Raw genomic sequence first — 72,089 nt, 5'->3', positions numbered from 1 at the left:
AACAAAGTTATGTATGTCACCATGTACTTCAGGGAGAGTTGCACCCACCACCCTGAGTATTTGTGTGTTGTGGCATTCAATATGTGCCTGTGCATCCATGACAGCCTGAAACATGCGCCTGATGACTCCTTCTGTGGCACTTGCAGCAGTGGCCCGATGAGCAGCGTTCCTCCTGCAAGCACCCCTGTCCATCCACCTGTGTGGGATCTTGCCTGCACTCTGGCTATAGCCGGTATCTACACTCACACCTGCTATAGTCGCCACACTAGCCTCTTCAATGCCACCACCTGCCAACTGTCCATCATCTGTGGCCACTGCTAATGAGGTATGAGTGGGCATTGTCACTGTGTGCAGTGAGGATTTGCACAAGATTGGGATGCCAACTAATGGCACAGATTCAGCCCCTGACAACCCCACCTGTACTTCAGTATTCCTATCATCTTTGGCAGAGTCTGCAGAGATATTGACATTGTTTCAAAAGGGAGGGGACCCAGACCCCATCGCCACCTGTGAGAGGAAGACAACATATGTACATTAATATCTGCACTTTGATGTTGGCTGGTATACACACACACACACACACACACACACACACACACACACACACACACACACACACTTACAGGTGAGGTGGCACAGATCTGTTACACAGACCACACATTACCCACATGGTGACATGCATGACACACATCTGTCAACATCATGCATTGCAGCCAGTTGTACAACATGTAACTGACAATATAGAGCTCTGGGATACGTGATTATTGTTAGTGTGTGATGGCTGTTTCCCAGTACAGACTGCAGCCATGTACACATTATTGCTGCTCACCTGATAGCGCAGTGGCAAGTGCTACAGAATATACTTCACAGCTGTACATATCCTCACAGGATGTGTAGCAGTCTGTCTCATAACCCCTGTGTTTCTCTGTGACATACATGGGATGATCTAAGGAGTGACATCACTGATTAATGTGTCAGTTCTGCAAACGAGCAGTGAATGTATGGTCACGCAATCCCTGTTACACCACCAGCCTTGTAAGCTTACAGTGGATATGATACATGTACACAACCCTATTAACATGCCATGTTCTTGTAATATAGAGGATGAGACCACAATAATGCATTCAAATATGTCACCCACCTTCCATGTGACATATGACCTGTGCAATCCAATCGATAAACAAACACATGTGATATGTGCAAAATATGATGACTGCATAATGTACAATATGTTGATTGCATACATGTGCACACTCTTAAAAGGATAAGTTGTTGAAGCAACTTGTAAGTGGCTTACAGTAGTCACTCTTCTTGTGAAGGTGTCTATCAGCATGGCACATCCTGACTTGGCATTATTTGGCCACTCTTCCATGCAAAGGTCACCCAACGCTGTCAGAATACAACGGCAGCTTATGTGCATAGCCTTCATCAGGTCACACTGGGATATTCTATCTGGTGTAGGTCTAGGCTCTGGCTGGTACAATCCATACCCATGTTTGTGTTCAGGTGGAGCCATTCTTGGGTACCTTTGGATGTATGCTGCAGTTCTTTATCATATTGAAGGCTGACATACCTCCTCATCCTAAGTGTTCTTGCAGACGCCTGATGGATTTTGGGTAGAAGTGGGTGTTGTTAGGAAATGTTCAGAATTACCACCACCGTGACTACACAGGCCCTATTTTGTCTTTGGAACAGCAGCCCACAGCAGGCCACTGCCACCAGTGTGATTCACCATGGGGATGTTGGTGTTCAGGTTATGACAGATGTTGGTTGTGCACCACACATACCTGTTGGTATTGTGGCTGTGAGGTCGATCCCTAGTCTCATTACACCATAACAGATTTTCACACCTGCCTTTGGGAGACATGATGTGCTGTATTGCAATTTGTATCCACCCCTGGCTGTTTCTGGTGTGTGGGAATGCTTCCATCTTTTGACCCTACCACGTAGGCCAGACGTATGCACCATATAGGAGATTGTTCCCACAGGTAGTACAGAACACCAGTACTAGCAAGGGGATCCTGCAACCCCCTCAGTGTTGCTGTATATCCCCTGGCAACTTCCCTGGCCAGGTCTTGACATGTGCTGTCATCCATTTTTGGAGGGACATCAGGTTCTTTTCAACAGCACTACTGTCCCATATTCACTCTACCTTTTGATAACTGTCTCCACTATGTTCCATGGTGTATGCACTGCTGTGGTAATGTTGTTGTACCCTACTCTTGACTAATAGCTTTCATATATCTGATCCCTTTGCTGCTTTGTACGCTGTCTGCAAGCCATGGCTGTTGCTGTTGCAGGCAACTGAGCATATGTCATGGTTATCCTACTTGGACAGCAGACTGTTATTTGGTGTTAGTCAGAGTGCCTTTACTTGATGTCTGTTGTGTACCCAAGCAGGCTGTATGCTGTCAGTAAATCACAAGCTGCTGCAAAGACATATTATTTGAAGGGTGTTCACACATATGCATCCAGCATATTGTGGGGTTTGTATACTCATATTTGGTAGCCAGCAGATTGATTTTGTACAGGGAATTGTTCATGTCATAAGTCACATTACAGTTTGGAAAAGATGAGTGCTGGCATATTGTGGTCTCAGTTCCTATAGGCATCACAAACACCTGGCATCTTAACTGGGGTGAGTACACTGTTTATATCTGCTATATGACAGTAATATTTCACACATGTCCCCACCTTAAGCTGTTTGCCCAACCATTGTGTTGCTCTCTGTCCAGAAGTGTTGCACTGACAGGCCATGTGTTATGCTACACGAATGATACATTCTCATCAGATAGGACCCTGTGGTGACCACTGTGATGCAATGCAGTTGTCCCCAACACAGGTGAACATGCACATAAAGCAATGTGGCTATGAGTGACAGTTGTGTCCATGGTACACTGCATGGCCTTCATTGCCTGGGGTATTGGCAAACTACAACAGTACAATTGCATATTCACCAGCTGCACACTTCTGTCCCACATGCAGACAGGAGGGACCTGAGTAGTTGTGTGAGGGGAGTATGGTCAGCAGACCCACAAGTGGCACTGGTACAGGATGGATGCAGCATGTGTGCACATGTACAGTACAACCCCCAATACCACACAAGTTGCTGTCCTTTACCATAGATGTGCACATCTGTGCATTAGAAAACCCCATCCACAACTGCAATCTGACCTGACACATATACATAGATACTCTGCAATTACAAGTATGTCTGCTACACTAGTCTAGTAATCTACACTGGGGCCTTACCTGCATACCTCTCATCCATTATCTGGGTGCCAACCACCTCCAGTATGTGGGGGATCTGTACTTTGATGTTGTACTGGGATGGGTGCCCCAAGGTACCCATGGAGCTCCCCTGTGAATGCCAGTGGGGCTGCAAGGCCAGGCCCACTCCTGTGGCTGTGAGGTCCCTGGCCACTGCAGCAGGTCTTTGCCAGGCATGGTGTATGAGGTCTCTCTCACGATGCTAGAATTGCTCGTATGTACATGCGTGCAGGCCAACATTGTTTACCATGTGGACAAGGTTGTCTCACAGGCCAGTCCTCTCCTGCAGATGTTGCTGGCTCCAGCCAAACATTATAGTATGGTTGTGTAGTATGGCTTCTATGATTATATTTGTCTGAGCCACTAAGAATGTTAACCTTTGCTGATGGGACATTGCACCCAGGAGACATTACAAGGGAGACATATCACAGGACCCTATACATTTGGCAACCATATGTACAGAACCTGCACATCTACATTGAGTACCAGTAGCAATCACTCACAACCACACCATACCCCTGTAACGTATCAGCACTGTATCTGCTTGCATTGCACTGCTGGACCTGAGTTGTCATATTCCCCCCAATGAGGCCTACTTTATTTCCTACTCCAGTACTCCTCATTCATGTCTGTATCAAGGGATGACATTGGCCATCTTCCATGTGGATGTGGTGTGGATGGTGCCAAGCCTTGTTGTGACTACGGTGTGTAATGTTGCTGGGTACACATGCCAGAGTTCATGTAGGATGCAGGCAGGGATGTTATCAGGTGCCATGGATACCTACATTTGTTGCCTTTCAGTAGGCAATATGTACCTGCTTACTGGTGATGAGGGGAGGGGCGAGGGTGCTGTGCATATCCAGCTATAGTGCTGCTGAGCCAAGGGTTGATGTTTTCCCTAAACCTATCTGCAGTGGGTTGCCTATAGCTATGTTGTGTGTATATGTAGATTGATTGGCCACCATTACAGGGTGGGCTGGGATGTGGCCTCAGAGATTGCAGACATATGTGAAGATGGCCTTGTGATTGGCCTTGGTGGATGTGTCCAATTTGTACTCATAGTTAGCCTTACAGTACTCCACTTGTGACCTTCTATGCTTGATCAGACAAAGGCTGACTTGATGCCAGGTTGGTGCTTGCTCCTGATTTGGCCTGTACAGCCAATCTAGGAACCAAGTCTGTGGTTTGTGTTTTGCTGCTGTCCACCACAAGCATTCTGCCTACCTTGAGGGGGTTGATGTTATCCTGTCAGGTATTGCTGAGGCCATGCACCTATGTAGGTGCCCACATAGTATTGTGTTGTGGGCCTGGACACAGCTGCTAGTTCCACCATATGGGATGCCCTTCATGTGGGCCTTGCCCATTTACCTGTCATGTGCAGGGGACATTATGGAGGTGTGGGGGCTACAGCTTCACAGACAGTAGGTGGAAATACCTCACAGGACAGAACATGTGGAGACAGCCCAGCAAATGGGGGACAAAGCTTCAGAGTTTGGTACAGCTTGTATATCATTAGCATTGTTATACACATAGGGGGTCGATACAGTGATAGGGTTTGTCTGGACATGCTTTTACTGGGTGACTTGACATCTGACAGTGATATGCCTCTGACATAGCTCTCACCTGGCATGTTGTCCACAGACTGGCCAGATTGTTGCCTATTATGTTTGGTCTGTTCCTCAACCAACATCTGTTTTTGCAGGATTGATAGGATAATGTGAGGATTATGTGTTGTTATCCATTGGTGTTCCACACATCATTTCCTTCAGGGATGTGATGTCACAACAACACATGTAACAACAGTCACTGTCTCAATTTGTTACACCATTATGCGTGATATGTCCCTCTTTCCAGCCCCCTGTCCTATACGTATGCCATGCATTGTCCAGATGCCCTGCACTATGAGGTGCTGAGGTATGGTATATCATTAATTACCAAATGCAGACCAGTTAGCATGACAATGACCTGGCAGACTCCTGGCCATGGTATGCAGTGGTGGCAAGGGTTATGCATCCACACCCTAGTAATTCTGTGGAAATGTGCACATATGACTATGTCTGTCTGGCCATTTGTGTACAGACTGCCAAAGTTGTCTAGCAGTGTTGTATGTTTATGTTTTTTAGGCTGGGTAGGGAGAGTAGCAGCTGTGAGTGCCATACATCCTTTACATATCTGACTGCATGCTGCTACAGCTGCTGGTGGTCTATCAGGTCCAATTGCTTGTAGGGGCTGACTGTGAAATGTCATGTAACACCTCCGGATTCCCAGTACACTGTGAATTGGGGCAGTATATGTAGGGGTAATGTGTGAGTGGCAAATCATATGTGGTTGCTCTCACAGTATTATACTGTTGTGTTCAATTTGCTTACTGGTATGTTGCTGTCACTGTGGTGAACTTATTTGGGGGGCATGCACTTTCACACCAGTGTCTGTGTTCCACTAGTATTGCATCCCTGTACCGCCTGCTATATTTTCTACTACATGTGTACAGCCCCAGAGCTGGACCTGGCTAGTGTTATGTCAGTCTGATTGTAGTCTGGACATTGATCAGTAACTCAATCTAGTTTCCCTACTGTTGTGTTATGTTTACATATTCATAGGATGTCCAGTTGTGTGGCCACTATCTTTTGCATGACACATCAATGGGATGATGTGGGGACTGAGGTCAGTGACTAACGAGAAGCAATTCAGTCCTGGAATTGTGATATTTCAGTTGATATATGTTAGGACATACACTGTTATTACATGAACGTTCTCAGCTTATCTACCGACATATGTTGGACATGTCCCTATTTTCATGTCTTTGTCCCCCCACTTTGTCAGGCTTGGTCCACATTCATTGCATTAAGGGGTTCTGAGCATAACTCTCCACAGCCAGATTTTCACAGCGTCCAGATGTTTGGACCATACGTTTGTTCAGTTCCACAATTTATTTCTGTTTGTCTGGTAAATCATGGTGATGATCCAAGGATTTATGTCAGTAAATACATGACATGATATTTCAGTTCCCATCATCATATCCTTCAGTGATTGCTGAAACACACACTGTTGCTGTCACACATGCCTTCATTTGTAACAACGATTTTCTAACTATATCCATATATGTGACCCATCCCCCCGCTTTTACAGTCTTTGTGTACATGTCTATATACAATGCACAAAGGGTTCCACAAAACTTTCCCCCTAATGTTGTATGCCTCTATTGCATGACATGTTTGATAAAGCAACATTAATTCCTACAGCTCAGCTGGTGTACTGGTACATTCCTCTGATTAAAATGCTCAGGATCATAGGTTCAACACTTGGGACTGCTGTTTTTTTTATTAATGTTAAATTACCTGAATGCAGGATATGTTTATTAAAGCACTACAACATCTCACAGGTCAGATGGTATCATAGTATATTGGTGTGATTGTTGGGGACAGTGTCCTGAGTTTGAGACTTGGCAGGGCTGACTATTCTGTTGCTGGGCAGAACAAGGCCTGATGGATTCACATAGATTAAGGCACATTTCTGCATATCATACGTATAATGTTATATTTAAGCAATAAGCCACAGCTGGGTGTGGGTAATACTGGTTTACCCACAGTTGGTGTGGTTTGGTCATGAGGACAATGCCCTCATGACTATACAATGCCAACCGTGGGTAGGTCTGGGATTGCCCACACCCAGCCATAGGTTATTGCTATTATACAATGACATTATTTAATAAAAACAATATGTACCTTTCTTAAAAATGTCATTGTATCATGCTTCCATGCTGCCCTTCCACAGTTTTCTGGTATCCTGGGCCATTTCTGATGTACTGCACATGTGCAAGGGACATGTTCCCACACTTTCACAGTACATCAGTGCTGTGCAGAGGTAGCAACAGAGATAGGGGGATCTCATTTGCTTTTTTTTACATATCTCAGTATGATATATGAGTTGATGAACTCGCATAACATAGAAAAATATGTTGAAAAGGCAATGGAGATCTTCCTTTCTCTGTTGACAGGAGGATCTCCATTGCATTTTTTTTAGGATATCTTGCAATGTTATACGAGTTCTTCAACTCGTAACACATAGCGAGATATGTTTGTAAATACAACAGAGACCTTCATTTCCCCATTGCTATCTCTGCAGACTAGAAATACAGACAGGTGGTATACAAATGGAAATAGTCCAGGCATCCAGATCTTTTTCCATTTGCATACTCTCTGATTTACAACAGGCACTCTATTTGGGCTGGCCAAATGGCATACTCATTTTTGTATGTTAATGGACAGTCATTGTGTAATATAACATAAATATCACACATTTATACTTTTACATTTACCTTCCATGATATCTCCCTATGTGCTTTCATTACATTATATTCCTGTGTGACTATACTGTATGGGGGCACGTGTGTTTATATGGGGTTTCACATCTTTGCTACACTGACATCTCACTTTTGGAACTGCTACTCTACCCTGGTTGGCAAAGACTAATTGCTACATAGATTATTTTTACTAAAATAAGTTTAACACTACTTTCACATGATAAAATAAATTGTTTGCTGTGGGAATCGAACGCTAAACACAGGTATATAAAGCTGCTATTCTAACCACTACACTACCATGGGTCAAACATTTCTTTTCATCTATTTTCATTTAACTCCTCTGGGATGTTTAAGCTGTAATGTACATACCCACTTAGCTACACTTAAACATCCCTTAGGGCATTATAAACAGGGATATATTATTTTTATTATTTTTTGTAGGTTATGGGGTGTGTACAATGGTGTTGTGACAACTACTTGGGACTGTATTTGTGACATATTGCAATGATTGGGCTTTCATGGCTCTGTGCATGTTTCATGCTGATGCATGACATGTTCAGTATGTGCTTTATTTCTTTTGTGGGGCTGGGGTTGTGCTTATGTACACTTGGGGGATTTATCCCCTATCATACTTTTCAACCTCCTAGAACAAGAAATCTGGACAAAGCCTAAAATGATGGGGGGCAAATAGGGAGAGATTTTAAATATTGCTCTTACAAATGTAGATAGTTGATAGAATAATAGGTTTTGCATTAGCATGAATTTTCTGAGGGACATGGATATGTTTGCCATTATTTAATGACTTTATTCCTCAGCTATTTGCCAGAAAGGAACAGATTGCAGGAGGAACACACCAAAAATATGAGGCAAACATCTGGACATTCTGTGAATATCTGTACAGTTGAGAGGTATGTTTGTAAGGGCAATATTTAATATCTGTCCCTATTTGTCCCCTCATCATTTTAGGCTTTGCCCAGATTTTTTGCTCGAAGAGGTTGAGTGGTATGTGTGCATTTGCACACATGCTTCTGCAGACTGCAGAAGTGCTGTATGGCACTTTAGCAATACAGAGGGTGTGTTACAGAGGCTGTGACACACCCCCTGTATTGCTTTCCTACTGCCGTTTTTTTTTCAGTGTCCACGGACACTGAAATGCTTCTATTTTGCATTTCAGTGTCCATGGACACTGAAATACTGGCATAATATTAGAGCTAAGCTCTAATATTTGCCAGTACAACTTCGGAAGTTCTGCACGACACTTTCTGAGCACAGGGGGCATATTTAGTGTTTGTGTTTTGCATGGACATGCTCCCTGCACTCGCACACAGAACCATGTCCATTTTAGAGCATGGCAGCGTGCCTTCATGCATATTTATGGCACGCTGTCGTGCTGCACGGGAATGTTCCCTTCTGTGCAGGAATAAACTATTCCTGCATAGAAGTTTACTGAAAGCATTTAAGCTGTTTTCTACACCTGGGTAAGGAATAAAGATAAGACAAAACAGACATCACTTAGTGTAAGTAGAAGTACAGGTTGTACCATACATCTTAGCATGAATAACCTTCATTATAGGTCAGTTTAAAACCTGTGAATATAGCTGTCAATCTGGGACAATTGTTCCTATTAGGAGTGCTAAACTCCATTATTTGAAGATGTATATAACTTCATTATTTGAAGATGTGCATAATGAGTTAATAGATTATGAAGGTGTCCTGGGGGGTGTTCCATTTGAGGGTTTACATTAAAATAAAAAGTCTTGCAAGGTATGACATAGGTTCACATGGGAATGACAAGAAACAACTGTATAAAAGATCAGCCTGCCATTCATTAGTGTGTGCATGTAACACAAAAGCTGAAACTAGACATTAAAAAAACTAAATACATATGTGGGAATAATAACTTCTTATAATGGTGACAACACTTTATTTATTTATTTATTTATTTATATTTGTTGACCAGGAGTGTCCGACTGGACATAGGTCCATTTTCAGCAGAGGCCCGGGGAGAAAAGCTCCACAATTAAAATAAACAGAGAGTAGTTACATTGGATTACATAGCAATTAACAATTTACATAGCAATTACTTACAACATATTTACAGATGAAGAACATAGTACATCAGTAGACAACTAGAATCTTTATCTGTGAAGTACATAACAGACATTAATAAATGTTACAAGAAGAAGTTCCTGCTGTATAATAAGTACTGGCTTATGAGCATCTGAGCTTGCTATAATCAAGGTAGTTAGTGGAGTGGAAAGAAAGGTAGTGGTTGGATGGGGTGGGTGATATTAGAGTGGGAGTTGCAAGGGCATAGCCAGCATGTTTTTTAGGTGCGCTTTTAGTAAAGTTTTGAAGTGGGCACATGATGGTATGGAGGTAATTGTGGGTGGGAGGGAGTTCCATAATTTGGCTATGGTGCAAGAGAATAGTGCTTCACCAGCAGAGTTATTGGCTTTAGTGATCTGCAAGTGATTTTTGTTGCTGGATCTTAGTGGTCTGGTGGTGCAATAGTGTTGGAGTAGATTCTGGAGGGATGGGACATTTAGTGGATGGTTTACTAGTTTGTGGGCGAGTGAGAGTTGATACCATTAAAGGAGGTGAGGGAGTTCAAGCCAGCCCAGTTCAGCAAGTGAGAGACAGTGGTGACTACGGTAGGATACCCCTGTGGCAAATTTGGTGATTTTGTTGTAGTAGGTCTCTAGCTTGTTTAGATCACATTGCCTTAGGTTGGTATATATTGGAGAGGCATAAAGTAGGGTAGAGATAAGGTGAGAATTTGCTATTGAAATCTTTGCTGCTTTGGTGAGAAGTTTCTTATTTCTGTATAGCGCTCCTAGTTTTTTGTGGACTTTTTTATGGTCATGGATATGTGAATGTCAAATTTTAGTTTATTGCCTATTTCCACTCCTAGCAATTTGGTGTGCTCAGTTGGGTATATAGTGGTGTTGTCTTTTGCTGTTATGTTAATGTGAGAGTTGTTTTGGGTATGTTTGGTGGGTTGGAAGATGAGTAGTTTAGTTTTGTTTGGGTTGAGTATTAATTGGGCATCGGATAACCAAGTTTCAACAGAGAAAAAGGCTTCCTGTGTGACTTTTTGCAGTTTGGATAGGGACTGGGCTGAGCAGATGATGGTTGAGTCATCTGCGTATTGTATGAGTGTGCCATGTTTGGTGGCAGAGGCTAGATTATTGGTGAAAACAGAGAAGAGTAGGGGTCCAAGGATGGATCCTTGGGGAACCCCTATGGAGACAGGTAATTGAGGAGATATGTCATTCTGCCATACAATGGATTGTTGGTGGTCAGACAGGTAACTCTGAAACCAGTTGGTGACTGATTGTGAGAAGGATAGGTTATTGAGGACAGAGATAAGTTGTTTGTGTAGGACCATGTCAAATGCTTTAGATAGGTCTAGGAAAGTAGCAGAGGAGAGATAGCCATTGTTTTATGCTGAAGGATAGTGTTAGTAAAGGAGAGTAAGGCAGTGGTGGTGCTATGGTTTGGTCGGAAACCATGCTGAGTATTGGAAAGGAGGTTGTTAGTATGGAGGTAGTCTGAGACCTGAGAATGTATGCATCTCTCTAGTATTTTGGAGAGTGGAGAGAGAATAGCTATGGGGCGGTAATTGGTTAGTTCTGTGGAGGGTCCGCCTTTGTGGAGGGGAATTATATGTGATACTTTCCACAGTGTGGGAATGTAACTTTCTGACAGAGATCGGTTAATCAAGATGGATACTAGGTAGGCCAGAGCATCAGCTGCGATTTGTAGGTATTCACTTGGGAGGTTGTCTGCTGCTAATCTGGTGGGCTTAAGTTTAGTTAAGAGTTTTTTATGTTGGAGGTAGGTACAGGAGAAAAAGAGAAGGCAGTGGGGAGATTACTAGTTGAAGGTGTGGGTTGGAGGGGAGGGGGTTGTGTTGTTTAGCTAGTGATAGTATGGTTTATGTGAAGTGTGTGTTGAACGAGGTATCAATATTTTCTGAGGAGTGAGGGATGTTAGGAGGAGGGGTACTGACTTTACCTGGGTGGAGGATGGAGTTTATGGAGGACCAGAATTGTCTGGGGCTGTGTTGGGAGGAGTCTAGGGCAGATTGGAATTTATCCTGTTTTATCAGCTTTTTGACTCTATTGCGTAGTTCTAGGAATTTCTGTCTAATTGAGGGGTTTTGGTTTTGCGCCAGTGCTCCCAGGCTTTATCCCTGTTTTTCATGTCTGACTTAATGGTTTTCTGTAGCCATGGGGAGGGTTGTGCTTTGATTCTGGAAAGTCTTATGGGGACATGGTAATTAAGGATGCTCAGGAATGTAGTATTAAAAAATTAAACGGCGTCATCAAGACTGAGGTACTTTAGAGGATGCCAGTTATATTATTTGAGGGAGGAGATGAATGTGAGTGGGTTAAAGTTTAGTTTTTTATGTATTTGACGGTAGATGACAGGTTTAGCTTGGTATAGATATTTTTTGAGTAGGAATGTTGGGGAGTGATCACTGAGGCTATCTGATAAGCAGCCTGTTATATATGACTGGGGGCTCTTACTGACTAGTATCCAGTCCAGTGTAGAGTGCTTGCTGGAGTTTTTATTTATCCTGGTTGGCGACTGGACTAGTTGGGTGAAGCCATGAAGATTTACATGATGGGTCAGATGGTTGCCAGAAAAGAATTGCCAGTCAATATTGAAATCACCTAAAATGATAATTTCTTGGAGGAGATGGTGGGTAGACCAGCTGAGGAGGTTTTCTAGTGGAGGAATATTTTGGCCAGGTGGGAAGTAGCATCCAATTATGTTGATGGTTTTGTTTTGGTTTATTTTGAGGTTGGTATATATTATTTCTTCATTGCCTATTTGTGGAGCTGATGTTTTTAAGATCTGGATGTTTAGATGCTGTTTAGATATTATAGCTACACCGCCTCCTTTCTTGTTTAGCCAGTCTACTCTAAGTATGCCATAACCTGTAGGGAGTGTTTGCTAACTGGTAATGTGATGTTTTAGCCAGGTTTCTATCAGGATGACTATATCTGGGTAGTACAAGTCTATGGTGGCATGGAGTTCATGGACTTTGTTGGATATACTTCTAATATTTAGGCTTAGTAGAAGGAAGTCACTTGGCTTTCTATTGGCTGTAATATGGGAGAAGTTGTGGTTTCTAGTCTGATTATGAGGACTGGGGTTTACATATCACTTTACATATCATCCTTGAATGTGAATGGTCTCACAGGTATATACAAAAAAGAAAGAGTAGAGAGCAATATTAAGAAATGCAGAGTGCAAATAGTTATGCAACAGGGGATGCATTTGGAAAAAAAAAAAACTGAGCATGTGAATTTGATAAAGAAAGGATTTCAGGATGGTTATTCAGTGGAATATATGGGACAAATGAAAAGGGAGCTACTTATATTAATTACTAGAGGAGCTCCAATAGTGATAGAAGAGGGAAAAAAGACAATAATGGTGTATTTGTAGTATGAAGGGGCTACTGGCAAGGGAGGAGGATTACACTGGCATGTATTTATTTTCCATGTAAAATTGTTACAATGGAGCTTATAAAAATTCTAGGAGAAATAGTCAGCTTTCAGCAGGGACTATTACTTATAGGTGGAGACTGGAATTTAATTTGCAGCAGTGAGGCTGTATCTGGGGTGCTAGAATGGAAAATATAACAAAATAGGTGAGATTTTTGAAGAAATTTATGAAAATATTTGGTATGGAATATGTGACTTCAGTAGTAGGGGCTTGGAGAGAATTTATATACTATTCCCCAAGCTACAAAATCTGGACTAGGCTAGATAGAAATTATATTTCACAGGAACATGAGCATTTAATTGAAAGTTTTGATTCACATCAATTAATTTCAGATCACACGCCAATAATAACTAAAATAAAATGCAAGGTAGTGGAATAAAATGAGATACTGGCACTTCCCCACTTATCTAATACATAGAAAGGAATATAAGGAATGAGTAGTGGAAATCATTTGGGAGTTATTAGGCAAGACAGAAATTTCTTCAAAAAATATAGCTAGGGAGTGGGAAAACATAAAAGTGGACTTTAAAAATAGTGTAGAAATAAAAGAAAAACCTGATATGGTTAAGAAGTTATAGCAATTATTTACAGGGACTGAAGAAAGGTTAAATTATTGCAGAATAGGGGGAATCGCATAGAACAATAAGGGGTGCAGCTGCAGAGTTCTAAACAGAAAATAAGAGACTACCTGGATAATGTGCATAACTTTAGAAAGACTGCTGTTAATCAACTGTTTTTTGATAATAACGTCAGAGCACAAAAGCTTTTAGCACAACAACTCAGGCAACAGAACGTGTAAGGAGTTGTTGCCAAGCTTAGGGAGCCTATAACAAGGGAAATAACCAGAGATCCTGTAGAGGTATTAGAAATATTTCAGAAATTTCATGAAAATCTGTATAAAGCAGAAAAATGTGGAAACCAAGAAAAAGTACAAATGGAAATATTTATGAAAGATTAAATCTGTCAAGATTAGAGGTAGGTAAGGCTCAATTATTAACAGTTAGGATAGGAGGAGATGAGATAAAAATGGTGATGTATAACCAATTTACAGGAAAGTCTCAAGGAATAGATGGTATTCCTGAGGAAGTTTGGAAGCTAGTAGGGAAGTAATTGATAAAGATCTAATTTTGGTTTTGTTTACCAGTATTTTGAAAGGAGGAGAAGCACCAACATCCTGGAAGAAAGCTGTGGTGGCTGTAATACCTAAAGAGGGTAAAGACCCATTAGCTCCAACTTCATGCAGCCCCATTTCAATTCTAAATCATGATTATAAAGTCAAAAAGTAAAAATGAGAAATACAACCAGTGGTACACAGCAGAGGTAGATCCAAGTTGTAGTATAATGTATAGAATAACACACAGAAGAGCGCTTTCGCATATAGCTTCTTCAGATCAAAAAACAGAATAAAGCACTAGCTACTTATAGTACAAACTCAGTAGTGCATCCAATCAGTGAAAAAGCCATTTTTAGGTTTCTAGGTACTTAGAACTAGTAATTAATCATCAGCACTTCTTAAAGTCAACCTGGAAATAATATGCTTTTAGCCAAGGTAAGAACAAGTTAAAAACACAAATGCATATGTATACAGACCAACTATATACAAAACATATAAAACTAAGTATATGTAAAAACTGTAACGTCTGTAGTGTTAAAATGATAATAATTATATTATATAATATTAAAACATATGTATGGTGTAAAACTGTAAATCAAATGACTAAAACCTATCTCTGTATATGTTAGAAAAATATGTATTAATGTGTGTATTAGCAATATGCTTAGTGCATTTAGTGCTTGAGAAGGGTTAACACATTTATTCTATTTCATACTGCATAAATTTGTACAAACTGCAGTTGCCTTCTGACCTTGTACTGTTAGCTAAAATCTTGCTTGTGCCTTGGAAATTTACTGAGAAGCAAGTGATTTCTGCTTGCGTTAGGAAAATAATGAATAGAACAATACTACTTGTATGAAACTTAGACAAGAAGTTCTGCTGTGCCATGAGAAAATGCACAGCTGTAGAAGTTATAGATAATTAGTACAAAGCCTGCTTGAAAATATGAACTGCAATCAGCATTTGCTTGTATCTGAATTAGAAGAGTACCTTGAAATGTAACACTGTATAATAGACGCTTGTAAATGAATTAATAGTCACCAAGGCCAGGTTGTTTTTCTGAAAAGTTTCTCACAAATCTAGTCATGTCAGCAGAAAATCTGAAGTAACATCTGCTGTAGAACAACGCTGAAAGTTGTGTTTAATTACGTCAGCTTAGAAGGCCATGTCTTGTAAAACAGTATAAGAATGAACATACTTCCTGTTAGTAGTTAGACAAATCTTTGTATTTGCATGTTTTTGTCTCCTTGCTGCAAGTAAATTAAAAGTGCCTTAACTGAACCTTACGTGTATTGGTCTTTGAAGTTTTTTCCTTTGACAGATTGGTCCTTCGGACCGGAAACCTTCACTTCGCCTTGGATCAGACAGGCCAGGTGGCTTGAAACCGTACGGGGAAGAAACCACATTGGTTCTTCTTATTTGAAAAGTCCTCCGACTGAATTGTTGTACAAAAGAGGCCAGCCACTTTCTGATCTGTGACTGAAGGACGGGTTTACTCGAACCAGGTGATCAATCATGAAGGCTCAGGTAAGGTGAATCCACCTTCTTTTTTCTGTTTTAGATCAGGGACTAGATTTGTATTTGTTCTGTTAGAGACTTTGTTATAAGTCAGGGACAGAAAGATTATTGTCTTGTCATAGATCAGGGAAACAGAGCAGGTAGGCAGTCATTCTGAAGAGACTATAAAAACATCCGTGGTACCACGTTAAAAATAAGGTGTTATGTAACAATTAAAAGGGTAGAACAAAATGGGTAATAATTGTACAAAAAGGTCACAAAATCCGCCGTTAACCGAAGACGCAAAATGCATGCAATCACAGCATGCTGATAATATTAAATACTACTCAAAATGGGTTAATAAGTATGAATTTGATGGTAAATTAGAAAAATCCTCGCTTGTCAAACTTGTCAGACAGCTTAAAACTGATTCTAAAGGTTGGGTAAAAAAGCAACGTCAATTAGGAATTCCTCAGGCACACAGGTGGATTGAGGAAGTAAACCGAAGGGAACAAAAGAATAATAATTCAAAAGCAATGTTTTTAGATAAGGAGGACAATAACTTAGTAATAGCATCAGCACCTCCGCCTCTCTTACCAGAATATGAGGCAAGTGAACAAGTTAGTCCACCCCTGCGATATCCTGCTATCACTGTAAGTAGAAACACTACAAAAGCCACACCATTTATTAGAGATCCCGTCGAGACCAGGTCTCGAACACGGGCAGGAAACTCAAAAGGGGACATTGAGTTATATCAAATGGGTAGAAATTCACGATTTATGAGTGAAGAAAAAATATGCCCACTTATAGAAGTGCCTAATCCTCAGGCAGGGCAAGAAGGTCAGGACCCAACTATTCTAGTGTATAGACCCTGGACTCCGGAAGACATCCAGAAAGCCACTGAGGGAATTCCCCATCCAAAAGTTAATTTTAGAAAGTTCTTAGAAGATTTGCAAGGAATGAGGCTAAGTTATAATTTAAATGGAGAAGAGGTAGAAAAAGTAGTCAGATAAATTGTGGGACCAGATTGGCACATGATTAGTGGCGACTGGAATCCCCGTGATATTGTGCTCAGGCCCCTCCCACATAGCAGCGCAGAATTAGACAACAGAGTCAAAGGTCTTACAGACCGAATCTCTGAGAAATGGAAGCCTAGGGCAGACTGGACTTGCATTAATCAATGCATCCAACAGGAAGGTGAAGCTATTGACTGGTATTATGCCAGACTATTAGAATGTTTTAATAACCATTGTGGAATGCAGGTTCCTGAAGATCAGACACATGATTCCCCATATGAGCAGCAGTTAAAGAATGCATTTTTGAAAGGCAGTATTGCACCCATCAGCAGCTTTATTACAAAGCACATGGTAGATCATCGTACAAGCAGATTACAGTCATTACTTGAATATGCTAGGCATGCCGAAAGGCATTTTAATAGCAAAAAGAAAAAGAAATCCCAAGTATTTTCTGTAGAAGATGGAGCAGAAGTATATGTAGTACAGTCCGGCAAAAAGGGCAAGAGAAATGCCCAGGGAAACAAACAATCTGATCAACGATCAGAGGACTTTGAAGGGTGAAAGAAAAGGGGTGAATGTTTTAAATGCAGTAAGAAAGGACACTTGGCAAGGGATTGCAAGAAAAACAAGAAGGCAACCATGGAAGATAAGGAGGATGAGGACTGACTATATGATAGTTGGGAATCACTAGAAGGGGATAGCAGAGAAAGGACAAATGAGTATGTGATAGAGGGAGTAGAGAATGTGACAGAAGAAATAGAGGAAGAGAAAGAAGTCACAGATAGTGAAGAAAATGAAATATTGGATTTGGCTTTATTGAGCTTAGAGCTCTATTTAGCAGACACAAAACCAGAAGTTACACTCCTGGTAGAAGAGAGGGAAGTCAGATTCTTGTGTGACTCAGGGGCATCACGGACCCTGATACATCCCTCCAAACTGCCAGAGAATTCAGAGTTACCTGATTACATATTAGTGAAAGCAGCTAATGGACAGCTGTATCGGGAGCCCCTCTCCCATAATATTGTGATAACTGATCCTATTTCAGGATTGACCCAGAAAAGCAAAATTGTTGTTTCTGCAAAATGCCCAGTAAACCGCTTGGGCAGAGACCTTATGCAGCTATTTGGTATAGCAGTAGTTCCGACTATGCAGAGTATGGAAGCACAGCGACAAATTGATACCTTTGCAGTGCAATCGGAGGGTAAAACGCATTATTGGTACAGCCAGGACTTGGTTACGACTGGTCCAGGGGCAGTGACCGAAGAATTGATGAATGTAGCCGTCAGCAAGTTCCCATCCCTTGACATTGATAAACAGCACTTGTTGCACTGTACTCTGTATTATTGTAACACACCAGGACCTGATAAGGAATATGAGCAAGAATTGTTTAGAAATCGTGCAAACAGATTGGTATTATGTAATCTGTTCTGGGACACAGAAGGGAACAGTGTAGCCAGCTGTTCATTGCCCCAGGAGTTCTTTGCACTCTATAAATCTAATTGATTACCACATGTTAGCTTAACTAAGGACAAGAATGTAAAATGGGTAGACTTAGGAGAAAAAGTCACGAGATGGGAAAAACAGACAGAGTTAGAACTGTCAGAACAGGGAATACAAATGCAGAAGTTGAAATGGATAACTCAGACCCACCCAGCTGTACACTTGCAGTCTAGCGAGGACAGATAATTAGCACTCCTATTGAAGGAGGAAGAGAATGCCCTACAGAATATACCAGAAAATCTCTGGTCAACAGGAAAATCAGATGTAGGACTTATTCGTACAGCGGGACCAGTTACTATTATGCCAAAGTCAGCATTTAGACCACAAAAGAGACAGTATCCCTTAAGAAAAGATGCAGAGGTAGGAATCAAACCTATTATAGCAGCTTTACTTAAGGAAGGGGTGCTGGTGGAATTTCCTGATTCACCATGTAACACACCCTTATTTCCTGTTAAGAAAGCGAATGGATAGTGGCGTATGGTCCAAGATTTACAAGCTGTAAATGACACAGTAATACCAAGGGCACCTATGGTGCCAGACCCACACACCCTGTTGAATGATTTAAAACCTCAACAGAAATATTTTTCTGTGGTAGATATCAGCAATGCATTATTTTCGATACTGATACACCCTGACAGTCAGCATTGATTTGCATTCACATTTCAGGGGAAAAGGTATACATATACGTGACTACCACAGGGGTATTGTGAAAGTCCAACAATATTCTCACAAGAAATGGCAAGCAACTTGGTGGGGTTTACCCCACCAAGAGGTAGTCAGATTTTGCTTTATGTTGATGATATCCTGTGGGCGTCCCCCACCCAGCAAGATTGTAAAGAAGACACTATAGCGCTATTACAATTTTTAGCCACTGAAGGACATAAAGTAAACAAAAATAAACTGCAGCTTTGGAAAAAACAAGTTAAATACCTAGGATATGTGATATCCAAGGAAGGTAGGACATTAGATGAGGACAGAAAAATAGTGATTTTGCAAGCACCAAAACTGACTACCAAGAAGGAAATGATGTCCTTCCTGGGTACGACTAATTTTTGTCAGAGTTGGATTCCAAACTATGCTTTGGAATCTGCACCATTGACTAACCTGATTTATAAAAAGCCTATGGCAGCACAGGATTTGTTACAATGGACACCAGAAGCAGAATCTGCTTTCTGCAAACTGAAACAGTTAATAGCGTCCTCATTAGTTTTGGGATTACCAAACTATCATAAATGTTTTTTCCAAACTGTAGATTGCAAGCAAGGTTATATGACATCAGTGTTAACACAGCAGCATGGGGACAAGTAAAGCCCTATTGCTTATTATTCATCACAACTGGACCCAGTGGCACGGTCTTTACCTCACTGTGTACAAGCAGTAGTTGCAGCTTGGGATGGTGGCCTAATGGTTAAGGTGTTTGCCTTGCAAACACAAGGTGCAGGGTTTGATTCTCACAAGGGATAATTGGCTAGGCTTAAAATGGCTCGCAAGGGCAGTTAGCTTAGTATGAACCTATGAACAATGGCAGTACAGGCTTTGGCCTCAGTAGTGTTGTTCCACCCTCTCATATTGAGAGTGCCTCATGCAGTCATAATTATTTTACTGCAAGAGAAGGTAGCATATCTTTCCCCTGCTAGGCATCTTTCCTGTATGACTATACTGTTGAGCCAACCTCATATGACAATTGAACGATGTACGACTTTGAACCCTTCAACCTTGCTCCCAACCCCTGCACATGGCACACCACACAGCTGCCTGCAGGTGATTGAGCAAAAGACACTGCCTAGAAAAGACCTTACAGATGTTCCCTTGGATGATGCCGAGGTGACATACTACGTGGACGGCTTGTGCAAAAGGGGTCTTGCAGGACAGAACCTAGTAGGATATGCAGTAGTTTCTGATACTGACATTATAGAAGTGAAATCTTTACCACGTAATTTATCTGCACAGGCAGCAGAATTGATTGCCTTGACATGGGCATGTACCTTAGCAAAGGGTAAATGTGTGAACATTTTTACTGACAGCCAGTATGCTTTTTCTACTGTACATGTTTTTGTGCAACAGTGGAAAAATCGAGGAATGATAACATCTACTGGCAAACCAATCAATCATGCACAGTTTATTTTAGATCTTTTAGAATCTATTCAGTTACCTCAGAAAGTAGCTATTTGTAAATGCACAGCTCATACCAAGCAACAGGATAGGATTTCAAAAGGTAATGCGAGAGCTGATACAGCTGCAAAGCAGGCAGCTTCAGAAGTATTTCTTTTGAATGAGGAATTACAACCCTCTGAGATTTTAGACTTAGAAATGTTAAAGACAATGCAGACACTTACTACGCAAGCTGAAAAACAAAGATGGGTAAAACGAGGAGCAATTCTCGAAAAGGGGCTGTACATCTCTAAAGAAAGAAAACCGATATTGCCGTCTAATTTGTTTAGATATGCAGCCTTGTTGAGCCATGGGCAGTGCCTTGTCTCAACAGGGGGGATGGTACAGCTGGTGAACCAAGTGTTCACGACATATGGGTTCTTAAATTACTCTAAAAAATTCTGTTCGATGTGCCATGTTTGTAATAAACATCATGCACAAGGGGCATTAAAGCCCAAGCAAGGGAGTTTCCCTACACCACTATATCCATTTCATACTATCTGTATGGATTTCATAGAGTTGAATAAATGTGAAAATAAGAAGTATTGTCTTGTCATTGTAGATATATTTTCCAGATGGGTGGAAGCCTTTCCGACTAAAACTCCAGATGCTATGACTGTGGCCAAAGTTCTTGTTAAAGAAATCATCCCTAGATTCGCCATTCTGGAAAGGATCTACAGTGACAACGGCACGCACTTCCTAAATCAGACCATACAGCAGTTAAGTAAACATTTTTGCATTTCCCTAAAGAATCATTGTGCATATCACCCTCAATCAGCAGGGCTAGTAGAGAGACATAATGGGATTTTAAAAATTAAGCTAAGAAAATTAGTAGCAGAAACGCAGAGAAACTGGGTGTACTGTCTGCCCCTGGCACTGTTGAGCATGAGAACTGTTCTGAATGCAAAAGGATTGACTCCTTTTGAAAAGCTCTTTGGAAGGGCTTACTATATACCTCAGTGGAAATCTCTCATGCCCGCAGACCAGGAAGCTGACAGTACATTAGCAGAGTATATGCATAATTTGTTAAATTCTAAACATTTGTTGCAGTTAAATTCTGTTTCAGATAAAGAACGAACCAGACTGTCAGAAGTGGCAGTGCCCCCTGGAGCGTGGATCTGGCTGAAGGTAGTTAAGAGAAAAAACTGGGCGTCTCCGAAGTGGGAAGGTCCATATCAAGTGCTTTTGTCAACACCCACTGCAGTCAAAATTACAGAGCGTACCTCCTGGATCCACCTGATGCACTGTAAATTAGTTAAAAACTTTGAACTGGACAAAAATCTTGTTACATGCCAAGAGCAAAAATGATAGAGTCCAGAAGAAACAGGAATGCAGAACAACCCTTTTCTCAGAAGTATTGCATAATCATCCTGTTAACTGTATTAATGACAATAATCTTTTTGTTGTGGCGTTTTCTTTTCCCAGCCACACAGACTGAACTGAATAAACGTGAAGCGTTACTCATAAACTGGCATCTGAACTTTAACACTCACCAGGCAATTAAATATGTGTATGCTGAGACCTTCAGTGTTTCAAATTGCTGGATTTGTACAGCTTTGCCGACAGCATATGGGGGGTTATTAATGACTACGGTCCCCCTAGGGGTCAATGAGACCTGGGAGAACTTGATTTATGATACCTCAACCATTACAGCACAAGATAAAATAGCATTGCACTTGTCTGTTCCACAAAAGGGAACTGTGTGTTTTTATAAAAATTATACTGTTCAAGTGGGTTGGAGCAATTACAATGTAATTGTTCCTTATAGATGTTACACTAAAGGTAACAAAGTAGATCTTTATTGTAATACAAACTATGATTCATTTCTTGGATTGATGCACAAAACACTTGATGAAGTAAAACATAATTCTGTTCTTTATAAACAGCTGTCTACAATTGATAGAAAAATGTTTCATGCAGGGCGGGTGTATATTCATAGCAAGGTTACTACTAATGTAGAGGACTGTTATTTTGTGTGTGGTAGAAAGGCATACAAATGGTTACCTGAGAATTGGTCCGGCAGTTGTTTTTTGGGTTACCTGGTTCCGGCCATACGACACACTGCACTTTTGCCTCATGGGAAAATTTGAAATGTCCGAGAGGTCATCAAGAAACCTGTAAATCCAGTGGGACAAATCGGACCATCACTCTCTAGGTAAAGGACTGACACATGTGGACTTGAGTGATAGCGTTATATCGTGGGCAGGCATATTACCAGCATATGGAGCAGTGAAATCGATCTGGGAGCTGAGAAAACTGTCAAAACTTCTCGAAGTAATGAGCAACGTAACTTTTTCTGCTCTCGAATTGGTGACTGATGAACTGAATGCTATGAGAACTGTAGTGCTCCAAAACCGCATGGCTCTCGACTTCACCCTAGCGGCGAGAGGTGGTACGTGCACTTTAATCCAAGAAGAATGCTGTTCGTATATTCCTGACCATAAGCACGAGATAGACACTCATCTTGAGGTAATTCATCAAGTGTCGGCCATGACCAAACCAGGCCCAAACCCACTGACGGACTTTTCCAGAAATGGTTTGGGGGGGTGGGGTACCATCCTAATGAACATCTTGATTGCCATTTGTGTAGGAGTGCTCCTACTGGGAGTATGTGTTTGTTGTGGTATCCCCCTGCATGAAAAGACTGGTTAAAGACCTAATAGACATTTCAGTTTCTGAAACCTTATATCAAAGTACTGAGTTTGAAGAACTGTTAAAAGACTAAAAATGCTTTCATAAGTTTAAACTGAATGACTCTCTTAATTGCAAATCCTGAGTGGAACAGGTTAGGAGAAGAAAACAAACTGTTTATGCTTATTTTGAAAGTAGAATAAAAGCATCAATAGGGGGAAATGTTACAAAAATATGTATTAATGTGTGAATTAGCAATATGCTTAGTGCATTTAGTGCTTGAGAAGGGTTAACACATTTATTCTATTTCATACTGCATAAATCTGTACAAACTGCAGTTGCCTTCTGACCTTGTACTGTTAGCTAAAATCTTGCTTGTGCCTTGGAAATTTACTGAGAAGTAGGTGATTTCTGTTTCCGTTAGGAAAATATTGAACAGAACAATACTACTTGTATGAAGCTTAGACAAGAAGTTCCGCTGTGCCATGAAAAAATATACAGCTGTAGAAGTTATAGATAATTAGTACAAAGCCTGCTTGAAAATATGAACTGCAATCAGCATTTGCTTGTATCTGAATTAGAAGAGTACTTTGAAATGTAACACTGTATAATAGACGCTTGTAAACGGATTAATAATCACCAAGGCCAGGTTGTTTTTCTGAAAAGTTTCTCACAAATCTAGTCATGTCAGCAGAAAATCTGAAGTAACATCTGCTGTAGAACAATGCTGAAAGTTGTGTTTGATTACGTCAGCTTAGAAGGCCATGTCTTGTAAAACAGTATAAGAATGAACATACTTCCTGTTAGTAGTTAGACAAATCTTTGTATTTGCATGTTTTTGTCTCCTTGCTGCAAGTAAATTAAAAGTGCCTTAACTGAACCTTATGTGTATTGGTCTTTGAAGTTTTTTCCTTTGACAGTATATGTGTATATATGTCTCTAGAGACAAAATATTATTCAAATATCAGTAGAACCAATGTATATAGCTTAATGTATAATAACTAAACAATGTATAGACTCACATCACAATAAAATTCACTATATATTAGGGTTAACATTCAAATGCACCAAATTTATGGCTAAACACAACAGATCATATGGTCTGAGACACCAAAGACTAGATAGAAAGAGGTTATCTCTTATTTAGGGGTCTATCTCTCAATGCTGGTTGTATTGAGACATGTTCATTTAGGCCATGGGAACAATGAGCCCCTAGCCTAAAGATCCACTTTATCTCTGCTTGGTACGTTTTGTTGACCAAATCACCCATTATAACATCTAGGTTTAAAGCCTCTAACACGAAAAATCTGAAATCATGTCCATCACCAAATGTGTTCATATGCTTCGCTACTGCACTGTAATTCAGACCCCTCCGTGCGCAGTCTAAATGATCTCGTATCCTCTCCCTCAAACATCTTTTAGTCTTGTCAACCTAGAAGCTTTTGCAGGCTATACAATGTGCTAAGTAAACTAAATCTTTAGTGTTACAGTCTGCCGTTGGAAGATGTGTAAAAGGCTTATCATAGACAAGATGTATGTATCTCCCTGATTCATCAATATAGTTGCAAAAAGAGCAACTATTACACTTCGCAGTATGTGGTGCTACACTCTCAGTCTTCATAACAGAATTGTGTTGGGAAAAACACAGTTTATGTTGTATAGATGTTTTATTTTTATAACCAAATCTCGGTCTATCACCCACCACCCTGGAAATCTTTGTATTGCTTCCTAGGATGGGCCAGTGTCTAAGTATAATCTCCCTGATGTTCTTCTCATCACGTGAAAATGCAAGACTAAGAAATGGAACTAAATCCCTGGCCTTGTTATCCACAGGTTGTGATGTTAGAGGTTGGAAAAATAAGGTTTCCCTCTAGTTTGCCTTCACCTCCTAGTGTTTTGTTGTGCATACTGTAGCTCATCATCATGGTAACCTCTAGATGTAAAGTCAGCATATATCTGATCTAGTCCTACTTTAAAATGTTGGTCATTACTATGTAGGCGACTTATCCTCAGATTCTGTCCTTTCAAGACATTATGAAAAAAATGACCAGGGTGAATACTGTTACGATGTAAATACGTAGGACTATAGCATTCCTTTCTGAAAAGGTTAGTCTCAGTGCTATTGTTTGCACTCTTAACTAACAAAATATCCAAGAACTCTATTTTCACCTCGGAGTATTTGAATGGAAATTTCAAAAAGCTGCTGCTTGTATTCAAGCCTCCAACAAATTGGTGTAGTTGTAATAAATCACCTGTCCACAAATAAAAAACAAAAAAAACAGGTCATCTACAAATCATCTATAGAATGGCACATATGATGTGTAATAATCAGAGTTGTACATCACATCATCCTCCCAACTTGACATGACCAGATTGGCATAGCTATTGGCACATGAAGTGCCCATAGCTATGCCAGAGGTCTGCAGGTAGTACTTCTCATAGATTCATAGGTTCATAGGTTAGTACTGAGCTATCTGCCCGAAGGCATATATTAGCCCAGCCACATTGTGCGGTATTCATCACCCCTTTAGTAGTTCCCTAGACCCTTGTACTAGCAGCTAGTACCCTTGGCCCCTATCTAGTAGTGCTGTTGGTGTGATCCCTGGTGTGAACTTTCTGTTACCCATCCACTCATCAAGGTTCCTCTTGAAGAGTGATAGTGAGGGGCTCTGTCTTATGTAGATCGGGACCCTGTTCCATAGTAAGGGAAGTCTCTGCGAAGGGAATCTATCCCTCCAGCATGTTCTATTCATTGTTGTGTTGAGGTTTATATCCCTAGAGCATGTAGCTCAAGTAGATTTGGTTTTGCTAAGATGGAGCATGTTCAACAATTCTGGGTTGGACATGGCTCTGTACATTAGACAGAGATCACCTCTGAGAAAGCGGTATGCAACAGAGAACAGTCTTAGCTTTTTCAGTCGTGCTGCATAGGGCAACTGTTTGAGGCCAGTAATTCTCTTGGTTAGGTACCTCTGTGGTCTCTCCAGCTGCTGGAGATGTCTAGCCAGGTACATTCCAATTGGTGCATTGTACTCAATAATGGGTCTGATGAGGGAAGAGTAGAGGGGCACCATTACATCCTTAGATCTTGATGCGAACTCTTTCATGATCAGATGGGTCACATAGAAGGATTTTCTAACCACTTTGGCAACATGGTTATCAAAGAAAAGCTGACTATCTACTTGGGTCCCTAGATCCCTTATTTCTTCTTCAGATTTCAGGGGATTACCTCCTATGTTGTAGTTTGCGGGTACTCTGTTTTTTCCAAAAGGGATTACTATGCATTTTTTTGCATTTAGCTTGAGACCATGGCTTTGACACCATGCATCAGTCTCATTTAGGCCCTTCTGGAGGATCTCCATGTCGGCTAGAGACTCTATTATAGCACCCAACTTGCAGTCGTCCGCAAACTTTGTCAGCCACAGCCCTTCTCTGCTTGCCTGTACTTCTGAGAAGTATATGCCAAACAGGAGGGGCCCCAGGACAGAGCCCTGAGGCACACCACTTGTTACTGGTCTGGATTCGGACATAGATCCCGCTACTCTTACTTTATGGGATCTGTCTGAGAGCCAGTTTGTGATCCATCTTGTGACATAAGGGTTTATGGCCAGGCTAGTGAGCTTATCAATAATACCCGAATGGGGAATGGTGTCAAATGCTTTAGCAAGGTCAAGGTAAGCCATGTGTACCTCTTTTCCCTTATCTATAGCCTAAGTAACTGTCTCAAAGAAATCCACCAGGTTCAGGAGGCATGATCTGCCCTTGACGAAGCCGAACTGTGTGGGGTCCAGTGACTGGAGGTTCCCAGTCTCTCCATTTATGAGTTCCATAATGATTCGCTCCATAGCCTTACAGATCAGACTGGTCAGGCTTATTGGTCGGTAGTTTCCAGGGTCAGTTGTGGCCCCACCCTTGTGTATTGAAATATCCTGTAGCTCTGGTGGACATTAAAGTTAGTGAAATCATAGACCAAGTCTTGGTCTATGCACGGACATTGCTTGCACAGAAGAAGAAGAAGATACAGCGTGACAGCAAGAATTTTTCTAACAGCCATGTATTTACATGGCCGAGGGAGAGGAGTGAGAGAACTGTTAATGAACAGTCTAATTCCACCCTCAATCGCAACTAACAAAGCTTACAGAATCATACAGGAAATGCAAATGCTGCTTCTGATAGGAATGGTCCTATCATAACTCAATCACTTAGCTATGTGGCTACGCCCACTACGTCCAACTCCCCCTCTAATCGCACTGAGAGAGTAATTGCAACAAAGGAAGTCCTTAATGCTTCTATATATGTTTCGTCCAATGCAGGAGTTGTGAATGAAGGAAGCCTGACAGCCGTTAATGAACCTGTAGTGCGGAGGAAAGAAGTTGAAGGAGTACAGACACAGGTTTTTTCCAACCTGCCACTGCCTTACCGACAGAACAGGAAGCAATCGGTAGAAGGCCTGGAGAATCGATCAAGGAACAAATGGAGGTTTTTAGGGTCCGAATCGGGCATGAACACCTTGACCTCGATGTGGAAACAGGATTGAAGGATTTAATATGGAACATGTCCAGCAGGAACTTAAATGACAATGAAATACAGGTACTGAATAAAGGCTTGTCCTTTATACCCACTCAATCTGCTGATATTTCTGAAACTCTGACTGACTTAAGAATGTTTGCTAGGAATGTTAGCTTAAAGGCACTGTACTATAACACAGCTGAGAATGGCAATAGTGGCCCAACTACTTTTAAAAAAAACAGCGTGTTTGTACCTCAACAACACCCAACAATTGAAACCTTTGTTAAGATGTGTGAGAGAGACATTTATGAGTTATTGAATAATAATAAGAGAAGAAAGGGTTTTGTTAACTTATCCAAAAATGAAGAGCATGCATTGAGTGAGTTACAAAATGATAATAACATTTCAAATAGACCTGCTGATAAAGGTGGTCAGATAGTTGTGATGGACAGACACTTTTATATCGGAAGTATTAATCATGTGCTTGATGATGTCAATACCTACAAATTGATTGATAGGAATGATATTTTGAAAATAAGTGAGAGCATTATAAATTCACTTACAGAATGTTTAGAGAATCATTTGCTGACTAGTGAGCTTTATAACAATTTTTTAGTTGAACATCCAAGAGTACCAATTCTCAATGGTTTACCCAAAATACATAAGGATACACTATGCCCCCCTTTTAGACCAATTGTTGCAGTGAGTGGGTGGCTTACCGAGCCTATATCTATATACCTTGACAAGCAATTTAAACCCATTTTATGCCATTGTAAATCTGTGCTAGTGAATACTAAGCATTTTTTGCAGGACCTACATGCTTTTGTAGAGGAAAATGGAGATAGAGATATGGGATTGTTGGTTACCATGGATGTTGCATCCTTATTTACTTGCATACTGAATTATGACGGCATACAGATGATTAAACAAGTTCTATTGAATAAGAGCACGTATGATTCTAGACATATAGATTTCTTATGCCCACTGATGGAAATGGTGTTGGAGAACAATGCATTCACCTTTGATGAGAAATAATACCTGCAGACCTCTGGCGTAGCTATGGGCACTTCATGTGCCAATAGCTATGCCAGTCTGGTCATGTCAAGTTGGGAGGATGATGTGATGTACAACTCTAATTATTACACATCATATGTGCCCTTCTATAGATGATTTATAGATGACCTGTTTTGTTTGTGGACAGGTGATTCATTACAACTACACCGATTTGTTGAAGGCTTGAATACAAGCAGCAGCTTTTTGAAATTTACATTCAAATACTCAGAGGTGAAAATAGAGTTCTTGGATATTTTGTTACTTAAGAGTGCAAACAATAGCACTGAGACTAACCTTTTCAGAAAGGAATGCTATAGACCTACTTATGTACATTGTAACAGTATTCACCCTGGTCATGTTTTTCGTAATGTCTTGAAAGGACAGAATCTGAGGATAAGTCACCTACATAGTAATGACCAACATTTTGAAGTAGGACTAGATCAGATATATGCTGACTTTACGTCTAGAGGTTACCATGATGATGAGCTACACAACAAAACACTAGGAGGTGAAGGCAAACTAGAGGGAAACCTTATTTTTCCAACCTCTAACATCACAACCTGTGGATAACAAGGCCAGGGATTTAGTTCCATTTCTTAGCATTGCATTTTCACGTGATGAAAAGAACATCAGGGGGATTATACTTAGACACTGGCCCATCCTAGGAACCAATACAGAGATTTCCAGGGTGGTGGGTGATAGACCAGGATTTGGTTATAAAAATAAAACATCTATGCGACATAAACTGTGTTTTTCCCAACACAATTCTGTTATGAAGACTGAGAGTGTAGCACCACATATTGCCAAGTGTAATAGTTGCTCTTTTTGCAACTATATTGATGAATCAGGGAGATACATACATCTTGTCTATGATAAGCCTTTTACACATCTTCCAACGGCAGACTGTAACACTAAAGATTTAGTTTACTTAGCACATTGTATAGCCTGCAAAAGCTTCTAGGTTGACAAGACTAACAGATGTTTCAGGGAGAGGATACGAGATCATTTATACTGCGCATGGAGGGGTCTGAATTACAGTGCAGTAGCGAAGCATATGAACACATTTGGTGATGGACATGATTTCAGATTTTTCGTGTTAGAGGTTTTAAACCTAGATGTTATAATGGACGATTTGGTCAACAAAACGTACCAAGCAGAGATGAAGTGGATCTTTGTTCCCATGGCCTAAATGAACATGTCTCAATACAACCAGCATTGAGATAGACCCCTAAATAAGAGATAACCTCTTTCTAGCTAGTCTTTGGTGTCTCAGACCATATGATCTGTTGTGTTTAGCCATAAATTTGCTACATTTGAATGTTAACCCTAATATATAGTGAATTTTATTGTGATGTGAGTCTACACATTGTTTAGTTATTATACATTAACCTATATACATTGGTTCTACTGATATTTGAATAATATTTCGCCTCTAGAGACATATATACATATATACAGAGATGGCTTTTAGTCATTTCATTCACAGTTTTACATCATACATATGTTTTTAATATTATATAATACAATTATTATTATTTCTAACACTATAGACATTACAGTTTTTACATATACTAAGTTTTATATGTTTTGTATATGGTTGGTCTGCATACATATGCATTTGTGTTTTTAACTTGTTCTTACCTTGGCTTAAAGCATATTATTACCAGGTTGACTTTAAGAAGTGCTGGTGATTAATTACTAGTTCTAAGTACCTAGCAACCTGAAAATACCCTTTTCACTGATTGGATGCACTACTGAGTTTGTACTATAAGTAGCTAGTGCTTTATTCTGTTTTTTGATCTGAAGAAGCTATATGTGAAAGCGCACATCTGTGTGTTATTCTATACATTAAACTACAACTTGGATCTACCTCTGCTGTGTACCACTGGTTGTATTTTACATTTTTACTTTTTGACTTTGTTTGCTTTTACACACCAGTGGTTCTTTTTTCCCCAACATCATTTGTTTTTGGATGTACATGATTATAAAGTGTTTATGTTTATAATGGTTAAAAGAATGGCAAAGGTGATGCTAAGACTGACAGATAAGGATCAATATGGTTTTGTGGAGGGGAGGCAAACATTTGACATTAATAGAATAATGATGATCCAGAGGGAAGCATAATGTAAGAAAATACCACTGTTTGTGGTGAGTCTTGATGCAGACTAAGCATTCAACAGAGTGAGCTGGGATTTTCTGAATTGGGCAATGAAAGCATTTGCATTCCCTGACACAATAATAAGGTTAATTGGGAAGATATATGAGGAGTCAGAGGTAAAAACTGAAATGGGGAGATTTCTCTCTGATAAGTTGTGTCTGAACAGAGGATCCAGGCAGGGGTGTCCTCTTTCCCCTTTGTTATTTACTTTATATTTAGAACCACTGTCAAAGAAAATAACAGGCTCAGAAATTCAAGGATATAATTGGTATGGTAATCAAGAAAAGCTGTCTATTTGCAGATGATATTATTTTGTACCTGATAAAGACGGAGAAGGACATTTCAGTGTTGTGGAACATACTGAGACAGTTTCAAGTCTTTTCAGGATACAAAATTAATGATAAAACAAAGGCAATAGCTGTAAACTATGCACTCACACACAAATTGGTTCAGTAATACCCATATTTATGGAGAAATGAAAAAAAATGAAGTACTTAGGAGTATGGCTTAAGAAGGATTCTGTTACAGCAGCTAATGATCTGTAAGAAGAGTGCATAAATAAAAGATAGCACAAAACTGAAAAACTGGAAGCTCTGTTTTATAGATATGGATAGCAGGATACAAGCAGTAAAAATGTTTTAGTCCATTTCGTTTTATACGCAGGTCAGGCATATTTTTATCAACCAGGGAAGTTGTGGACAGCAATTAATAAAGAATTGAAGGGTTTTATCTAGGAGGGGAAGAGAGCAAGAGTCAGGTGGGATAAGCTGATCCTTCCAATTGAACAAGGTGGTTTGGGAATTATATGATTTGAAGGGGTATTTCAGAGCTAGACTGCTAAGGCTCCAATACATAGCACAAGCAGAAAGGTATAATTCAAAGTGGAAAGGGATGATGATGATGAAACAGGTTAAGCTCAAAAAATAAGAAGAGACTGGGATTTTGGATACAGATCTTTAAGGAGAATAATAAAAGGTTGCCTTTTAAACAACTTAAAACATAATCTAGAAGACCCACTTAGATCCCTGTTTAATCACAGCCTGTGAACTGGCTATGTTCCAGTGGACTGCAGAACAGCAACAGTAATCCCTCTGCACAAATTGGGACCATCAACAGACCCTGGAATTATAAGCCCATAATCTTGACTAGCCTCATCTGCAAGGACATGGAAAGAATCATTATGGACCTTATTAACAACAACATAGGTAATCTACATACTCTACACCCAACCCTGTTTGGATTCATTAAAGGTAGATCACGCCTGTTAAACATGGTTGACTTGATTGCAAGTCTCAATATGATCTTCTACAATATGGTAATCATTGTTTTTATCATGTTAAAATGGGCCTCATAATGTGGCAATTGTGACAGAGAGGTAACAAAATTTGATCATCTCCGAACTGATGCCATACTGCATTGAGCTATCACATTCAGGCAGTGCTTCCAATGCACAATCCTGCCCATCCCTGAGTTAATGGCATTTGTGCATGCTGTGTTTCTGCATGGAGACTATAAAGCCTGTAGAACCATGACTCTGGGCTAGTGATAGTTTTGCTAGTACACCATTGTTGCTGATGATACGCACCATGTGATGTCCAGCATACAGGAATGTGCATTTCTCTCCTCATGAAGAACAGTAGGGTGGAACAGAGTCTTTTCTTCAGGATCTGGGTTCAGCAGGGCTCCTACCTCTTACAACCAGGAGAGAAAGATATTGTTAAACCTGCTAGACATGGGAGAGAAAGATATTGTTAAACCTGCTAGACATGGAGCACTTACAGGACCATTATATAATGTGAATGTTCAACACCAGCTTGCCAGAGCAGTAAGTGATGCACAGACATCAGCTGCTCTCACCAGCAGTGCAGGCATCACTATAGTTATCTAGCATACTAGCCAAGGTATCACTTGCACAGAGACATGCTTCTACAGGATTCTCAGTCTCCATGCAAAAACATAGCATGAGCATGAAGCACCACCCTAGCTTGCTCCATCAGTGAGAGGGAGAGAGTAGGGAGAGAATGCCAAGTTTTTATAGTAAGAAGTATATATAACTTTTTTCTTTTGTCTGTTTTTTTTTTACATGGTCACATCACACTGAATTGTTCCTACTTACTTTTATAGCAGCCAATTAGAGAGAGAGAGAGAGAGACAGACAGACAGAGAGACAGACATATATAGAGAGGGAGAGAGACAGAGAGTTTAATAAAGATGTCAGTCTCAGAAAGTTTGACTGTCCTTGTTGTGGGGTACATATACCAAGTCTATGGCTGTACTGTGCAATTGCAAATCTGTCTGTAACATACTTGTGTACTAATGTGCTCTATTTATTGTATCTGTGTTTTTCCTCATCTTTCTTCAGGTCCAGTTGTGGTACATATTGAGTAGTGAGCACCAGTGGTGCATGCTAGTTCACATGCTTGGTGCTGTGTCCCTAACAGTCACCAGACCTGCTTCTCAGGCTGAAGGTAACCTGGAGGGTTTATTGATGGCCACTGTGGCCACCTCCCAGCACAGAATGTGGAAGGTCATTTTCAGGGAATGGTGCAGTTTCCCCTTGGTCAGCTGACATCAGATGCAGTGGCTGGTTGCATCTGAGGTGCAGCTGGACTCCAGTACTGGGACCATAAAGCAGTCTCTAATGTGGTTGACACAGTTGCATAACCAGCCTACCCTGCTTATCAGGCCACCATATGCAAGGCCTGTCTATAATATCAGTTATGGAGGTGACTGACACCTAGGTGTGCTTTCCTGTGGTTCAGTCAGACAGGTCTCATGTACCCTCCCATATCCCCCATCCTGGTTTTCCTCCTTTTAATTGTCATTCCCCATAATGGGAAGAAATAACCAGGGAATTGTTATGATTAGGCTTGTATAGGACCTAGGGCCGATAGCCTAGTACCAACCTATGAACCTATGAACCTATAATGTTTGTAGTCCAAATCTCCCCTTTACCAGTTGTCCTCCCTATAGATGTCTGCATGTCTCCACTGTTGCTCCCACCTTTTGTGTCTGTTATATCCCTGACTGTTTGTGCTTTATGTTTGTCTGCACCTACTACCTTTTCTATTCCAGTGTTCCTTCCGAATCAGACACCTTGACCAAGAAGGTTTAGACATTTTATTGAAGAACATGGTTGATGCTATTGCTTAAAGGATCTTTTATGTGGATTAGAGTGACTACCAAATATTTGTACTGTTCTAATAATGATTACTGCTGATTTGTTGTTGTTTTTTTCTGTTAATAGCTTGTACTGCAGAAGGCATAGCAAGAAGTACATATGTCTGTCTCAGATCAAAAGAGAAGGTGATATTTAAATAGTGGCTGTTAAGGTACATCTACAAAAATGTGCTTTTAAATTAGTATAGAAGGGGAATGATCTTCAGAATCAGTGACTGAGGGTGGGTATTGCTGTTAATAGTCATGAGGAAATGAAAGGCTCATAGTGTGCATGGCAAATTTATTATGCAATGCAAGGAGTCTGAGGTAGAAAGATGAATGAATTGTAAGTAATGTTGTATTTGAAAGTCATTGACAATGTTAGCATACAGAAATATGGGCAAGTAACTGTAAAGGATGTGACTTAGAAATGGAAAGGTATAAGTTATTTAGATATAATAGGATGGGAAAAATTAAAATGAAGAAGGGATGGCAATCATAAAATAGAGACTCTTACATGTGAGGTGGAATGATTATTACTGGTACAGGAAGCTGGAGGATGCATATTTTGAGTCATTAATTAAGTGAACATGTTAGCAATTAAAGTACAAGAAGGTGGGGTGGTTGTGGCACATAAAGGCAGTACATAGACTACTAGCCATGTCAAAGGAGAAGAGTTTATGTCTAAAGAAGAAAAATTAAAGTCAGGGCAAGATAGCATTTGTAGAGATCCAATTCCCACAAAGGAGAACTGTAAACTAAGAAATTATGGTGACTGAGTATTCATTTTATGAAGCTTCAGTCATTTAGTGCAAGAAAAGATTTGGTGGGTTAAAATACTATAGTGATCTTAACAAATGCTGAATGGATCAATGAGGTTCTGGTAAAAGCACAGTTAGTCATAGGTGCCAAGTTGTAAACACTTGGGGATACTGGCCCCTCCAGCACATAGAAAGATGGGGAGGCCCCCACCAAAACCCTCATATACTTATTAAAGTATCACATTGGCTTGCTTGTCAGCATATGAACCCAGTATGTTATACTTGTGTACCAGCAGTGCTTCAAATTGTGTTGTTATTGGCACTGAACAAGATCACCAATCCTATTAAACAGTTCTTTTGTGTCACTGTATGCATTGTATGCATGCAGATATGGCTGCGTGGGTCCTGATGCTGGAGAGCTGATGGAGGCAGGATGCTTAATTTGTAATGGAAGCAGATGGATATTTTAGCTTGAGAAGAGGTGGTGATGCTGTGATGGTTACTCTGACAAACTCTTTTCTATATTTGGTGAGTTGGCATGGTATTACTAGGCTTATTGCTGTTCCTAAGTTTGGACTACATGATGTTGACAATCTCCAGATAAATCCTTAGATTGGCATTTTCTGTAAAATAAAAGGGGAATATATATCACTTCATCGAAACACCTATTTAGCGAATCACTATTCGTCAACTCCAAATTGTCAAATCCTCCCGTCATCAAACGGCCATTTCAGCAAACTTTTTCTCAGGGAAAAGAAATGGACGTCCAACCTAGGGCTCATCACTATACTCAAAAAATGTGAAATACACATAAGTGGGAGCCTTTCCCCACCCACCACCAAGTATGGGGGACTGTGCCCCCCCACATCCCCCTAACTAAATATACCAACTCCAACATTGCACTACAGTGGGGAAAAAGGCAAATTCCCAATGATGGCCAACTGTTTCCTTTCCCTGTGAAAAAGTTCACTAAAACGTCAGTTCGACGAAGAAAGCATTCAACAATTTGGTGTTGACGAATAGTGTTTCACTAAATAGGTGTTTCGATGAAGTGATATAGACCCAACAAAAGTACAAAACTGGAATAGGAACATCAAAAACAAACTACTATGCAGGAGGGTCCAGTGAAATATATGAACCTGATCTAAAATAGTATATGATGCAAGCTAAAAAGTGTTATTACTTAAGTAATGCAGTCAAAGTTATAAATGCAAGAAGGGAATGGAAGAGCACAGTGTGGAAATTAAGCTGTACAATTGAGAATTCTAATCACTGATTTTCCAGAAGGAGCAGAAGAGGTTGAAATCTGCAGTTAATAATGTAATAGCATAAAAATCAAGCTAATGGCCTGAGTAGCTTGCCGTTGTGCATGTAATTAATACAAATGTGTCCTTATTGCTAGATAAATGTAACTGTCTATTTTATAGTTGCATGGGTGGAATACTGACTGTCTGGTTTCAGCCTTACTGATGCAAAATTTTCTACAATGTAGTATATTAAAAATTAGAGCAACTTGAAGTTGCACTACTCAAATAAAGTTTAGCCATGAAGTCAATTCTGCATGCGGGTGCTGCATTTGTCTTACAACAGATTTCTCATTACAGCACCAAGCTGAAAAGTGCATGGCATAATAATCTGGTAGTTGTCTGGTGTTAGCCTTACAGAAGTAAGCACCTCAACATTAATTAGTGACATTAGACCTCTCATATGTTTAATTATAAAGTAACTTGCATATCTAGTTGCCATATTTTCCTTGGAACAGATTTCTCTTTTCTTGTACAGTACCTATCCTGGTGAATGGTACATCCTCATCGCCCCTCTGTGATGGGTGTGAGGAGTCCCATCTTATCCTCTCATCATGTAGCACCATTTATGTGAAAGCAGCCCAACTCAGTTGCACCACATCTACAGTGTAAATAGTAATAATAGGTGTACTGCATTTATTTCTTTTTTTACAATTCTTGTTTTTCAAGTGTACACATTTGCAGTTCTGCATTTGACAATCATTTATTTATGAAGAAATATGAATCATTTGATCAGCATTAAGCAAGTGCCATATACTATACATTGAGAATATTTTATCTTGCCGAAAGATGTGCTCAGCGAACACGTCTTCATTGGCAAAAAACAGCAAATGCTGAAATCAACGAAAGGTCACATCAGCGACTTTTTTTGCAGGGGAAAAAAGTGCTTGGCTTACTAAACACCACACAAACCTTTGAACCCTACAAAGTGGAGCGCTTCACCCCCCCCCTAACTAAATATACCAACTTCGAGATCGCACTACAGTGGGGAAAATGGCAAATCCCTGATGTTGGCCAAGTGCTTTTTTTCCCCTGGGAAAAAAGTCACTGATGTAGCCTTTTGCTGATTTCAGCGTTCACTGTTTATTTGCTGATGAAGACGTGTTCACTGAACACATCTTTGTGCAAGATAATATAGACCCTATACATTATACCCACTAATAGCCTCATGTACATGCATACCTTGTCTATTAAAAAATCTGTTTTTTGATACTGTTAAAAATAAAATTCTACCCCCACCCCCAACCCAACTAAATCCATAAAGAAGTGATAATTCTTTTAACATTTGAAAATGAGTAGCTATGTTCATGGGAGTGATGATCAAACAGGAAAAACTGAAATTATATAATTATGATAATGTTGAAAGTTCAAACTAAATAATGAAACCTGTTTTATATACTAATGAAAGAGGTGGGGTACTGAACTAACACTTTTTTGTTTAGAAAAGTTCTCTTTGGCTGGCATGGAAAGCTGATTTATTTGAACAGATGTTAGTTTTATGAAACAGTTTTTAGATGTTGATGTCACTGCATTAAAGACATTCGCCATATGTCCACAATATGAACCATGTTGTGCATCTATTCAGTTATTACAACAACTGAAGCTTAGCTCTGTACATACCACAATACTCTTTTGGTTCTGTTAACACTATGTAATTTTTAAAACAGAGGAAGAATTTTATGAGATGCAAGAGCATTACAAACTCCTTAATTGAGCAAAAAAGGTAAAAGTCAACCTGTATAGAAAATAACTGTGGACAAAGAGATGTATGTTTTTGAATTACTAGCAAAGCAGTTAAAAAAGTGTTCTAATGTAATTTTGGAGTATGTGCTATTTTTTTAATGTAGCAATTTAGGATATATACCATTGAAAAAGGGCAGGTACGCTGGAGGCCAGAAACAATGAGACAGCTTAGATGTTTAACGTAGAGATCAAAAATTTAAAGCTAGTCCTAGGTGTCTGCTAAAAGGTAGACACTAGCAGGTTGGCAGTCATTGTTCAAATACAAAAGCCTTCCCTATGCTCTTTAGCTGACAAATGTATGCCACAAGCTAGTGCTAGTATATTCCTTGTTTTAATTTAAGACTAAACCTGTTGAAAGTTGCATAGCCCATGCTGCTAAACCGATGAAAGACACTGGGCAGGATTCACGAAGGCTTGCACGGAGTCTAAGAGTAGTGTAAGACTCCATGCAGCCCTCACGATCCAGGAACAGCCCGAAATTCCGTGTAAGACACCAGCTAAAACATCTCTTACACGGAGTGGGCGTGGATATGCTAATCACCTCACTTGCAGCAGAAAGGCATGCAAATGAGGTAGATTAGCGATCCAGGAAGCCCAAACCAGCCCATGTAAGAGCCGTTTTAGCTGCAGAAATGTACTCAGTTGACAAATGAGTACGTTTCTGCAAATAACACAATGGAGCCATGTCAGCTCCAAATAAAGGGTGCATATGTGTCAGGCAGCATGCCAATGGCCAAATATGTGGCCAATGGCAAGGTACCCTGATGCAAATTTGAGAAATAAATATATATTTTTTTCGGCGATCGCCGATGTTTAAACGCAGCTCAGCCCCACACAAACGGGCTGCGCTATATAAAACATAAAAATGAAGGTTATAAACCCACAAATGTGGGTTTTATGCAATACATGGATTTACAATGCAGGGACCAGCAGAGCAAAAAACAACATGGCCACTGTTTAGTGGTTGCTAAGGGGGGAAGCTGAGTCTAAGACATGTAACTAAGCATTAGTAGGCAATCTGATGTAAATGAGTGTTAGGATACTGAATCCCACTGTCACATAGCAAATGAGCACATTCTGAGTAGTGTAAGAGTTACATAAGGGGGAGGAACAGAGTAGGAGATAGGTGACATCACAGGGGGGAATGGCAGAAAGAAATGCAGTTCATTGGAGGTCAGTGTTACATGACAGATGTCAGACACATATCATGGAAAGAGGAGTGCCACAAGATAAGCATGGGAAAGTCAAGAAATGGAAGGTGTACACTGTTGCTTACACCAAAGTTTCTTGCTGGGCGTGCATGCGCGCATGTGAGCACCATGAGGCATGAGTAGGGCAGTGTGCACACGTGTAAGGCAGACTGAGCATGTGGGAGCCTGTTGGCAGACTTGTAAGACTGTTTGCGCTGGTGTGCGTGCATTTTAACCCGAATAAGAAGATTCTAAACCGTGTAAGCATGTGTGCGCACGTGTAAGCCACTGTGAGCGTGTTTCTGCTGGTATGCGCGTTGCTCCCCCCTGAGGAAACAGAAAGGAAAAAGGAAGCAACAGAATTAGTAGGAAGCTAGCAGGGAATACTGCTGGAGCTAGCAGGTGAAAACAATTAGAAGCAGGCAATTACACAGGCAGAATAGTAGCCCAGCCAAGCACTTAAAACTCTGCAAACAGCAGTGCAGGATGTTTCTCTCAAGAGACACTGCAAGACAGGAGTAAGCTATTAGAAGTGAAAACTGAAAAAGCTGAACTCAGAGCAGAAATGCTAGGGGCTGCCATAGCTGTCATAAGGAGACATAGGCAACTTGCTGAGGGTGGTGACAATGCAAATGGTGCCAGACAACCCACAGTGAGGAGACGGAGAAGAGTGTACAGGCCCAGGGTCACCTACCACGGGTTACATGAGCTGGAGATAGTGGAGCACTATAGAGTGGACAGAGACCTCCTGCAGCAAATTGTCGAGCTGTGCAGGCCACGCCTCACACACAGAACCAACAGAGGGGAACTCATCCCAGTGGAAACCAAGGTATGTGTTGGCCTAAGAATACTAGCAACAGGTACCTTCCAGAGACCAACTGGTGATATGATGGGGATATCATAGGCATCAGCCTCCAGGGTACTGCACCAGTTCCTGGATGCCATGTCAGCACATGTCAGTGATCATGTATATTTCCCCAATGCCCGTGAGGTATTGGCCAGCAATATGCATCTCTTCCAGCAAATAGCGGAATACCCTGAGGTAGTGGGTGCAATAGATTGCACGCACATACGCATCAAAGCACTAGCCGGTGAGCGGGGTAGGGCCTACATAAACCGCAAGGGCTTCCCCTCCATCAACTGCCAGGTCGTGTGTGATGCCCAGGGCATAATAATGAATGTGTGTGCTGGCTGCCCTGGGAGCTACCATGATTCCCATATCTGGCATTTGACGCAGCTGTACCAGACATTTGCCAATGGGGACATCCCACATGGACACCTAGTGGGGGATGCAGGTTATGCACTGGAGCCGTGGCTGATGACACCCATCAGAAATGCACACACACCTGAACAGGAACGCCATAATGAGGCACACGCACAAACATGCAATGTAATAGAGCGTGTGTTTGGGCTGCTCAAGTCACAGTTCCGGTTTCTGGACACATCTGGTGGAGCCTTGCAGTACTCACCAACTACATGTACCCAAATTGTCATGGTATGTGCTATGCTACATAATATGATCTTGCGAAAACAGCTGCAGCAGGACCAGCATAGGGCAGGGCAAAACAGCCCCCCACCATTGCCAAGACCATCACAGGCAGAGCGTGACTCGGAGGAGGAACAACCTGAGCCTGCCCCAGTAGGCAGAAGGAGGCGTGCCCAGTATGCCCTGGCCTTGGCAAAGAGGCAATGCATAGCACATACACTGGCTCAGTAGGAACCCTGGGAATGATACCCCTCTCTGACTCACTCATATAATAACAGGGATGCCTAAAATGACATAACCTGCTCTCAAACATGTACAGGGAGTGTAGTATGTGCATCCGACAGAGGCAGCCCTGCAGCACCACCTGAGGCATGAATGCCATGTGTTAAGCAATGTAACACCATGTAGTATATGCAAACCTGATGACCCTGACTAACATCCTACCCTCACCAAGCATGATGCCACAATATGACGATGAGATGATCAATTGCAATAATTGGCTGAAGTATTGCTGTTAGTCAAAGGGGATCCGATGTGTGCCAGCCTGGGATGACATGCTGAGCATGACATGATGCTCCACCTGCTAGGGGTGGCATGCACCTATCAGTCCTGACCTTATGGATACTGGCAAAGGCTGTTGTTACCCACAGCGTGCCTTGAATAGGTAAGGCTCAAAACACAAGCCCACCTCCATAGGTATCACAAGGGATAAGAACCTAGATGTAATGCTACCAAATGCCAGAAGTCTAAACAGCAAGATGCATGCAGTCTAAACTCCCCCAGTATGGAGAATGTTGATATCTGTCCTGTAACAGAGAACTGGGTCAAGGCTCACAACAGCACCCTAACACTACCAGGTTACACTTCATACTGTGCTGTAAAGCCTCAAAACATGGAACAAGCTACAAAAGGAGGGTGACTAGCAATAATTGTCAAGGATAACCACACCCCCATGTTGGTACCACAACAAGAAGCAGCATGGACTAGCCATGGTCAAGTAACAGTGGCTAACACTGCCTCCCAGTTTATAGCCTGCTACAGACTACCATCCTAACACCAGGAACTGCACTTGGCCTATGTTGGAATACATGAATATATCAAGCCCTCCAAACCACATTATATTGGGTGACTGAAAATACCCAAACATAGACTGGGAGCATTATTCTAGCTCCAACACTGTAGGACAAAAGTTCCTAGAATCCATAAACCAAAATGCCCAGGAACAACGTACCACTCCCACAAGAGGGGTAAGCATACTGGATGTGATAATCAGCAACATGGGTACTGGATGGCAAGATGAGAAGTGTATCCCTCACTGGTAAGACCAGACCATAGAGTAATCACACCGGATATACACATCCTGACCACAGTCCCTGGCCGGAAAACCACAGTGAAAAACATGTGTAAAGCAAAAGTTGCACTCCTCCAAACTGATGTGGAATCCATTAAAGGCCCTGTGCAGGTGCAAAATATGGGCCACACCTCAGAACCTGTTATACAGGCATTCCATGAACACTGCCAGGAATGCATGGATTATGCAATCCCAAATAAAACCAAGACACAATGCCATACACACAGGCATCTGGCATGGTGGACTCCAGCCATTACCAAACCATGCAAGAGAATGAGGAAGCTACTACATGATAGAGCAAACATAAAAGGGAAGTAATCACTGATCAGTAGTATGGCAATAAAATATGTCCACTCATACAATCCACTAAGGCCAGCTACAATAAGTTGAATCTGTGAATCTTGAGGCAATGTTACACCTGCCCCATGTACACAGACAACCCTCACCTTCCCCCAAGAAATACAAATATATGTGAGAGATGCAACCATTTATCCAAACCGGAGGCTGAGCTCTCTCAACTCAGTACTGTCAAAACTAGTCAGGAGGAGAAGGTAACCACACACACCACAAACCCAGTCTCACATAGACCTATCACAACTGCAAACCAAAGACATAAACACAGAAAAACATTCCCGGAGGCCCTAATTACAAACACACCACATCAACAGGGGCCTCCAAAGCAGACACTCAAGCAACCACTACCTCCAAACATAGCACATGCAACACATAGTACACAAAGCTGGTGTGCCAAACAGTCACAGGCCAGAAGGAGAAACAACATGCCTGATACAGTTGTAATAGGTGACTCCATAGTCAGACACACTGCTGTCCCACTCACCAGACTGAACAAGGGAAAGGGTACAGTAAGCTGCCTGTAGGCTGCTACAATACGCCACATAACACAAGTACGCAGGTCACCCCAAAGCAAGTAGAAATATGATGCAGTCATTGTCCATGCTGGCGTGAATGACCTGAGATGTACCTCCCTGGACTACATGAAAAGAGACATAGATGAGCTCTCCAATTATGTAGTCTAGGCCGGTATGACACTGACCGTGTGCAGCATCCTACCCTCACTAAGAATGATGCCACAGGACAAACACAGAATGATCAGCTGTAACAAGTGGCACAATTACTGGTGTCATTCCAAGGGGATCCAATGTCTGTCTGCTTGGGATGTCATGCTTGACAAGCCACGCTGCTGTGCCAGGGATGGCTTGCACCTGTTACCCCTGGGAGTCTGGATATTGGATAAGGCTTTTGCCACCTCCTTAGAGCCTTTCATAGGCAAGGCTGAAAAGACTAATCCACCTCCCTAAAAAACATAAGTGGAAAGAAACATAAGGGTAATGCTGCCCAATGCCAGATGTGTAAACCTCAACATGCATGCTCCCGAGGCCCTCCCAGTATGGAGAACATCGATGTCCATGCAGTGACAGAAACCTGCAGCAAGGCTCCTGACAGCACACCAGCACTACCAGGTTATACCTCATATCATGCGTTATGGCCCCAAAACCTGGACCAAAACATAAAAGGAGGGGAGTATCCATATTCAGCACAGACACCCACACGTCCAGGTAACTGACAATGCACGAAGCATCGGAGACCACCCATGTGCAACTAACCATAGGCAAAACTGCTGTACAGTCTGTAGCATGCTACAGACCACACTCTCACACACAGGAACCCCACCCAGCCATCCTGAAGACACTGGACAGTATGAATGTCTCACCAAATACCAAACAAGGTACTCACAAATTACCACATAGATGGTAATCCATTATGTATGGAAGGAGTAATCAGGGACGTAGGGACACAAGTGGACAGTAACCTGTCATGTGACACTCACATTGCCAATGTGGCTAGGAAGACTGTCTATATTGGACACTGTATCATGAAAGGATTCACATCTACGTCAACAGAGGTCATTGTGCCCCTATACTGTTCTCTTATCAGACCCATAATCTAGTACAATGCCGCATTTGGGATGTACCTTACCCGGCACTTGCAGCAGTTAGAAAGACCTCAAAGGTACCTCACCAAGAGGATAAAGGGTCTCAAATATATGTCATATGCTGCCTGGCTGTAGACACCCCAGCTGTATGCAGTCACATACTGCCTACGCAGAGGCGTTGTATGCCTGTTGTACAAGGCCATGTCCAACACAGGAGTAATGTACATGCTCCACCCCAGAAAACCCAAATCTATCGGAGCTGTGAGAGTGAGAGATGTCAACCTCAACACATAATGAAATAGGATATGCTGGAGGGACAGATACATAACCCAGAGGCTCCCTACACCCTGGAACGGAATCCCACTCCATGTTAGGCAGAGCCCCTCACTGACTCTCTTCAACAGGAATCTTGCCAAGTGGATGGATGATCGTAGATGTACACTGGGGGTCTTCACTGTGTCACGTCCAGACAGAGGCACAGTAAAGTAAATCATAAATGGCCATAATATTCACATAACAAGGGGTGGCAAAAGCCACACACACTCTGGCTAGGCTTATAAATGCCCTAGGGCAGATAGCCTAGTATGAACCTATGAACCTATGAAGATACAAATTGTACAGGACACTAAGGATAATCACAAGGCTTTCTTAACTGATGGTAGGAACCTTGTTGGGAATTCACAGATATGCTCTGAATCACTCAAATATTACAAACAACATACCAAACACACACACATATTGCCAACATCCAACCTGACAGGTGCAGTGCAACCCCCCCCCCAAAAATGCAAAATATCTATTCCAGCAGAGTGCTGGCCCCCTGACATTGCAGATGCTGAGGTAACAGCCAGCATCTACAAAGCAAAACACACAGCATCAATGGTATGAGATGGTGTCCTGGGCTGAGTCCAACATGGACTCCAAGAAGAATGGAATGCCAAATAACACTACTGCTCAATGTCAGCCTTACCACAGGATATGTACCCAAAGAGCAGTGTACAACAACAGTGGTCCTTCTCCACAAAGGTGCTGCCTGAATGGATACTGCAAACTACCACCCCAGAATCCTGACAAGCTTGGTCTGCAAAGCTATGGAAAGGATCAGCATGTACCGCAGACATAAAGATATTGGGGACCTACTGACACTGGACCCTACCCAGTGTGGCTTTCTTAAGTGAAGTTCCTGCCCCTTAAACATGTTTGACTCATTTGAAACAGTCATTAAGGTCATTGATGAGGGGAATGTGGTCCACACAGCCTAGCTGGACCTTGCAAAAGTCTTCCATACAATACCCCACGTGTTCATTATAGATAAGCTCACCAGCTTAAATATACACCCCTATGTCAGTAGAGGGGTTGCAAACCAGACCAAGGACAGAACTGACATGGTCAGAAATGCTGCAGCCATGTCAGTCTACAAACCAGATATAACTGGCATCCCACAAGGCTTGGTCCTGGGAACTCCCTTGTTTGGTATATATGTCCCATAGGTACAAGCCAACATGGAAGGACTGTGTCTGAACAAGTTTGCAGAGGACTACAAACTGGCCACCATATCTGACCCTCCAGCTGACACAAGCATACCACAAAAGGACCACATAGAAACAGACAACTGGTGCCATAGCCATGTCAGCAAGCTAATTGCAGAAAAGTGTTTAGTCAACCCCTGTGGATATACAGTAAGTGCCCACCATTTACCACATAGGTGTTAACCCATTAAGTACTTAACATGTAATAAGAGACCTGGGGACACAAGTTGATAGATATCCTGCATTGGACAAGCATGTGGCTGTAGTGGTTACAGAAACATACCATATACCCACCTAATCATGAAGGTTGTCAGATCTAGATCAGGGGAGGTCATTGTGGCTCTGCAGTCATCCGTCATCAGCGTCACAATTGACTACAATGGCCCCTGTGGGATGTACCTCAGCAGACACCTCCATCAACTGGAAAGACCCCAAAAGTACCTCACCAGGAGTATTAAAGAGCTTGAACAGATGCCATGTGTTGCCTGATTAAACAAACTGCAGCTCCACACACTGCCATACTGCCCAGAGGCAAGCTGTGCCTGATGTATAAAGCCATGTCCAAGCTGGAATCAATGAACATGCTGCACCTTGTACAATCTGAATGGCAGTGAGCTATGCACATGAGAGACCTGAACCCCAGCACTGACATACATAGGACAAGCTGTACTGAATGATCCATAACACAGAAGCCACTCCCACTCTTGAGTAAACCCCCAGTACAGGTTAGTCAGAGAGTCACTCATCGACTCTCCTCAAGAGGAATCTTGATGAGTGGATGGGAGATGGTAGGTTTACCCTGGGTATCACTGTTATGTCATGGGTAGACAGAGGCACAGTATACTAACCATGACATATGTCATGGCAAACTCCAGTTACAATGTGTGTCGAAGGACAAACACACTCCCTGACTAGCATTAGAAATGGCCTAGGGCACATCGCTAGTGTTTGCCAATGTCCACCTATGTTGTGGAATACACTACCAATGTTGGACAAGCCTGGTTTAAGTAGTTCATATCTGAACATAATGCAACATGGTCATATGTGCACAACTGGCCCCTAACCAGTCTGTTGTGCTCACTATGAAAATTTAAAGCAGTGATAGGACTAAAGCCCAGGATACTGTCCACCACAGTGAAAGTACTGAACCAGTACACTATACGGTACTACAGTGTTAGGTCAGTATGAAAGAATGTTGACAACTGTATGCAAAGTATCCCATGCAAACCCTGCAGGCACAGTATAATCCCTGCTGTGTTCAGACACAAAGCAGTTGGACAGAAAGTACACAACATGACACACAACACACAACCATAAACGTGAGATATTGTTGAAGTTCACACTCATCCACAAATGTGGTGGACTGCAGAGTTCAACATATGGAAAGCTCACACTGGGCATGCTCGCACACTTTGATAAATGAGACATATGTCAGACAACATGCCATGGACAGCCTGAACTGGGCATGCTCACACACTTAGGCCATATCTCAGTTTAGCAGTTGGCCACACATATCTGGTATTTGTACGTGTTATGCCAGGAACCAACCACATTACAGCAATCTGCCCAGTGCACACAGTTAAATGACTACAGAGACATAAGTGATATAGTGGATCCCTCTCATATTCAAACTTCTTCCACAGATACACAAGTTGTTCATAGAAACAGGGAATGCTATGGCAATAAAGACCTGCAAACAGTCTATCAGCAACAAATATTGTGCATCTGACAAGTAAACATATGGGTGTAGAGGTCAATACTAGGCTGTTTGCCCTAGGGAATGAAAGCTTAGCCAGAATGTGCTTGGCGTCTGCCTCCCCAGTACAGTAGGCTACTGTGCCACTGTAAAGTAGGTCACATAAGGCACCATTTGAGGCTAGTGTGCTGTGCCTCCATCAAGCAGGGACACAGTGGAAATCCGAGGGGTTGAATTTGCTATGCCACATCCATGTTGTTGGTGTGTGCTGGAAGAGGGTTGGTGAGGACCTCTAACAGTAAGTGGGCATCAATAACAGACTGAGGGGAGCCTTATCTGCAGTGTCTGGACAATTTCACTGTCAACACTTTGTCGTGATGATTATGAGGGATTGAAGTGTCGTGCCAGCACTGTTCAGAGATGTCCTCCCTCTGTGAGCTACTGCTCTGCAATGTATTAGCTCACTCCGTCTGTTGGACAGCTCATATATGGCTGGTGTACACCTGACAGGTGTCCTGTTGTGGAGGAGTCATGGGTATATTTGGGATAGCATGATCAATGCAAACCTTACACATGCTCATGGAATGCAATTGTCAAGGATTATGCAGAGTGGCCTGTATACTCCCCCAGCATGGGTCCTTTGAAGTCTTCCACCCCAGTCTTCACAAGTGCAAAGTCTGCTTTTGATAAATACACTTTGTTTGCAGTGACAACCTTGCCTGGGGGTGGGGATGGGATATGGATGTCCAGGGAAATGTGGGTATGGTCAGATATCAACAATGGGGGTCTACCTCTGGTGTGGAACAGTGAGTACCCATGTTGCAGATGGTCAGGTGTAAAATGTATTCCCCCTTGTGGCTGTGGTGAGTGGTCCTGCCATAGCACATGGACTCACAACTTGTAGTGGCTGTAGGTTAATGTTATAGAGGCCTGAGTAGTTCCCACACACAATATACCTGTATCTGACGTTAACAACTGGAATGTTGTATGTGAACACTGTCATATCTTGGCACTGTTCCCAGGGAAGCAAAGTGTGTGTCCTGGATGTGGGAGGGGTGGTCTGAACTGGTTGTGTTGTGTGTTACAGGTCCTGTGGTCACGAAGCATGGTATAGAACATAACCTGCCAGTGCTGATGTGCATATCTGACCCTGAAGTAGGTGGCTGCAAATGCATATATATGCTATCCCCCACCTGACAGGTAGTAATAGATGTATATACCTCTGTATAAATAATGATGTCAGCACCCTATAATTACTGCAGGTGCAAAACAGATGCCCAGTAAATCGGATAGTGTGCTCTGCTAATACGTCTCCGTCAAGTGCCATAATATAGTTAGGTAGGGGTTTGAATCCTGCAAATGCTGTGTGAGCGGGGTTGGTGTGTGTGCAATTCTGTGTGAGAGAAATGTCCCTTTTGGCAACTAGGAGAACACACTACAGGATGCACATTCCCCTTTCTAAACACTGATGATGTCAGCACCCTATAAGTTTAGCAGGAGAAGAAAAACCTCCCAGTAATGCAAATAGCGCACTCCACTAATGCATCCGTCTTGAGTATCATAGCATAGTTAGATAGGGGTTTGAATCCTGCAAATACTTAGTGTGTGTGTTTGGGTGAGGGGGAATCGTGTGTGTGCAATACTGTGTGAGAGAAATGTCCCTTTTGGCAACTAGGAGAACACACTACAGGATGCACATTCCCCTTTCTAAACACTGATGATGTCAGCACCCTATAAGTACAGCCGGAGAAAAAAAATCTCCCAGTAATGCAAATAGTGCGCTCGGCTACTGTGTCTCTTACTAGTGTCATAACATAGTTAGATAGGGGTTAGAATCCTGAAAATGGCAAGTGTGTGTGGGGTGGGTGGGAGTAGGGTGTGTGTAATTACATGTGTGAGAGAACTGACCCTTTTGGCAACCAGTACAACACACCAGCTGCTGCATATTCCAATCTCTACACAGAGATGATGTTAGCACCCTACAAGTACAGCAGAAGAGGGCAAATCTCCCAGTAATGCAAATAGCACGCTCTGCTACTGCGTCTCTCACTACTGTCATAGCACAGTTAGTTATGGCTTTGAATTCCACAAATGCCACATGTGTTTTGTCACACAGAATGCCCATGTGTGTGGGTTGTTGTTCACAATAATGCATGACATCGATTAAACCAGTAATGGCAATGCACACAGATGATGTATGTGTGTGCCAAATACACATATATACCTGTGACCTTCAATAGTTCCCATGTCTGACGCCTGCCACATGTGAATACATGGTATTTGCACTGGATAACATTATGACTGTGGTTATCTGTGTGGGTGCTGCATGTGGTATGTGTATATACAGTGTGAGTTGTATATGGTATCATCCTAGCGAGGGATACACATCTGGTCTGGGGCATATAGTCTACATGTTGTTGATGAACAGGTGCTGCATGTTTTCACCTGTTGTGGGAGTGGTAACAAGTTGTTCCATAGCAATGCAGTGACTACATGCTAGGAACCTTTCAGCTAGGGTGTTGTAGCTACAGTAATTCATCAGCATTCAGTAATACATCAGCAGTCTTGGTGAGGGTATGATGCCAACCAAGGTCAGGGTCATACCAGCCTGTGCCACATGCTCAGAGAGCCCTTCTATGTTCCCTATCATGTATTCCAGGGAGGTACATCACAGGTCAGCCATAGTGGCATGGACAATGACTGAGTCATATGTGTCCATGCCTCTGACTGACCTGTATGCTTGTGTTATGTGGTTGACCATAGTGCCCCACGGGCATATCACTGTGACCTTCACCTTGTCCAGCTTGGTGAGCGGGACCTCACTGTACCGGACAATAAAGGTACCTAACACAACTGTAGCAGGTGTGTTGTCTAGCCGTACAGGCTGTGACTGTTTGGCACACAGGATTTGTGTGCTATGTGTGTGCTGTGTTCCGGCTTAACGTATGCCTGTGTGCCAGCTGCAGAGGTGTCTGCTGCTCAGGCAGGATGCTATTCTGGGGCTCCACGAATGCCCCAGTGTGTTCATGTGTTTGGATTGCTGTCAGTGTAGGTCTACATCAGACTGGTATTGTAGTCACTGTAGTATTTCATGCCACCTGACAGGTTATGCCAGTACTGGGTTCAGAGTGCTTAGTCCCCAGTTTGGCTATGTGGTTGCATCTCACACATGTGTTGTACGTCCATGTGTAGGGGAGAGGGTTGACTGTGTACATGTGGCAGCTGTGACATTGCCACATGACTCACATATTCCACAACTATACCATAGAGGTGACTGACAAGTGACCTTTGCACATGCTACCATAATATTGTGATTGCCATGGTGATTAACAGCACATAGGGTCAATGAGGAACAAGGTACAGAAGGTGAGTATGTGAGGGTGTAGTGCCTGTGATTAGTTAGCACTGGCATATATGACTGCTCACATGGTCAAATGCCAGGTAAGTCATATGCAATGTGTCACAGGCAACGTACATGCGAACAGGACAAACAGTGACGTTCTGCCAAGTGAGACATGGACATACATATAGTAAGCTATGCAGATGTCACTAGGAATCCACAGAAGCTCTGTAAATCTGCATTGCAGGTGGAATCAGTGTTCCAGGGTAACTGCAAGCAAACATGCATGCAAACAAAGCTACAGTAAGCAGGGCTGCATGTAGTCCATTGTACAACAAACAAGCTGTACCACTTCCAGTAGGTAACAGTGGAAATATGCAGGCACTATACACATGTACATGGAAATACACAGGTCAGATGGCCAGGGTCCAGTCTCAGCACACAGAAGTGTACAGACCATGTACCGTCAGGATGTACAATAACGGGATGGAAACCCAGGTGCTCACACCTGCAGTAATACACATGTCAAATAACAGACACTGAGCCTTCACTCAGTGGTTCCATACTTAGTAGGATGTATGCTACCTGTCCTGCCACCACAGTATCCCTGACATTTATGGGGACTCTCCCTCCTGTGAAAGTTAGTTTTGTGTGTTGGGGCTGTCTAGCATGGTAGGAGATGTGAGCTTGCAGTGCTAGGGTGCTCCTGTGTGTCCTGTACCAGTTGTGTAGTACTGCACACATATCAACATTCTCAAACATCCGCATTGCAGAGTCCAGTGTGGGCAACATGCCACTTTCAGTTTACATGCCCATCATTGCGTATCAATACTTTCATTACCTTATCCCCTGTGCTACCTATGTATGTGGCCTTCTGTTGACATCCTTACCACAAGTATGCAAACATGTGCAGATGATACACTATGGTACTTACCATGGGTGTAGACAACAGTACAAGACAATCATACCCTTACTGCATCAGGCATGCTGGGATATACCCACAATTATATCAGCACACAGTACTGTTAACAACATGATACTATTACTACACATCTATGTAGTCACCCTGTGCATCAGCAACATGTTAACCTGTACCTGCACTGATGTTACAGATTGCAGGAGGTGGCACAGTTTCATCATATGCACAGGGTGTGAACTTGGTATGCCTGAGTCTGCCACTGATACCACCAATTGACATGTATGTGTATGTGTGTTGGTGAGGGACAGCAGTACAAGGTGGGGCAATGTTGATGCAGTGTGTGCATGCGGTAGCCCTAGGTGTTGTCAATTCGCATGTGTGTATGGATGCACACAGTTCCACCTCATGGCTGCCATATACCGGTGTTTGTGGACAGCCACAGACTGTACCTGCCAGGTCATACAGATCAGTGTCTCTGGCCATGGACACAGTACCTGTGCCTTGCAGGGGTGCTACGGACCATATCCGGTACCAATCCAGACTGGGTACTGTCATCAGAAGCAGGTGTTCATTGACTGGACACAGATCCCTGTTGGGCCTGTCCAGAGCCACGTGCACATGGTCTCCTGGGGCGGTCTGATGACAGCACAGACCCAGCATTGCTGGGGCTGCTGCTGGCACTATGGGGGTGGCCGCGGCCCTGTTGTCATCCACGACGACTGCCAGCTGCTGCTGTTGCTGGCATACACCCACGTCGATGCCTCAACCGTCCACTATTGCCCTGGCTCATGGACATGTAGTTGTGGAAGTGATCTAATATGTCCCCACAATGTCTGTCTATGACATCGGTGAAATTACGGATGGCAGCCGCAATGTCACGCATGCTGTCAGTCATGGCTGTGCGACATGCTGTCAGCTACCTCAGACCCTGTCTGGTGTACCGTTCCATACGTGACTGTGCCTGCATGACAGCCCGAAACATAGCTGAGGTTGTAAGACCTCTGTGGGCATGTCTGACAGGGGCAGTATGCCCACAGATGCTCCCATGAGAACCCCTGGACATCTGTCTGTGTGGTACCATCTCAGGGCCATGCCCATGGCTGCTGTGTGGGGAAGCATGTGCCACAGATACCACATTACCCTGGTCAATGCCCAATGTATCCTGTCCATCACCTAGGGACATTGGTGACAAAGGATGTATTGGCAGGATGACTGTGCACATTGATGGGGTTGACAGCTGTGTACTATCAATTGGCTGACCAATGACGGACCCTGGCACACCTTCCTGTGCCATTACACAGATGTCATCATTATCAGTACCCTGGGCACCTGATTCAGGTTCCCTGCTGCATGACACCAGAGCAGAACCAGAACCTGTGGGAGGGAAACAGGAAACACAGTTTACAATGTCTACACAATGATACCAGTGATGCACACATGCACACATGCACGCGTGCACACATGCACAGGTGCACACATGCACACATGCACAGGTGCACACATCCACACATGCACACATGCACACATGCACAGGTGCACACTTGCACACATGCACACATGCACACGTGCACAGGTGCACAGGTGCACAGGTGCACACATGCACACACGCACACATGCACACATACACACAGTTGCACACAGTTGCACACAGTTACACACATGCACACATGCACACAGTTGCACACAGTTGCACACAGTTGCACACAGTTGCACACTTGCACACTACTCAGTATGCGAGATATCAACACACAGACACAGACACACCTGCATGCATACACAGAGCACTACTAAGTGAGCCTAATATTACTATTACTATCAAGACTATTAAAGGTATTGTTAATACACACTCAACAGCATGGATAGGCTGCATTGCTGTTACACCGGAGGGACCTGCAGAAGTGAGGAAATTAATGTCAGTGGGCACAACTGTGCCATTGTTACTGAGTATGATACAGGTCAGTAGTACAGCAGTTGCCTTTCACAGGTCAGCTGCTGATATTGAGAATATCACACTTGCACATTAAATATTATGATGACAGCTACAAACCAAGGACACACCTCACACATGCATTAACTACCAGTGTACACAACAGTCAACTATACATATGGCATATTACCTGCACGCACGTAGTCTTGGTGCTGTGTGGCTCCAGCCTCCATCATAATGCAGGTCTGCTGCTGTTGTTGTTGGTGGGCAGGAGCCACAACACTTATGAGTAGTCCCTCCAGTCTGGTGAGTGGGGGATGTGTAGCCACCCCACCACCTGTGGCAACCTGTTGCCTGTGGATATCTGACGCACGCTGACGGACATTTCTGATTAAATCACTGCAGTGATGTCGTACCTGCTCATATGTCCTATTATGCGTGCCTATGTCATTTACCCGACGGACCAGGTCTTGCCACAGTGCAGCCCTCTCCTGATGATTCTGGCTGGTGCGGGAAAAGAGTATAGCATAATCCCGCACCAGGCTCTGGTGTATTTCCTCATCCTCAGCTGCAGAGTATGCTGGATTGCGCTGGTGAGCCATGGTCCTGAAAAAGGAAATAAAATGATATCAGCAAAATATGTCAGCAGAATTTGGCACACATACTACACATGCTACTCGACTGTTGTGATACAACATATCTCACATATATAGCATCTGTCTGTCTATTGGTGGATACACATGTAAATGGCCAGGTATCAGTGCTCAGCCAACAACTGTGCAACAGTACCTGGCACACTCCATACGACATACTACCAAACCCCAGCAGTCAGAACACTGATTCAGGTCCAAAGCACCTCCTCACTCTGGGGGTTTGTATCGAGGTACTGTATGGGGTACATCATCAACTACTATGAGCTGACCACAAACTAATTGCCCTGGATATACATATCCCACCTCCACCACCAGCACAAACAACTACAGTGAATAACATTTCAAATGCAAACTTTACACTTCGTAAGACTGAGATGGTATCCTTTAAGCCCACTGGGCCAGTGGAAGCCACAACCCACAATGCTGACTCCTTCACAAATGATTTCTACGGACATCTCCGAGAATGCATGGATCATGCAATCCCATATAAGACCAAGACACTCTCCACAAAGGGAAAGCATCCTGTCTGGTGGACCCCAGCCATAGACAGATTGTATAACAAAAGATGGAAGTTACTGCAAGACAGAGCATAATTCCATAAAGGGAAGGCATGTCTGATCAGCACTAGTAAAGAGCTATGTTCTCTCATACAAACATCCATGGGCAACTTTGAGAGGGAAATCACCGGGGACACTACAGATAACCACAAGGCCTTCTTCAGTTATGTTAGAAACCTGGTCAGAACCCTCCAATATGCTCATAGTTAGTACACAACAACAAATAATTCACTGAACCCACAGATACTGGCAACATTGTGGCAGACAGGTTCAGTGCAGGTTTCCCCCCTCCCTCTCCCCCAAACTAAGACATACTTATCCCAGCTGAATGTAACCTCCCTGTCATCACAGATGTCCAGGTGAGAGCCGCCCTCAGAAAAGCTAAAAACACAGCATCAATGGGACTTGATGGTATCCCCGGTTGCATGCTACATGAACTCCAAGCGGAGCTAAACACACATATAGAAGTGCTATGTAACACTAGCCTGACTACAGGATATGTACCTGTACACTAGCGTACAGCAGCAGTGGTTCCACTCCACAAAGGAGGCACCTCTACATACCAATGCAATACAACACAATACAATACATGAAACAATACAAAAAGTGCCCAATAACCACCAAATACCTCTGCAAAAAAACTTGATACAAGCAAAAATCCAAAAAAGAAAGCTGAGGTAAGGCTCCAGTGTCCAAATAAATGCATAAACCAGTCTTCAGGCGTTGTATAAAATGAAGTCTTCTTTAATGTCACACAAGTGCTTTCACACAATGCTTCTTCAGGTGTATGAGTAACATAATTAACTACACCTATTTATATGCCTAAATTAATCACATGACCTAACAGTCTACTAAAATTAAAGTTATACAGTCACACAATGAATTAAAAATAAATATGTATGAAAGTGCTGGCATCAACCATCATATTACTTCATTAAAGATATATATACATATATAAACATAAAAATATATATTTATTCACCTAAAAATATATATAATAAAACATTTAAATGCTCATAAATATGTGAGTCTTACTTTATTAAATAAAAATACATATATAAAAATACATATATAAAATATATATATGATCACAACAAACCTAGTATCACAACTATCTACGTAGCCCCCTTTTTCTCAAGATGGGTTTAATGGGCATGCTGTCATTGAGCCATGGCCGAAATTAGCTCTCAACATAACTATCCATTTGGCCTCTACCTCTTCAGTTCTATCTCTAATATCCCCACATTTCAGGTTTTCATATGTTCTTGCAACTATAATAAACTTGAATGTGTGCTGTTTACCTACTTTAGAAACATGTTTAGACAAGGCATTATTTTCAGATCCCTTCCCTATGTGGTATATATGCTCCCTAATCCTTTCTTTTAAACTACGATCTGTTTTGCCTATATAGAAACTATTGCATAAACAGCAAGTAGCAAGATATACCACATGTGTAGTCACGCATGTTCCACTAACCCTGATATCAAAAACTATAGCTGTATCTGGATGTCTAAAACATACATCTTTATTAATAAACTGACATTGCTTACAATTACCACATGGTTTTATGAGGATGGAATTAACTGTTGTTACACTATCTCTACTGTTACATAGCCTTCTTTTAAGATTCTTTTTATTTTTGAAGGTAAACTGTGGTCTCGAACCTACCACGTTACTAATGATAGGATCAGTCATAAGAATCTTCCAGTGATTATTAATAATACTGGTATATCTCCCAACATCCCTTGAATAGGATATATTAACCTTCAGGTTATTATCTCTCTCATTTATTTCCCGATGGTATTTATCCGAAAAGTATGGTCTAGCCCTTGTCTCCCTCAAACGTTTTACATTCATAAAACCATCTGCTATAATATTTCTCTCATACCCTCTCTCTTCCAATTCATAGCAGGTTTTAATAAGTTGCTTCTCAAATTCATCCTTATTAGCACTTAATCTAGATGCTCTAAAAAATTGATTTTGAGCAACATTTCTAAATACATATCTGGGATGCATACTCTCTCTTGATAACAGAGTGTTAACATGACATTCTTTCCTGTAAAGTTTAGTGCTAATAGTGCCTGAAATTCCCTTTTCTAAAAGTACATCTAAGAAACTAATCCTCTCTGCAGAGTAATTTAAGGTAAATTTCAAAAATCGTGTTGTATTATTAATATATTCAACAAACGCTAACAAATCTGTTACTGTTCCCCCCCACAAAATAAAAAGATCATCGACAAACCTCCTATAGAATAATACCAAGTCACTATAGGGTCCTTTAAATACATATTCTGTCTCCCATGCCAACATAAGCATTTGCATATGTGTTGGAACATGAACTCCCCATCGCTACACCATTCTTTTGATAGTAAACTTGGTTCTTAAACAAAAACACATTGTTCATAAGTACTATATTCATCAATTCATGCAATGTTCTCACTTCATCAGGTTTATACAAACTAATTCTGGTCATGAGTTCACTAAATAACTCTAGACCCACTGTGTTAGGAATAACAGTAAATAATGAAACAACATCTAGTGTTACTAATAAAAAAACAGAACTTATTTTACCCTGTTGCATATATACATATAGATCATTAAGAAATTGTTCAGTGTCTTTAAGAATAAATTCAGATTTATCTATAATTGGTTTTAACTTTTATCTAAATATATGGATAGTGCCTGCACCACTCCACTACTTGAGACTATAGGTCTCATAGGGGTCTAACAGGGTTCTTATGAATCTTAGGCAAACCCTGTATGTGGGGAATAGTATACTTGGTACTAGTAAAATATTCACTTAGTTCTTTGCTAATAAGGTGTGTTTGTTCTAGTTGCCTAATATTATTATTAACTGATGTAACCATTTCTTTAACATCAGAGTATCTAATCTTCTGATAAAAATCAGTATTGTCAAGCATCTCATACATCAGAACATCATAAAACTCACTATCCAAGACAACTATACGCCCACCCTTATCTGCTGGTCTAATGACCAAGTCAGCATCATTTTCAAGTTTATACAGGGCTTCAAATTCACTTTTCCTGAGGTTGTGCCATTTATTACTACATTTCTTATCATTGTATGTTTTATATATATCAGCTATAACAATCTGTTCAAATGCATTAATCAATGCTGTTTGTTTGGGGACAAAAGTGCTAGGTCTAGTAAAAACATAACCATCATTCACTGCATCCTGCTGGAATAAATATTTCAACATCAAGTTTCTTGTGAACATCTTAACATCAAAAATTATATCTGTGATACTCATATCGCTAGAAGGTATAAAAGATAAACCTTTCGAGAGTACATTAATTTCTGAGCTTGTTAAAACACGCTTAGAAAGATTCGTTATATATGTCTTACTTGTTGGAAAGCTTTCTTTATGGTGTAGGTATTGTCCTTCACTTCTTCGTACTTTCTTTTGTACCGAGTATTGCTCCTGCCCCTGGGTTGATACTTCTGCCCCTGGGAGCCTCTCCGATTCCCTGAGGTGTCCCTCATAGGAAGCGGAAAATTTAGACTATGATTAACTGCAATAACAGCTTCTTTCAACATAGACGGTTGCTCACGTTGAAGAGTACCCAATACTTCATCCTCCGCCTCCCCTGTGTACTTCTGCGGTAGTCAGGACGACCTTTCCTCGCACCCATCACATCACTAGAATTCACTACTGGGGGAGTTGTTTGGGTGCGTAAAGCATCATTCCCCCTGTTTTCTTAATGCAAAGTCGCTCCACCCCGTTGTTCTGACAAAGTGCCATTTCGACCTCAACGGCTCCTATGCTGACGTCATTCCGCTGCTCATCATCCGACCTGGGTTGCCTGTTTTCACTAAATGTTGTATCACGTGGCCAAGTGAAGATATTGCCTAAGGCAAAGTCCTGGCGATCTCTTCTTAGTTTCTTCAGTTTCATTTGTAAAAGTTTACGCTTATGCGTGTTAACATTATCTACAGTTTCTGATAGCAGTCTTGAACACATCTCCATTATATTTAGTGCATAGTTGCAGTAGTTGGTCTTCACCTCTCCTACGAGAATCAGTTCTTTTCTTTCTGCAGCACTGATTAACAATTTAATATAACTCATACTGGTTGCAATATTTAATTTCTGCCATTCACTAACAAGTACAGAGTCGCGGTCAGCCTGGGCTGGCATTTTCAATATTCTCAGGCCTCGTGGTATCAGGTTTTCAGCCAGACAAACTTGCAGATGAAATTTCTCATACTGCAGCCTAGCTAATTTCGACATATTTTTTTCTAATGTCAATAAATCCGTAATGGAAGTAAAAAGTCAATTTCAGATTCACTGTCACCATCAATAGTTAAATCTCTATTTAAAAGAGGGTTCTCTCGATCAGTAACTTTAGAAATAAACAGTTCAGCACTTAAATCAGGTTGTTGAGCACTGGAAATGCTATTTGAAGGATTAGTTTCAGGTGAATAATCAAGTTCAATTTCATCCATACCACTGGCCATAACTTTGGTGTTATCAGGCAAAGAGAAAAGTAATGAAACAATACAAAAAGTGCCCAATAACCACCAAATACCTCTGCAAAAAAACTTGATACAAGCAAAAATCCAAAAAAGAAAGCTGAGGTAAGGCTCCAGTGTCCAAATAAATGCATAAACCAGTCTTCAGGTTGTATAAATGAAGTCTTCTTTAATGTCACACAAGCGCTTTCACACAATGCTTCTTCAGGTGTATGAGTAACATAATTAACTACACCTATTTATATGCCTAAATTAATCACATGACCTAACAGTCTACTAAAATTAAAGTTATACAGTCACACAATGAATTAAAAATAAATATGTATGAAAGTGCTGGCATCAACCATCATATTACTTCATTAAAGATATATATACATATATAAACATAAAAATATATATTTATTCACCTAAAAATATATATAATAAAACATTTAAATGCTCATAAATATGTGAGTCTTACTTTATTAAATAAAAATACATATATAAAAATATATATATGATCACAACAAACCTAGTATCACAACTATCTACGTAGCCCCCTTTTTCTCAAGATGGGTTTAATGGGCATGCTGTCATTGAGCCCATGGCCGAAATTAGCTCTCAACATAACTATCCATTTGGCCTCTATCTCTTCAGTTCTATCTCTAATATCCCCACATTTCAGGTTTTCATATGTTCTTGCAACTATCATAAACTTGAATGTGTGCTGTTTACCTACTTTAGAAACATGTTTAGACAAGGCATTATTTTCAGATCCCTTCCCTATGTGGTATATATGCTCCCTAATCCTTTCTTTTAAACTACGATCTGTTTTGCCTATATAGAAACTATTGCATAAACAGCAAGTAGCAAGATATACCACATGTGTAGTCACGCATGTTCCACTAACCCTGATATCAAAAACTATACCTGTATCTGGATGTCTAAAACATACATCTTTATTAATAAACTGACATTGCTTACAATTACCACATGGACACAAGAACTAAGTGAATATTTTACTAGTACCAAATATACTATTCCCCACATACAGGGTTTGCCTAAGATTCATAAGAACCCTGTTAGACCCCCTATGAGACCTATAGTCTCAAGTAGTGGGTGGTGCACGGAGGCACTATCCATATATTTAGATAAAAAGTTAAAACCAATTATAGATAAATCTGAATTTATTCTTAAAGACACTGAACAATTTCTTAATGATCTATATGTATATATGCAACAGGGTAAAATAAGTTCTGTTTTTTTATTAGTAACACTAGATGTTGTTTCATTATTTACTGTTATTCCTAACACAGTGGGTCTAGAGTTATTTAGTGAACTCATGACCAGAATTAGTTTGTATAAACCTGATGAAGTGAGAACATTGCATGAATTGATGAATATAGTACTTATGAACAATGTGTTTTTGTTTAAGAACCAAGTTTACTATCAAAAGAATGGTGTAGCGATGGGGAGTTCATGTTCCAACACATATGCAAATGCCGTTATGTTGGCATGGGAGACAGAATATGTATTTAAAGGACCCTATAGTGACTTGGTATTATTCTATAGGAGGTTTGTCGATGATCTTTTATTTTGTGGGGGGGAACAGTAACAGATTTGTTAGCGTTTGTTGAATATATTAATAATACAACACGATTTTTGAAATTTACCTTAAATTACTCTGCAGAGAGGATTAGTTTCTTAGATGTACTTTTAGAAAAGGGAATTTCAGGCACTATTAGCACTAAACTTTACAGGAAAGAATGTCATGTTAACACTCTGTTATCAAGAGAGAGTATGCATCCCAGATATGTATTTAGAAATGTTGCTCAAAATCAATTTTTTAGAGCATCTAGATTAAGTGCTAATAAGGATGAATTTGAGAAGCAACTTATTAAAACCTGCTATGAATTGGAAGAGAGGGTATGAGAGAAATATTATAGCAGATGGTTTTATGAATGTAAAACGATTGAGGGAGACAAGGGCTAGACCATACTTTTCGGATAAATACCATCGGGAAATAAATGAGAGAGATAATAACCTGAAGGTTAATATATCCTATTCAAGGGATGTTGGGAGATATACCAGTATTATTAATAATCACTGGAAGATTCTTATGACTGATCCTATCATTAGTAACGTAGGTTCGAGACCACAGTTTACCTTCAAAATAAAAAGAATCTTAAAAGAAGGCTATGTAACAGTAGAGATAGTGTAACAACAGTTAATTCCATCGGCACAAAACCATGTGGTAATTGTAAGCAATGTCAGTTTATTAATAAAGATGTATGTTTTAGACATCCAGATACAGGTATAGTTTTTGATATCAGGGTTAGTGGAACATGCGTGACTACACATGTGGTATATCTTGCTACTTGCTGTTTATGCAATAGTTTCTATATAGGCAAAACAGATTGTAGTTTAAAAGAAAGGATTAGGGAGCATATATACCACATAGGGAAGGGATCTGAAAATAATGCCTTGTCTAAACATGTTTCTAAAGTAGGTAAACAGCACACATTCAAGTTTATGATAGTTGCAAGAACATATGAAAACCTGAAATGTGGGGATATTAGAGATAGAACTGAAGAGATAGAGGCCAAATGGATAGTTATGTTGAGAGCTAATTTCGGCCATGGCTCAATGACAGCATGCCCATTAAACCCATCTTGAGAAAAAGGGGGCTACGTAGATAGTTGTGATACTAGGTTTGTTGTGATCATATATATATTTTATATATGTATTTTTATATATGTATTTTTATTTAATAAAGTAAGACTCACATATTTATGAGCATTTAAATGTTTTATTATATATATTTTAGGTGAATAAATATATATTTTTATGTTTATATATGTATATATATCTTTAATGAAGTAATATGATGGTTGATGCCAGCACTTTCATACATATTTATTTTTAATTCATTGTGTGACTGTATAACTTTAATTTTAGTAGACTGTTAGGTCATGTGATTAATTTAGGCATATAAATAGGTGTAGTTAATTATGTTACTCATACACCTGAAGAAGCATTGTGTGAAAGCGCTTGTGTGACATTAAAGAAGACTTCATTTTATACAACGCCTGAAGACTGGTTTATGCATTTATTTGGACACTGGAGCCTTACCTCAGCTTTCTTTTTTGGACAATACAATACATTACAATGCAATACAATACAATATGCTATTGCCCCTGGGACAACAGCAGCATACTGTTCTGCTACCCTGACCATTGTGACACGTGATGTGATGGTACCTGCTCCTGTCAAACAGTTACACAGGGTGACTCATATGGCATATTACCTATCTGACTAACATTCAGCAGGGGTGTGTGTGACATGTACTCATGGGGAGTCTTGCTTCTTAATGCTGTGTGGTTTATTGCAGGGTATGTCTTATCTGTGGATAGGAACCTGTACCTCCACCATGTGCTCTCTACTGCGGTGTCAAGGACGACACACAGCAGTCATTTAGGTTGTGGATGGTGTGAGGTGTTACTATGGTTGTTGGACATCTGTCATGGGTGTGACTTAAGTACGTAAATCCAGGAGTGGTAACCTCTATGTGGGTAGTATGTGTGTACTCTGTGGTGTTGTCAGTCACTGTGCATTGGTAATGTGTTTGAGTGCATTGTCACAGTGTTGTACATGTCACTGTGTCCTTCTCCATATCTGTAGCTGTCATGTGAGGTACATACCATGGCAGCCATTGTGTGGTGTGGAGGGGTACACTGACCTACATGTCCATAGCTGACACACCATGTCTGCTGACACATACCATGTGCAGGTATTCCAGGAATAGTGTGCCACTGTGACTATCATTGGGGGGACTGTTGTACACATTTATGACCCTGTTCACCCCTGACACTTGCAGTGGTGGGCAGCCAATCACATATCTGGTGGTTACTGGTGTAGGTGATTTGAAATGGGGTATGGTACTCCAGTTTCGACACTGGTGTTCACTCCATGCCTTTGTCACCAGGCACCTGTTGCAATACATCTGTACACATGTGCCTCACTCAGAATATATATATACATCTCTCTCTCTCTATATATATATATATATATATATATATATGTATATATATATATATATATATATATATATATATATATATATATATATATATATATATATATATATATATATATATATATATATATATCTATATATATATATATATATGTTTGTATACATATACACATATATATATATATCGATGTACATATATTGCTATAGATATGGAGAGAGGTGTGACAGAGAGGGGTGAGAGTGACAGAGGGGTGGGACAGGGGAGTGTGAGATCGTCATATACAGTCATATCTGTAGATAGTCAGATCTGTCTGTCTATGTAAATGTATCTACATATATCTATATCTGTATGTGTGTATTACATATATATGTTTCTAAATATTCGATCTATCTACATCTGTCTATGTATTCCTACATCCCTCTCTATCTATGTATACATATATGCATATTATATATATATATATATATATATATATATATATATATATATATATATACATACATACATATATTGACATACATACGTATCCATATGATAGATAGGTATATCAACATGTTTGTTTACAAAACTGTATACACACACTAACATACTGCTAAACATACATAACTGTGAAACCTACTTTGTACATTGCACTACAACCTACATTCAACCTACATTGATATGTGCACATAGATGTCCTCACATACATATGTATGTACAGCCTTCACTGGTAGTTGTTGTATGTCCCCTGCCCTATGCACATCTTCATATACATATGGATACAGACCAATGACACATATGGAGGGTTCACAGTATGTAGACTTTTAAAGTATTACTTTACATTACCTGTGTTTGTCACAGCTGCTTGCGTTGCCATTTGGTTTGGTGTCCTGCTGCTCCAGTTGGCAGTTGTCAGCTTTCGAGTGGGTTTTGATGACTGGTTTTGTTTGTGTATGTTTTTTTTTTTCCTCTCTCTCTGTCTCTCCCTACCTCCACAGGGTGCAATGAAAGTATTGCATGTGTGGACTGGGAGTACAGCATGCTTTTGTAGGTATCTGCATATGTCCATGTGATGGCCTCTGCACCAATTGTTAGCCAGCATTTGCTAATTGCATGCAGCCAGTTGTGTACTGATTGCAGTTCTCACTGTGATTCCAGGACAGTGCTATACAAAGGTATGTGAGATAGGCATAGCCCTTTCAGAGTTTAAGGGCAGGGACCATGCTGATATGCTGTGGACACTGTTCTGTGAGTGTAAAGGTTAGTATCTCTCTCATATTTCTGACTGTGTTGTAGATTAACATTTCTCCATTCATTTCTCCAGTTTCCTGTACTAACTGTGTACGTACACTGACACCTAAGACTACTACTACTGTTAATGTGAGTGTGTGTGCTTTCCTGTGGGACATGTGGTGTAACTGGTATATAGCAGTGGCTCTTGCACTTTGTTGCTATGGCTTCGATATTTGCCCTTTACATTCACTACTTGTATGCCTGCTAGGTGTCTTGACTGTAGTGTGTTGCTGTGGCTTTCCTATTTTCCATGTACATTCACACCTTGGAATGCTTGCTATATCTGCTAGAGTGTTACTGCATGCAGTGTGGTCTGGCCATGGTGTGGGCCTTGACATCTATTAGGGTATTTGAGTATGCTGCTGAGCAGGCCCCAGAGACTCTCAGGTGCATCTTTTATCTGCCTCATGGAATGGTACATATCAGTGGGGTACACCCATTAAATTGTCTGGTATTCTGCAGTTGTGACTGTGGGTTAGCATGAGCATATGTATTACTACACTATTTCCGACGTGCAAGTGGTGCATACTTTCAGTACTTCATAGTTACCATTGCATGTGTTGTAACACCTTTCTGCCTACTGTTTGTACATTTCACAGGGAGTCTGTGGGGCATACCTGTAACTCAGTCACTGTTGCTATGTCTAGGCTCTTAACTATTCAAATATGGCAGTGTCAGACCTCTCAAGTGTACAGATATTTGCAGGATGTCCACATTTTTGCCTCATATTTTGGTCCATATCTCATAAGCAACTTTTTCTGGCAAATCACTCAGGGCTCAAGTCAGACTATAGTGACAAACATTTCATTTTCAGACTTCATACCCTTCCAAACATCCAGCATAATGCAAAACCTGTTACTCTCTCAACTGTCTAAGTTTGTTGGAGCAATATTTGGAATGTGTCCCTGTTTTTGGGCCTTTGCTCCACATTTTTTATTACTTAGTCCGGATGTGTTGCTGTAAGAGGTTGTGGGGTATGGGCAGTGATTATCCTGCTGTGAGTATGTGTGTGGCTTGCAAGGTGCTACAGTGACATTATTACCTACTAGCTACCAACTAGCATGGCTGTTTCTGTTCACACACTACTATTATAGAAATCCACTACATTTGACAGTAAATATACATGACATGCTTTGTGTACTACACATCCTATATTCCCTTTACATTCATTCCTACTATTGCATTATATATTTATTGTAGCACAATGTTCTTATATAACATTCATGCACTGTGGTAAGTCATGCAGACCACTGTTTCCAAGGTCCTGTGTTCGGGACTGACAGTGGGATTTTATTTTGCTTTTGAGCAGACTACAGGCCTTGTCATTCAGAGTGACTAAGGCACTTTTAAGCAGTTGTAACCGGGTTAGTGCTGGTTTGCGTAGAGCTCACGCATGTGCACTGGCGTTCAGCTCTGCGCACACCCGCTTACAACTGCTTAAAAGTGCTTACTCTTGCGCACACCCGCGCTAATTTCTTTGAAAGAAATGAAAATGGGGAGACAGGAAAGTGGTGAAAAAGGGGTCACAAAGAGGGTAATACAGTAGGGAAACAAGCTCGGGTTTTGCAGGAGGGATGTAGGTAAGGCCCATAGCTGCCCATTTCTTCATCAGCAACAGCTGTGCATATGTTTGTAATTTGGTGTGACATTTGAAACCTTCCACCCCTGAGAGAGGTGTAAGGACAACAATAATACTTGTACAGCCAATTGTAATTGACAGTTTCCATGTCCAGCAGACATGTGTGCGAAATGGGCAGCTATGTATGGGGCGTAATTTTTTTGTGGGTACAGAGTGCCCTTTTTTTTTTTTTTTTTTTTCAGGTGAGAGTGGTATGTCAGGTACAGGAAGTCGGTATAGCTGGGGAGGTAGGTTGGGTAGGTTAACAGACAAGACAAACAAGACGCATACAGGGGCGGTGTATGACACATGTGGGGGGTTACACAATTGACGGGGACGGATGTTTGGATATCTAGAGCCCATGAGCCCACAGATGGCAACAGTGGAACTGATATCCCCACCCATGGGCAGTTGCCACTGTGCCTTCACTGCCCAGGATGGGGCTGTGCTGGGGGCTGTGTAGGTCGGGCAGCAGGCACGCCCGTTAGTTGTGCCACCCGTGCCTCAAGCTGGCGTAGGGGCTCAAGAACAGCGTCCCGGATCTCTCTACGCACCACAGTCCGGACATTACGGAGGGTGAGTGGATGTTCTCCTCCGGCCACACTTGCAGAAGGGGGAACGAGCCCCATCCCCTGCAGCACTTCCACCCACAGGTGGCACAGAGCCACCTGAGGAGGGTCCGGCCTGGGCACTACTGCCAGATGCACTCGCCAGCTGAGGAGGGAGAGGTGGGTCCACTGGAACCCGCCTTCCCTGTCGTCCTATGTTTTGCATTATGTTATGACAGTTTGGGTTAGTAACATACAATACCATTCACAATTAGTTGTAACAGCATGCATTAGTATTCCCATTAACCAAACACCCATATATTCAAACCATTGAACAGCAAGCATAACACATGCATAATTTGAACAGCAATACACAGTCCAACAACATGCAGGGTTGATTGATGGCAACAGGCCATCAGGTTTGGATGTATGAAAAGGGCAGATGCATCAACGTACATGCAAATATGTATGAACCAACAGGACAAATGTCCAGGGGTGTTAATTGTGATTGCACATACCAATTTCACATGGAATGGATTATATGTGGTTATAGGGTAGGGTGAAGAAAATTTAATTAACAACTTCAAATACCAATACATATGCTGTACATTTCTAATAGCTGCAGATATATACACACTACAGTTCTGCCTACAGTTTCCTATGTGATAACTACTTCAGGTTGGTGATAGGAATGTTACTGCTACATCAATATACATTTTCATTTTTATTCATACACATTCATATCTGGCTCTGTTCAGCTACATCATCCTGCTACATTTGCTTTATATAGCTATAGACAACTGTGGATGTTTGGTATTTCAGACAACCATACTATCTGCATATTGCAGACTGAGAGCAACATATCCAGATTTTGGGACACACATTCCAGCTGCAGTACCATTTTCAACACTTGTTACTGTTTGGTTCTGCCTGTCACATTCATTTCATTCTGTACTGACTGCAGTATACTTTATTCAGGAGTTATTACTACTTTATTTGTGGGTTCATAACTCTTTCTCACACTCTCTCACTTATTTTATTTTTACAATTCAGGATGGTACTTAATTCTAGGCTTTATTGACATGTTTTACCTGTAGTTCTAACAATCCTTTCCAACAGTCTCACTTCTGTCATGTTTCTGTATTTCAACAGGGATATATTTCACACATGTGTTTTACTCAGCTTCTGCAGCTGTACTTTTCAGCCTGCTGCAGGTTATGTACTATTCTATTACAGGTGGGACATCTTTATTTCAGACTTGTTTAATTTTTATGTTTGGATTACAGGCTGCATCACACTTTTGTAATCAAGCAATACTTGCAAACCCTCTTACACTGTTACTTGCACATTTTATTAATTAGTGACTACACTGCACTCTTTTGCTAACTGTCATACTTATATATTTATTTACATTTACAGGGAGAGAATTACTGACCTGCCTGGTGGCGCAACCATGCCAGCCTATCGTCATAGGCTCTACGGTTCGCAGAACGGACACCTGCAGCTGTAATATAAATAAAGTAATATTGGAATACACATCTCCATAATATCAGCTAGGTTAATTTTATACATAAATAATTATATGTAACTTACTCAGTAGTGGGGCGTTGAGCATTTGCCGGGCCTTCTGGATCCAATGGTTCAGTTGGTCCTGCTTCCGTTTCTTCAGGTCCACATGGTGGTGACGGACCTGCTCACCAGTCCTTGGTATCCCTGTGGCACTGGTGAGATCATGAGCCAACCAGTCCCACGCCTCAGCCCTATATGCTCCCCACAGGACCTGGCCCTGCATGAGTTGGACCTCATGATTGTGGACAAGGAGCCAAACCATATATTTGGACTCCTCAAAGCCTCACCTCTGTGCTCGGAAGCAACTACCCTCACCTACACCTGACATTCTGGTTGCAAGTCGGTTCTACAATCGGTTATGCTGTGTATTCCTGCCTATGGGGCTTATATATGCCGTTTTTCCCGCACTTATCTGTGATTGGCCATTTTGCAATTGTATCAGCTTCACAAAACCTGCTTTGTCATGCTCCTGTTTCTATTCATTCCTATATATATGCTATTACTGCATTTCTAAGTGCAACTGTCATGGCTTAGTGGTTCAGTACCTTGACTTTGGTGCATGGTATCCTGGGTTCGAACCTGGACATTGCTTTTTATATTTTATGACTGTCTACACAGGCTAGGAGGTGTGTCTGTGTAAAGGCAGTTTTGATACAGCTTGCTCAACGTTGCCCATCGGTTAGCTTGTTGGCACGGTGCGCAGCTCCGTGCAAACGGATCACGCTGGTTCACACGTGGTTTGGCTGCCAGCACGCATATTACGCTCAGCTCAGCTATGGGCACACAGTTTCAGCATGTTAAAACGCTGCTCAACCTCGGGCACTCATTTTACACCTGTTAAACCACTGCTCACCTACGGGCACTCATTTTATACCTGTTAAAACACTGCTCACCTACAGGCAGATGTACTCAACTTGTTAGACTGTAGCTCAGCTATAGGCACATCTGACATTTTTTTTTTTTTATTCTCTCACATTTCTTCAAAATACATGGCCCATTTCATTACATTTTACATAAAATATAATTTTATATGTGTACATATATGTCAGGGACTTGTTTCGTGCTTATTTCACTAAAAAAAAAAATTGATGTTGTGGGGGCTTGAACCATGACTGCCTGCTTTTTAGCCAACGTGTCTACCACTACGCTACTGCTTCTTGGCTTACTTTGCATATTTAGTTCTTATATGCTTTTCCACTAACTGCTAACTGTGGCTAAGCTACAGGCATGCCCGCGCAAACGAGCGCACTCACGGGCAAACATCTTTAAAACTTATAAAAAAAAATATAAGATGTTCATTTATACATTTTATGTTCGTAGTCTGTGGGGGCATGTGTTGTGTTGTATTTATTCACATTTACATGGGCTCTGTCGTGGGGGTTTACTTTCGGGACTTTTACTCTTCTGGGGGCGTGTCCGTTTGCAGGGCTCGGCCTATGGACACGCCCCCTACTGTCTTCCATGGACCGTGTTAGCCTTAGGTGTGATTCAGCATGCCCTCATGCATATGCATGACATGCTGACGTCACACTGTTTAACTGCAGCCTCCATGTAAGCCTTATAACTCTTACACGGAGGCTTCGTGAATCCTGCCCACTGTCTTATTAGTGCTTCCTAGCTAAATTAATGATTTTCTTGTTTTGAATCTGATGGAAGATGGTCACTGATATGAGCTGTACTTTCTGACATAAGAAGTAGAGTGGGGTCTTTGCACATTTTTATCGGTTTCTTGTTTACTTGTATGCAGAGGAACCCAATGAGTAGTGCTACTGAATTTCTTGCATTGCAGTAATAACAGGCCAGCTATTAAGGTGAATTTTTAACCATTCACAAGCTTAACAAAAATTTACTACATCAGTAGAGCATGATGTGCTCCTCCTGTTTTGTACAGCTGCACTGTGCAACCACATAAGTAGCTGTACCTGGTTCTGTAACATAACAGGTGACCAGATATTCTAGTCCTGCCTGCAAATGGTGCCTCACAAAATATGCTTTGTCTCAAATGCATTCAAGAAACTTATTGTCTGAAACATTTTTTATGTGTATGTATACATATGGATGTACATACACACACACACACACACACACACACACACACACACACACACACACACACACACACACACACACACAAGGATGTTATGTGTGACTGCTTCATAACTGTGCTGACACACTGAGTACAAACTCTCATGACCAAAGTAAAATGGGGCTTATTACATGCCAGGATGGCAGATGGCTTTCTTCTGTGTTTTGTTTTATTGTATAATGCGACTGGTGAACATATCAATTGCCTCTGTATTTTGCTCTAAATAACTGTGGGTACATATAAATGATAAGTAAGGTAGCAAGCTGCAAATAAGCTAAAATTTGTTCTTCAGGGGCAAGATATTTATATATCTGCTCACATATCGTGTTGTTATGATCAATATAATATTTGTAAAGTATTTACTTGTCAGACATACATTAACATGGTAAGTTAGTAAAACAGAACAAACTGTCAATCAGATCATGCCCATGGGTGCACAAACATTTTTAAAACTCCAAACTGAAAAATTGACAGGAAGGGGAGAGACAAACAGGAAAAAGAAATGCCATAACAAGCACAATAAAAATCTTATGCTGAAGATAAGGTTGATCTCAAAACTCAGCAGTGTAAGTAAAATGTGAGCGAGAATTAAAACAATATACATTATTTTATGTACAACAAAAGGGATAATCACTGTTTATATGAAGTAAAGTTTTATACAGACTAACTTTGGATATGTCAATTATTTATTTAAAGGCTATTGCACCAATGGGATAAAGCTCTGGCTACATCTGTGGTGACAAAACAAACAAATAAAAGGGTTTTACCTCGCAGACAAAGTTGGTGTCACCAAAAAAGTCAAGAAGAAGAAAATAGTAAAGGTAGCGCCAACACCACGATGCTCAATAAAATTCAGTTTTATTAAACAAATGCAGCGTTTGTTTAATAAAGTGAATTTTATTGAGCATCGTGGTATTCATGCTACCTTTACTATTTTCTACATCTGTGATGACCCATGTTTGACTAGCAGCCTGGGCACTTGAAAGCACTGGCAGGTAGAATGATAGCAACCATCTTGGGGATGGTAGGTTGGTGGTTCCCACCTAGGTCATATGGCTGCTGTAATGACAGGGCCCTGGCTGTACAACAAAAGCCCCTCAAGAAGTGGGGAGCCAGTGCACCCACCCAAGCCCGGGATGGCAGCCCTTCTCAGCTCATTTGTGGAAGCACGTATGTGCAGGCAAAGTGGCATAGGCAGCCCTTGTGGTGATGTGAGAGCTCACATCACCATTAAGAGTGGAATTAAAAAATGTATTCATTTTAGGGATGCCAGATGGAGAGAACAGAAAGCATCTTCATGGCTGCCTGTATGAAAGCCCCTAACAGGGGACACTTGGTGGTCGGCAGGCATGGGGGATAAAAACAATACAAAAAACATTATTTAAATGGAGAACAATGCATTGTATCACACACAAGGCTAATCACTGAATTAAATTTAGCACAAAGTGATTTTTTTTTTACTTACACAACAGACTAATAAGTGAGTTAAATAAAAAAATTGTATAGGATTTCTGAGCATGAAACTCATTTAATCCATTACACAAATGATTAATCAGTAAGTTAAAGCACTGGCCAGCTGATAAGTGCTCAAAACACCATCACTGAAACATTTCCACCATCTCGCTGTGACAGTTAGACTTAGAGATGAGTGAGGAGGTAAAGGTTATATTTTCCTCACATCCTCCTTCTCAGAGTTTGTGCAATCTCAAACTTAGCATATATTGTATATCTACACACACGCGCATGCACACATGCACACACACATACGCGCAAACACACACATGCACACATACATATATATATGTGTGTGTATGTGTATGTATTTATATATATATATATGCGTGTGTGTGTGTGTGTGTGTGTGTGTGTGTGTGTGTGTGTGTGTGTGTGTGTGTATGTATGTATGTACATCTTGTGCCACAGATGACCTGGGAATAATTACTGACCCATTGGCTGAAGGAGCCAGCAGTGGTAGGTGGGAGTGAGCAGTGGCTAATCCATCATGGGTGTGGGAAAGAACAAGGATCATTTCTGTGCTAACACCCAAAATACAGACTGAATGTTACAGTTAATTTGACAGCATCATATAAACTATGGTATGTCCTTGCATTCCAAGCAATACTCATTGCATGCAGAGGTGGTCATGAGTAGTAGTTTGTAGTTTGGGAGGCCAGTACTTAAACTATACTGGCATAAG

This window comes from Protopterus annectens, chromosome 1.part1, assembly GCF_019279795.1.
Source record: "Protopterus annectens isolate FY-2018-M chromosome 1.part1, PAN1.0, whole genome shotgun sequence".
Taxonomy (NCBI): domain Eukaryota; kingdom Metazoa; phylum Chordata; order Ceratodontiformes; family Protopteridae; genus Protopterus; species Protopterus annectens.
Note: the sequence above shows the minus strand (reverse complement) of the source record.